This window comes from Mesoplodon bidens (assembly GCF_964165515.1).
Source record: "Mesoplodon bidens genome assembly, chromosome: 3".
NCBI classification, from domain to species: domain Eukaryota; kingdom Metazoa; phylum Chordata; class Mammalia; order Artiodactyla; family Ziphiidae; genus Mesoplodon; species Mesoplodon bidens.
The window spans coordinates 168,553,508-168,625,088 of record NC_138178.1 but is presented as its reverse complement, the minus strand read 5'-3'; the positions used below and the strand labels follow the sequence as shown (position 1 = coordinate 168,625,088).

Genomic DNA, 71,581 nt, shown 5'->3' with positions numbered 1-71,581 from the left:
CATGACTGTACAGAGTCAAGAATCTCAATGACCCTCAAATGGGGTGAGTAAGAATGAAAATTAAATAAATCATGCCTAGGCACAGAACAGTCCAACGGCTGAAGACCACAATTAGAGAGAGAACCTTGAAAGTGTCCAGAAACAAAATGATACATCATAACAATATGAAGTTTCACAGACATCTCATCAGAACCAGGGAGGCAAGAAGACAGTGGCAAGGATTTTAAGACAACCTTTAAAAGACAAGGATCGTTGACCCAGAACTGTAGATAGAGAGAAAAAAACATCCTTCAAGAATAAAGGCAAAATGATGAAATTTGCAGATAAAGAAAAACTAAAAGACTTCATTGCCACCAGAAACTACAGGAAATTCTTCAGGATGATACCCGAGGGAAACTATCTTCAGGAACAAATCTTCTAAACTGGTAAATAAATGGGTAACAAAAGAACTTATTTTTTCCTCTGAATTTCTTCAAAATAGCTATGCCTATTTAAAGCTAAAATTCAAACATTTTCTTGTGGGGATTAGTGTAGGTAGAATATAATGGATGACATATAATGACTATATTACAATGACTATAACAGCGTGATGTGGGTGAGGATGAGGTGGAATGGATTTATTCAAGGGCAAAGTTTCTGCATTTTTCCTTGAATTTGTACAATACTAACTCTGAGCCGAAAGTCTCAGCCACCCTGGCAACCCTTAATCCAAATTTCTGACAAGGCTGCTGATGCTGAGAATTTTGGACTTGATTCTTCTGACTAAATGAAATCATTGGAGATTTGAAGTGGTGGGGTGACAGTGGTAGTGGTAAATGAGCAGTACTCGTTTTTGAAAGATCTCTGACCACAGGGTGGGGGATGGATTGAACGGAAGGTTAAGTGGGAGGCAGGGAGACCACAACCACCATAGTTACCATGTGTTAAGTGTTGACAATTTGGGCTTCCCTGGTGGCGCAGTGGTTGGGAGTCCGCCTGCCGATGCAGCGGACACGGGTTCGTGCCCCGGTCTGGGAAGAACCCACATGCTGTGGAGTGGCTGGGCCCGTGAGCCATGGCCGCTGGGCCTGCGCGTCCGGAGCCTGTGCTCCGCAACGGGAGAGGCCACAACAGTGAGAGGCCCGCGTACCGCAAAAAAAAAAAAAAAAAAAAAAAAAAGAGTTGACAATTTGCGCCTCGCTAGGTGTTTTACCTGCGTGATCTCCTGGTTAATCCTCACAGAACCCTAAGAGGTAAGTATTATTGTCATCTTATTTTCCCACGGAGAAAAATGAGGTCCAGGGAGGTTTCAAAACTCAACAAGATCTCCGAGTCTGTTAGTGTTTGGAGTTGAGACTTGAACTCAATTCTGCCTCAGAAGAGTTCCTGCATTGATCTCTATTGGAAAGCTTTTTTCACCATCCAAATGAAACAGGTGACCAAGGGTAGGTGCAGGCTGTGTCTCAGGCCCTTTCCTTGTCTTATCCAGATAACCTTGGCCCCTGCCCAGCCAAATTCCTGCAATATTTCCTTTCTGTTTCCCTCATCCCTCCAGCAGGGGATGCTCTTCCATGTAGGCAAAGTGGGAGTAACCACTAAAGACTCACCCAATTCTACACTGAAGTCCAGTCTGGGGAAGCACCCTGCTAAGGTTACCCATGGAACTAGTGTCAGAGCTCAACTGGGATGCTTGTTTTCTGACTCCAGACCCAGTTCCTCCCCCGTTTGGCCTGTGCAGAAGTCAAATGGATGTCGGAGCATGACTCTGGAGTATTGTAAACATAATCACCCTGATTTATAACATTGATGACACCATGCTGACTGCATCCAATGAGCGGGAAATAGCAAGTATTTTAGCTGCCTTAGTAATACATATGCATACTACAGGCAGTCAGAGACCTGCCACCACATAGGAGCCTCTGGGCACTCAGTGGTCTGGCCTATGTCAAGATACCCTCTCCAAGGCAAAAGACAAGTTGCTGCACCCTGAACCGCCTACCATGAAAAAGAAGGCCCAGAGCTTGTTAGGCTTTTTTTGGTGAGTTTAAAGAAATCCATATTGGAGTATGGGGTTCACAATGTGTACTGCTATTCTCTGCTTTTCGTCTCTCCAACAAGGATCTCCCACCATATTGCCACTTGCAATTATGTTCCAGCCACACGAGGTTTCCTGTAAATCCTGGAGTAACCTCTGTCCTGCCTCAGGGCCTTTACATTTGCTACTCTGTCCTTTGCTTATTTCACCTTCAGTCTTTATCCCATAGGCATGAACACCTGACCGAAAGTGGATTCCCATACACACCCTTCCTGTCCATTTTAGTCCCTTGTTAGTTTCCTTCATGACATAACATTTATCTTATCTGTTTATCTTTCTTGCGGATTTTTTAGCTACCGGTTCATTGTCACTCCAACACTCCTCCTTTTTAAATGCTTGACAATTTCAATATCTGCATAATCTGAACTTTCCAGTCCCTGGACCTTTTCCTCTCCTACAGTGATGTTTCCCTCCCTTCTGTCTAAGACACACACTCCCATGGCCACGCCCTTCATCTCATATTTACCAATGACTGTGTGATCTTCATTATAATCACTCAACTAACATGCTCCTTTCTCTCTTTGTCATACTAGCAAAATCAAACCCTGATAAAATCCTGCCCTTCATCTACTCCTTGTGTGCAGCTGTACAACTGAAGGAGATGGAAAACAGCACACATGGCCGTAGTGACGGGCCGTTCCTCCACTTTACACTCTATAAACACAAGGGACCCTTAACACCACTCAGAAGTTACACTATGTGTCTCTAATCCATTCTTCCCCATTTCCTGTGACTAGTTCATACTTTTACCTCTCTCCTAAGACTTCTAAAACAGTCTCCCCATTGTGGCTCTAGGCTGATGACTTTATGTCTTGCTGCATTGAGAAAATTGAAACAATCAAGAGAGAACTTCTACAAGATTCCAGCTCAACGTTCTTCTACTTTCTTACAGATATGTCCTTAAACTCTTCCTTCCCCATAGGATAACTATGGATGAAGCATCCATGCTCCCAGCCAAGGCCAACACCTCTACTTGTGTACCAGACCCACCTCCTTCATCACCCCAAGGACCACGCTCCAGCAATTCTCTCCTCTCACCCCTGCACCATCAATGTTTCCCTCTCCACTTGATCATGCCCCTCGGCTAACAAACATGACATCTTCCTGCCAAACTCTGCGGCAGGTACCCTGGGATGCACAAAGGTGAATAAGTAGGTTCCTGAAGTCATCCTTTCCCTTATGTAATGATAATGTGGTTTGTGATATGAGACAAAGGGAATCTCTGTTCTCTCCGTGTGGTGATGGGTGGTGGAGTTGGGAGCTCAATGTGTGGAACACAACACCGGAACACACAAGACATACTGGAAAAGTTTCGAGTAATTTCACTCTGGTCTCTCCTGGCCATCATTCCCTCAGGAAATGGAGGCCCCTTGTAGGGAGAGTGAGCCTGCTCGGCTAAATAGGGAAACCGTCTCATCCCATGGGGAAGGGGTTGGCATCCAGGGACCCAGGGTGCAAACACACAGAACAGAGACCTGAGGTCCCTGGAAGATGTGGGGCTAATGTTGGTAATCTGCTAAGGGACTGGTACCTCATCTAGTCCCTGAACTCAGGTTACTCCTAAAACAACTCAGAATGAAACTACTAAGATTTCAGAGACTGGTGTGATCTCTTCTAGATGAGGAAACATGAAAGGGGTAGCATTAAACCGGGGCATGAGAGCATGCCAAAGAGGCATCACCATAACTTAAAGAAGAGAGGCATTCATTCTCACTAGGGGATTCATAGCTTCCAGGAACAGCGTGCCAATCCCCTAGCTCACTGCCAAGGGAAAGATAGAAGGTCAGCCACTGAGTAGGGATCTTTGGAATTCCAGCCATTCCTCAGGGCAGGACTTGGAGTCAAACACTGTTTGCAGTTACTTCATGACAGTTGTTACTCAGAGTTATTGAGTAAGGTCCCTGGCTGCTGGGATCTAAGCACTGCAGTGCTCTTCAAGCCTCACTTGTGTTTGAGACACAGATTTTGCTGGTCGACCTTGAGAAGTTTGTCTTGGTTATTTATCAACCAGTGCAGCTCAGTTCCAGCCATGATGTATTTTCTGTGCACATCTATGAACTGAGTTACTTAAACCGCCACAGCTCAGACTGCAACTGGGAGGCTAATACCTTCAGGTAGATTCAGTCAAGGGTCATCACTGCTAGAAAGCAGATGTCCAGATGTGGATGTCGGTTTGCAAGGCTCTGACTTGGTACTTGTAAAGTAGTTGAGTAAACTGATGGAGAAATAGCAGCTATGTCACTTAGAGTGTTTCTCAAGAGTCAACTTGGGCCAATGATTAACATACTCTGACGTACCCATAAGAACTGTGTAGGGGTGAGCTGATGAATGTCAGTGGCCTTGTTCACAGAAATAGGGAAGGCAGAAAGGAAGAAGAGTTGTCACAGAGGGAGATGGAAGGTCGACAGATTGGAGCATAAATCAGGAATCAATCATTTGACATTTGAGCCAGACCTCACTTCGCTTTTCCAGACATATCACCTACATTAGCAGTTCCCAAATATTTGTTCATGGTCCAGACACTTTGCAACCAGCCTCACTTGGGGAGTTGTTAAAATAGATCCTATACAACTTTTATAGAGGCCATCTAACCCCAAGGGTGATGTGCCTGAGATTCTATAGAAAAAGAATTAATTACCTAAGAAGACATCACACAGGAAAATAGAACCATCTCACCTGCAGGTACAATAATTTTGAGAGGTTTTATCTTAAAATGTAAAAGTTGAAATCATACGTCCGTGAATGGATTAATAAGGCTTACGGTCTAGGCTTATATCAAACATAAGGAATCATTATTCCTATTTTTGGTTTGCTGAAAGCCAAAGTAATAACCCTGACCACTTCCAGGTAAATAAGACGTTTATTATTTTAATTAAAATGACACTTTTAATAGCAGGAATTCTATAGTGACAAGAAGAACCAAGCTGTGGGCTTCCCTGGTGGCGCAGTGGATGAGAGTCTGCCTGCCGATGCAGGGGACACAGGTTCGTGCCCCAGTCTGGGAAGATCCCACATGCCGCGGAGCAGCTGGGCCCGTGAGCCATGGCCACTGAGCCTGCGCATCTGGAGCCTGTGCTCTGCAGCGAGAGAGGCCACAGCAGTGAGAGGCCCACGTACCGCAAAAAAAAAAAAAAAGAAGAACCAAGCTGTAGCATGAGGTGGCTTCAGAAAATTATCAATGTTATACTGTATTAGTCAGAACAGATTAGATTATGCTTCAGCAGCAAACAACCTCCACAACTGCAGTGACTTAATGACAAAATTTCTCTCTCATGTAATTTGGTTACAGGTTTATCTATACTTTCACATATATTCCATTTTCTTTATCATTTACCTGTCAACACTCACTTAGGCTGTTTCCATATCTTGGCTATTGTGCATACTGCATGGGAGCACAGATATCTTTTTGAGATATTCATTTCCTTGGAAATGCACTCAACAGTGGAATTGCTGTATTATACGGTAGCTCTATTTTTAGTTTTTGGAGGAACCTCCATACTCTTTTCCATAGCGGCCACACCAATTTACATTTCTACCAACAGTGCATGAGCGTTCCCCTTTTCTCCACACCATCACAAACATTTATGTCTTATCTTTTTTTTTTTTTTTTTTTTTTTTTGCGGTACGTGGGCCTCTCACTGTTGTGGCCTCTCCCGCTGCAGAGCACAGGCTCCGGACGCGCAGGCTCAGCAGCCATGGCTCACGGGCCCAGCTGCTCCGCGGCATGTGGGATCCTCCTGGACCGGGGCACGAACCCGCGTCCCCTGCATCGGCAGGCGGACTCTTAACCACTGCGCCACCAGGAAGCCCTGTCTTATCTTTTTGACAATAGCCATTTAACAAGTGTGAAGTGATATCTCATTGTGGTGTTGATTTGCGTTCCGTGATGATTAGTGATGTTGAGCATCTTTTGATGCACCTGTTGGCCATCAGTATGTCTTCCTTGGAAAAATGTCTCTTCGGGTCCTTTGCCCATAAAATGGCCCAGCCTTATAAATGCTGCTCAGTTCAGTTCTGTGGTGCATGTGTTCCTCCAGCTGCCAGCACGAAAGGATGTAAAGTCGGCCATTGGCTGGACCTAGGAAGCAGGGGAATTCTGGAATTGGCTCTTGCCACTTGCTAAACTTCTTGACATCAAGACCAGACATAGTGCATCTAGGAGGACAACATGTTGCGGCTCCTTTTCTTCCATTACACACTTCCTTGCTGCCCATATTGAGCAGCCAGCCTTCTACCCTAGTTACAAATGCAGAGTAGACGTAATTTCCAAGGTGCTTAGAATGTCAGGCACTAAACTCCTGTGCATGTGTGTGTGTGTGAATGTGTGTACCCACACACCAAGTATATTAAACTTACCGTAATGACTCACAGCCCATCACAGGATGGGACTAACCCAAAAAGCTAAAGGGACATGGAGATTTCAAATGATCATGTGTGCACAATTAATATGCTAAAGCCCGTCAGTACACTTTAAAAGGGTGAAATAATAATGATTTCAAATAAATCATAAGATCAGGGTGGTGCTCCTAGCATCCATGGGAAAATTCATCTGGAAAGATACACTGAGATTTGCTGCTCAGACTGATTGCAGCGTGGTAGACAAAATCAAGATAGTCAGCTGGTTTCTGGCTAGGGCCTTTACTAAAACCAAATTTAAGCAGCAAAGGAAAGAAGTTGGAGCAAAACAGAAAATTACAGGCTGTGGAATAAAGGTGTTTACTCAGCGACTTCCTCAGATTAAAGGCTTTATAGTTCCAGGGCTCTGAGAGATCCAACCCGTTAGAATCCTAATGACTCCCAGACGCATAGTTCTGTCTTGATGTGACGGATTAATACACTGAACTTAAAGTTGGGGGGAAAATACCAAGAGCACTTTTTGTTGATTCGTTGATGAGTTCAGGCAGCAGGAACTCACACTAAATCTGCAGTCATGACTTAGAAAATCACAACTGGAGACCTATTTCAGAACTGCCCTGAGCTCAGGAGAATGGCAAATCCTCAAGAATTAGCAAAGTGTTGGGTAGAAAACAAGTCACAGTTTCAGAAGAGTTTATGCATGAAGGTTAAAGCTTATAAATATATTCATCAATTACTTCTCCAATGGCTATGATAGATGTGCCAGGCACTGGACTAGAGGCTGGATGTGGCCAAGATGTTAAGAGTCACAAGTATCTACAGGCTCCTCTTCACTTCCCAGCTTCCCTTGCAGTAAGGTGAGGGTCATGTGGCCAATGGGCAGTGAGCAGAGTGAAGTGTGTGGCTTCCAGACCAAGGGAGTTAGGAGCTAGTGGGCCTGCTCTCTCTCTCCCTGCCCCTTGGAGGCCATGTTTCCAGAAGGTGTAACTATGATATGGAGAAGGGTCCCTAACATTCCTGTGCTAAGACCCTGGGATTTGGAAGTTAGTGCAACAGCTAGTGTTACTGATCTTGGCTGGGGACTAAGGAGAGAACAATCCAGACCTGGTCTTTGCCTTTATGGACGCTACACTCTAGTGGGAATGGTGCTCTAAGTTTTTGCCACTGCCTTTAGAATTCAGACCTCAGATTGTGTCAAAATTATTAAACTGAGTTTTAAGTGCAGGGTTTGGTACTGAAAACAAACTATGCCTGATTACATTGGCATTTAAGAGTTTAATTCCACTAGTACAATCATGCAATAGATATTTTTTGAACTCTTACACTGTACTAGTTATTTTTCTAGGGGATACAGCAATGGGCAAACCAATGTGTCATGTTTATAAAAGACTTATAGCCCAGTGAGAGAGACAGACATAAACAAATTAGCAAATATATATATTACAAAATAACAAATAAAATACATAATGTAAACATAGATATACAGTATAATGTCAGGTAGTGATAAGTGTCGTGAAGACAAACAAAGCAGGTCAAGGACATTGTGTCATAATTAGGAGGGCTGATATTTCAGATGGGGTAGCCAAGGAAAGCATTCTCTGTGAAGGCCCATTTGAGACATGACTTCAATACAATGTAGGGCCATCCATGAGGACACCAGGGGAGAATATTCTAGGGAAAGGGGCCACAAAGGGCAAGTACCAAAGCCATTCTGGCAGCTCAGGCTCTGTGCCCAAACTCTGGGAAATGGCAGATCCACCAAGTGCAAGGAAAACTTGTGGTCAGGCTTAAGTGGGCCAACTCACCTTTCTGGAAAATAAATTAGGCTCCCAAAATCTATATTCCCAATGATTTGACTGACCTTATACTTTGGATTTAAACTGTGCCCATGAATTTTTGAGCAAATAGAACTTATTAAAGTCACATTTTGCACTGTTCGTGTTAATATCCTTGTGGATTTCCAGTGATGTCACCTACTTTTTGAGGCCCCAGTTCTAGATTTCTGCAGCCTTACATTGCTTTCCCTGCCTAATCCCTGGATACCCAAATAGATCCAATGGATCTGGTAAAGCACAGAAAAAATATTGTAAAATTGTATTCATATTTTTATCTTCTCCTTAAAATGTCTATTTTTATTTGTTTAATTAAGGCAAATAATGCATCAGGGCAGTCACACATGTATATAATTTATAAATAAATGAAGAAACATATTTTGGAGGTACTACTTTTTCATTTTACTAATAGAGATGCATCAGCCCATTAGGCTTATTCAAGCCTTTGTCACATATGTTGTTGTGAGTCATGGCTGCCCACAGTTTGGGAGAACAGCTCCAACCTGCCTAGTTGACCAGATGACCAATACAATTAGATATTATGACAAAAAATCTGAACAAGGATCTTGATGGGTGCTGATTTTGCATTTTGAAGATGTTCTTTACATGCAAAAATGTTGGATTTCCCAGAGTCGTTCCTTATTAATGAGGTTATAACAATAATCCGAAGGAGGTCTCCAATCTCTGATTAGAAGGAACATATGTGGTGCAGACCGCAAGAGGACAAGTGAACGACAAACACAGACCTTACAACCTCTCGAGGCACCAGGGTCAAAGCCAAAATATGACATGGCTATCGTGTGCATAATATATACATTGTAACATACAAACAGAGAAGGAGGAACGCTGCTGGTGTTCCAGGGCGGAACTGGGCAAGTCGCTTAAATTATCTGAGTTTCGGTTGCTCATCTGCAGAGCGAGATGATAACGGGCAGTGACTATTCCACAGGGCTGTTGTGAGGCTGCCAGAGGCAATATCCACGAAGACTGTGATCTACACATTGTACGGGAGGAAAATTGCCACTGCATTCATTAAGGAGCCTCTATACACTTGGGCTGTACACTGGCATCTCATTCAGAGTTCCCCCCAAAAATCTAAAGGAGGCACAATTGCTATTTCATTGCTGGACTCACAGAGATTAAGTAATTTTCATAAGGTCCCACAGTTAGTAAACAGTTGACTAGAATTGAGCCCTGTACCATCTGACTCCACATGGAAGCCTTTCCGCTCCGTCAGGCAGACGTCCAAGAGGTAGGGCATTTGGAAGAAAGCCATAGTGGTAAAAGAGATGTCCTGAGGCAATCTCGTTTTTCAAAGACGTTGCAAGAAACTGTCACCTATGTGAATACAGCCTCCTTCTTTTGGTTGTTAAGTTATAAAGAACCAAATATGCATTTTTTTTCATAGAAGCCACCCATTCTTGTTGTGAAAACATCAACACACAGGAATACACAGAAAGAGGAAGTAAAAGTCACCCCAGCTGGTAAGTGTGCATCATTCCAGGATGATAAGCCGGAGTTTGTCTCCTTCCAGAGCCCTCTATGCATATTCTTTGGTTGCTACATATATAGGTTCTTACCCTCTACAGTGTATTGTGAATGACATTATTCTTTTATTTCCTCATGTTCAAACCAAACCAAAAGACCAAGAGGGAAGAGAAGGGGAATCAATATTTACTGAGTGTCCATGACATACCAGCCCTTTACATATATTCACTGATTTTTACCCTAACAGTCACCCTACGACCTTGGAACCAAAATCTCCATTTACGGATAAGGACAGTGAAGCCATGAGGGGTTAAGTAACTTGTCCACAGGGAACTGAAGCTAATTCTGACTGTCCCCGAATCCCACCTTCTTGCCAAAGTCCACACTGACCCAAGCAGTGTCAGGACTACCATTTTTTCAGAGCTCTGCGTACAAGAAAGGGGAGCCCCAAGTCCCACGTGGGGATGGGGAAAACATGTCTGCATGTGTGTGCGCACGTGTGTGCGCATGTGCGCGTGCATGTGTGTGTATGCGCGCATACGCAAAGTGTTTGCCTTCCACCCCTTGAGCGGTGCCAGCCTCCCTGATGAGCCTGAAGCTCCAGCCCACGGGAGGAGGCCACGCTGCGCTGAGTCCCTTCCCCTCAATATCCAGCGCCTGAAGCCGAGTCACTTACACAGCCTCCCCCACCTGCTTCCCTTTTACCCCCTGGAGGCCAGAGGTGGAGGACAAGGGCCAAGGAAGGCCCGGAAAACACACGTCCTCACTGTTTGCTCTGTGCAGTCCCTCTTCCCAGGAGGCAGTGTTGACCTAGCTGTGTTTACCTTCCTTGCCCAACACTCTGTAAGGTGGATGGTTGAATACGAGGCCCCAAAGCCTGTGTAAGTAGAATGGAAATCATTGACTTTGCCTACATGCTGGGGGCAATTGTGTTTTTGTTCCCAGTCATTTCACTGAATTATTTCATTTCTAGTTGCCTGCTGTTAAAATCACCACAGCACAGCTCCAAGGATGGAAAAAAAAAAGGGAAATCATATTTATTGAACCAGACTTTTCATGATTGGTATCTCAGGTAATCAATCCTCCCTGGAACCCCGTGGTGGGGAGATTATCATCCCCATTCCACGGAGTAGATGAAACCAGTAAGTGGATCCAGGTTCTCAGCTCCTAAAGGCAAGTCTGGGATTTGAACTGCTTCTCTGCTCCAAACCTGGAAGCCTTTTGGACATCAGGAAGGGGAAGTGGAGGGGAGAGAGGGCAGTTCCTTATAAAGTTCCACGTAGAAGATCCTATCACTAGCCATTCCACCCGAGAGAAATGAAAACATGTTCACACAAAGACGTGCATGTGGATGCACACAGGCGCCTGATTCCTAATAGGCAACATCAGAAACATCCCAGATGCCTCTCAACAGATACACTGATTGTGGTCCATCCCTACGATGGAATTGTACTCAGCAAGAAACATGAGCGGGCTTCCCTGGTGGCGCAGTGGTTCAGAGTCTGCCTGCCGATGCAGGGGACATGGGTTCGTGCCCCGGTCCAGAAAGATCCCACTTGCCGCAGAGCGGCTGGGCCCATGAGCCATGGCCGCTGAGACTGCACGTCTGGAGCCTGTGCTCCGCAACGGGAGAGGCCACAACAGTGAGAGGCCCACGTACCGCAAAAAAAAAAAAAAAAAGAAAGAAAGAAACACGGGCAAATTGCTGATAGAAGCAACGACTTGGATGAATTTCAAAAACATGCCACTGAACAAAAGGCACAAAAAATGTACAGAATGTATTCTTCCATTTACATGCCCTTCTAGAAGAGGCTAGACAAATCTATGGAGACCAACACCCAAACAGAAGTTACCTTCAGGGGGAGATTGGGAGGTAAATGGAAAGGAACTTCCTGGATTGAGGGATTTGTTCTTTAATGTTGATCCGAGGGGTGGTTACACAGAAGTACACAGTTGTAAACACGTATTGAGCTGTACATTCAGGATTTATGGTTTTACTGCATGTAAGTAACACCTTGGTGAAAATAAATACATAAAAAGTAAGGGAAGCGAGCGCGGCACGTATCAAGGTGGTAGCAATTGAGAAGAGGGTTCAAGAAAGAGGTTTTATCAACTCTGTCTATTTATTCTCTCCAAGCCTCACCTGCAGAGTGCATATAACAAGATCTTTATTGCAGAGCTGATGGGAAGATAAGAGTCTGCGTACACAGTGTGCGGTACCCAGTAGCCAAGCAGAGAATGGGGACCTTTTGCTGGGATTATGCTGTGAGCAGCTGGGGCAGGGAATGGCAGGGTCAGCTCCTGGGCAGGTGGGCCAAGAAGAGAGGCCCCCGCACATGCCAGGCTGAGCCTCAGGGAAAACAGAAGGGGGGGACAGCGGGCGTGACACAATCCCCTTCCCTGGGTGGCATTTCACCATTACAGCTCAGCCTCCGCCCTGCTGACCTCCCATGAACTATTCCCCTTTTCTCGTGGGGCAGAGGAGGAAGCAGATGGGGAAGCCGCTCTGGGTGATGGGGGAGGACAGGCATGGCAAGCAGGACAACCAGGCTCTACGTCCAGGCTGTAAGGGACAACCAGCCACCCCTCTCCCCTCTGCCTTCCCATGGCGGGGGCACATGGGAGGGTCCTCAGATGATGACTTCCGACTGGCCTCAAATAGACAAAACAACTGCTTGTTTTTTAATCTAAGAAGTTGCATGCCCCATGCAAATTTTTAGCATCCTGAAGGTTTTCACATTTTCACCCCAACAAGACACCTTAACCATCTGATGATAAAACAAAAACAAAAACAAAAACGCACCATTTCTATTCTCCTTCATTTATTTTAACTCTGTTCTTCAAGCACCCTGTGAGTACCCATTCTGTGCTCAGCCCAGAGTCAGCGAGATGGAAAGCCCAGGGCCTTGGCCTCAGTTAACCGCAGTCTGGTGGCAGAGCTGAGCCGCGGGGTCTGTGCCTTGCCCTGAAGTCACACAGCCTGGTTCGAATCTCCCCTGCCCCACTCCCCAGCTCTGTGATCTGGGGCTAGTTTATGGACGTCTGTGAGCCTCAGTTTCCTCATCTGTAAAATGGGGGTAACAAAAGTACCCACCTCATTAGGCATATTGTGAGGATAAGAAGAGTTCATCTCTCTGAAATGCTTAGGATGGTGTCTGGCACGCATGACCCGCCCAGTGAGTGTCAGCTATTATGATAAATGTTCTAAAGGAGGTGGATGAAGCACTGTGGAAGCAGCAAGAAGGGACACCAGGATATGAAGGTGGGGGATCAGGAAGGCTTATCGATGAGTCTGTCCTGGACCCGGATGCGGAGGGACACACAGTGTCAGCCATGCAAGGAGGCAGAGAAAGGTGCTTCCCTTGCGAGATGGAGAGCAGCCTGGCAAACGCTGGCAGCCTAGGAGGCAATGCCGGGCCAGTGACAATGTGACAGTGAGATGGAGGTGTGAGCGTGACTGGGGTCTCGGTCAGGGATCAGCAAGTTTGTTCTGGGAAAGTGGGACAGTAAATATTTTAGGCTTTGAAGGCCGTACAGTTTTTGTCACAACTACTCAACTCTGCCCCCGGAGCATGAAAGCAGCGCTGGAGAATGAACGAACAGGCGTGGCTATGTCCCAGTCAAACATAATATGTGGATGCTGAGAACTGAACGTCATATCATTTTGTGTGTGTGTTACAAAATATGATGCTTCTTTCGATTTTTTTTTTCTCAAGCATTGAAACACGTAGAAGCCATTCTTGGCTTGCTGGCCATACAAAAGGAAGCAGCAGGCCAGATGGGCCTGTGGGCCATCGTTTGTCGACCCCTATGGAGGGGAGGCTGGGCTGAGCCCAGGGAAATGAGATGGGCCTGGCGGTGGAAACAACAGCACTAAGAAGCCAGTGTCGGGGCTCAAGCTGTGGTCCGCAGTACCAGGGTAGGGGAGGGGGACAGAGGGGGACTAGATGGATGGGGAGTTAGGGCGCGCTGGGTGGGCACAAAGGAAACACAAAGGGAGCTGGAGGTTGTATGAGCGTCCTGCTGCTGCTGTAACAAACGACCGCAACTTACTTGCCTAAAACAACACAGATTTATTATCTTACCATCCTGGAGGTCAGAAATCTAAAATCAAGGGGGAAGGAGGGCTAAATTCCTGCTGGAGGCTCTGGAAGAAAATTCCTCCCCTTGCTTTCTCCAGCTTCTAGAGGCCACCTGCGTCTCTGGATCCGAGGCCCCTTCCTCATGTCACCCCGACCTGTCTTTCCATGGTCACGTCTGCTTCTCTGACTCCGACCCCTCTACCCCTCTTTTATAAGGACCCCTGTGATTATATTAGGCCCGCCTGGATAATCCAAGACAATTTCCCATCTCAGGTTCCTTAATCTTAGTCACATCTGCAACATCGCTTTTGCCATGTAAGGTGACACAGTCACAGGCCCTGGGAATCAGGACATGGGCATCTCTGGGGACACTATTCTATTGACGACAAAAGTATTGACAGAAATGGACCAAAGAGATGGACCGTGAGGTGTAAGCAGATGACGCCACACCATCTCCATGTGTCCACAATGGCAGTCCATTAGGGTCAGGGACGGAGGGAAAGGGGCAACCAAGAGGGGGCTATAGATGAAGAGTTGATAAAAGAGGCCTCCAAACTGACATCGAAGGTCCAGGTGGGTCATATGTGGGTGGAGAGGAGTGAAGGAGGTCGTGGGAGATGAGAAGGACAGGAAGGGAGGGGCCGGGGGCTCCGGGTGCCATCCGCAAGGATGGTGAGTGACGCAGAACAGACCAGGCTGGGCCCAGGTGCCCTTCTCCTGTGATGTAGGATGTGACCCATGGGCCTGTGGATGTCAGGGATAAGGCCGGGGGAAGGTGGGACTGTCCAGGGAGGTGGCTACATAATTGCTGGGGGAGGAAAGGTTTGGAGGCAGTGGTGGGGATCTTCTCATGGCAGGCGTGTTGGAGAATAAACAGCCCATACTGGAGAGGACTTTCGGGGAAGCAAGGTCTCTGGGGAAGCTGGGTCTCAGCTATCTGATTAGTACACGGGAGGAGGGGAGACTGTGGGGGCCTGAGCCCCAGAACTGAGATGGGGTAGAAAAGAGGAAAAAAAGAAAGATGCTGTGCAATCCCCCTGTTTTCCAGGGCCTGCCAGCTGGCTGCGAATCTGTCTTTGGAGTCTTTGCTCCTTCTTTTCATGGGAGTTGGGAGAGACTCTACCTGGGGGATGGGAGGGTTGGCGGAAAGAGAACTGAACAGAAAGTCTGGACATGTGGATTCCAGCAGGGCTTCCAGGGAACCCTGAGGTCCACCCGTGCATCCTGCCACCTACCCCCAATGTCAACCCTCATCTGTTGCTCCTGCCTCCTGTTTATCTCTCACACCCGTCCCCCCTCTCCACCTCTCCCTCACCGGGACATCTGAAAGGGCCTCTGTGGTTCCCAGGGGCTTGGGCCTCCACCAGGCTGTGAGTTTCTGAGCAATTGAGACCCCATCTTTTCACCTTCACAAACTCTGAGCCAATAGGTGATCAATACATAGTATTTAGTGAGTTGAATGAACAAATGAACAGAGACAGAGGAGGGAGCAAAGCTGAGGGGCTGCATTGTCAGCATCACGGTAACTGTGCCTCGGTTTCCTCATCTGTACTAAGGGAATATTAATGGTACCCACCACCCAGGATTAAAACAGAGCCTGGAAGGTAGTAAGTGCTCACAAAGGATCAGCTGTGATGTGATGCAGGTAGTGACAGGCCACACATTGGAGTTAGTTTGGGGGGTTGTATTGTAACATGAAAGCAGCAAGAGACTCAAGCAAACAGAAATGTTTAAAGTCAACAGGATAGAAGGTAAATCGAACCATTGCAACCCAAGGTCTATGTTGGGCAAGTTGGAAGAGCCCTATTGCTCTCTGTTATCTGAGACACCCACACAGCGTTTATACTTCTGCAAAACAAGTCCCAAAGTCCTTCAAGGTCTCCTGCACATCCGGCCCTCCCTGTGGTGCCCAGAAGGACCTTTGCCACCCCTGCTGTCTTCCTCTCCCAGAGACGGTCACTGACACCATGTCTTGGGGCAGAAGAAACAGAAGATGGGTCTGGGACACGGTGTCACTGCTAGAAAACAAGTGTGTGCTTTCTGAGATATCAGCAAGGGTTGCTGAAAAGAGAAAAGAGATAAATTAAAGGGACTCCTAGCGGCCAAAGCGTGACCGCTTGACCGTCCAAAAGGAAATACTAATTATCGTTAAACAGCATGGGTTGAGCCTCCTAAAAGCTGAAAGTCCATAAAGGCCATAATGGTCCATACATTCAAAAGGGTAAAGTTGAAATAAAGTGTAGAAAAAAATAGTGATAATAAAAACATTACTTTTATTAATTTTCACAAGTAGGGGTGGAGGTAATAGCTGGATGTTTTATTCCTTCTAGTAACCATATTGTCATTTACAGTGCATGGAGTTGCCTTCTTTTTCTCCAGGTAAGGATGAAGAGTGAAACAAGAAGCTATGAATAAGTCAAATAGTTCCAGAAAAAGCAAGAATTGAACCGTGCACAGGAAGCAGGCTTAGAGGTTGTGTACAGAAGGAAAGAGGGTCCACCAGGGTGTTGCAAGTTGGTAGACTTGCAAGATGCTAGGAGGAGACAAACTAATGATGCAAACTCAGTCGATTTCCTGGACTCAAAAACCTGGACCATGCAGCTAACCTTACTAATTTAACCAAGTTACGAGAAGACAAGCACAGTGCCAGTTATGCTAACAGAGCAGGCCTGATGGCAAACAACTCACCTAGCGTCCCTACATTTAAGCCTCACAACAACTATATGAAAAAAGAGACTCTTAGTGTGCCCATTTTACAGAGGAGAAAACTGAGGCTCAGAGAGCTGAAACGAGGTCTTCCCCTGAACCAAGTCCCCCCGTCCAGCTCCAACCACCCCTCACCCAACTCGGCCTGCTGCACGTCACAGGTGCTCAGAAAGACACTAACCACACCAGGCTCTGTGCCCTCAGGAAGCAAAATGAGCCCAGGCCCCAGGAGAGGGGACTGGTAGCCTTTGGGGATAAGCAGAAGCTTGAATCTGAAGAGGTGTCCCTGGACAAATATGTTGCTGTCCAAGTCTTTCTCCTGCTCAGCCCCTGGGACCCACTTGAAAGGTTTCCTAGGCTCAGGACATCGAAGATCAGAAGTAGCTGGCATTGACTTAGGGCCCATCTGTGCCTGAGGCCACCCTCAGTCTTATGCATTATCATCTCACTGGCTCTTCACAATCCTGGTAGAAGTGACCATTCTTATCGTCCATCTCACAGATGAGGAAACGGAGGCAGAGAGAGGTTAAATGGCTAAGATCTCCCAGAGAGAATGGTGGAGTGAAGGCTCGAACCCAGATGCTCAGCCCCTGAGCCCATGCCTGAACCACTGAGCCGCACTGCCTCCTGAAGGAGGGAGCTGGTGCCTGGAAGGGGGCTCCCATAGTGAGTATGGGGGGATCTGAGTGTGGGCGTACATGTGACATGTCAGTGTGTGTGCCTGGGGCAGTCAGTACAGGCTGGTTTCCGCACTTTCTGGGGAACTCTACCAACAGGTGTAACATCCTTGAAGTTCACCACCGCTCTCTGGACCAGTCAGGGCCTCTGGTCCTTGATCTGCTTTGCCCCGGGCCCCTCGCACACCCCTCCCTTTCATTCCCTTCTTGCTGCAGACCCCACACCTCAGCTCTTGTGCTTCTCTCCATCCCTCTCTCATCTCTCGGCAGGCCAACAGGGGGATAGGGTCTCCCCAGACACCCCTTATCACAGCCAGCCCACAGCATCTTCCTAGGATATATTCAGTCCCAGGGATCAGTCCAGATGTTACAATCGACAATTCCAGAAGTAACCAAGTGGCCAGGACTTCCTCCACTTTGGCTTGTGGTTCGGGCCCTGGAGAGTGGCCGCTGGGTGCCCCCCACCCCGGGCATGCTGTCCTTGCCCATTTTGCCAGATCATCTCACCCCTTCTCCCCAGGATGCCTGTCTAGAGGAGCTCTCCGCAGCATGAAATGCTGGGGGGAGGGGAGCGTGAGGATGGGAGACAAAGAAGGGCTGAGTGTGGAGCCCTTGACTCGGAAGGGATAGGTCCCAACCCCGAGCCCCACTTTCTCCCACTCTCCCCCGACCTGCTCTTTCTTCACTCCACCTCCAAGTGCCCAGTCCCCCCGGCATCCTGCACCTCTTCGTCCCACAGCCAGGGTCTGTGACGCACACCTCCCCCATACGCACGGTCCCATCTCAATCTCTGCGGGACTCTTCTTGTGCATTTCAGAGGTGGCTCAGGCCTCGTCCCTCTACAGGTGGCCCTGGAAACCTGCCAGGACCCTGATGCCAGGCTCTGGGCCAACGGATGACATCTGTCATCTCCGTTAATCTTTTCTGGCAGGTGCTACCAGCCTGCCTACAGAGGCTCAAAGAAACTGGGTGATCCTGGGCCACACAGCCAGACACAGCAGGGACAGCAGGTGACACACAGGACTTCCTGGGCCGGCTCCTGGCAGCTTTGTGCAAGGCAGCTTCCTGCTCCAGGTCCCCGCCCCTCCCAGGCCTGCTGCCTGAGCCACCCAGAGCTTCCTTCTTCCTATGCTGGCACAGCCCGGGTGCTGCACTCAGGGACACATAGCCTCCACGTTGCAGCCAGGAGCCCCAGGGGGAGGAGGAGTTCCTTCCGCTGCAGGAAGTGGAATTGAAGGTAGGGGGGTTGGAGAGGGGGCGACACCTTCCCACCAGCCCCAAGCCACCGGGCTGAAAGGGTTGTCGCACCTGGCGACAGCCTGGGTGCTTGCCTTCGCCCATTCAGTGTGAGAGCTGGGAGGGGCAGCCGGGTGTGGAAGGAGGCCATTGCACAGATGGGGAAACTGAGGCACAGAGAGGGGAAGAAATGCCCAGAAGGTATGGAGGGCAGGCCTCACCTCACCACACCCTAGGTCTCCAAGCTGTGGACAGATGTAGTGCCCTGGGGGAGATGGCCCTTCAGCCAGCTCAGGGGAGAGAGTCAGGGTTCTGAAGTCAGACTGTGGAACCGGGGAGTCGGGAGGTATGGGAGGGGGAGTCCACCCCTTCCTGAGCTCATTTCTGCTTCTATATGAGGGGTGGTACATACTCCCCTCACAGGGGGTACTGACAGTACTGAATGAGGGAGTCCTGGGGGGAAGCTCCTGGATTGCTCCCCCCCACCCGCCCACCCAGAATGACAGCCGTGAGACCCACTGCCATGGGGATGCCAACATCATAGGGGCTTCACCGTGCGCCCCCAGCACTGGGCCCTGAACTTACCTGAAACTGCTGCATTTAATCCTCGCAGCAGCCCAGCGAGGTAGGAACTGTCACCATCCCCATTCTACAGATGGGGAGACTGAGGTACGGGGAGGTTAAACAGCTTGCCTGAGATCACACAGCCAATGAATGGGGGCCCTGGGTTCCCTGGTCTGACCCTGTGAGCTAGAGGAGCCTACAGGCTATTCACCTGGCAGAGTCCCACAGCTGGGACCGGGGGAACGAGAGAAGGACAAAGACGTGCTTGTCCACTGACTCGACAAATATCCACTCAACTCAGAAATATCCACTGCGTGCCAAGGGGACATGGGACGGTGCACACAGTGTGATGCCAACTGCCTTGGGTTTTTAAATGGATCAGGGTCAAGTAGGGCCCCACTGGCCTCAACCCTGCACCAACACCCCCAAGCACCACCAGTGCCCTCAAAAGCCCGCAGTAGCTCCTGCACAGAGCAACAGTCCCAAGGAAAATTCAAACAGCCTGTGGATCGCATTAGTCTGCCGGGAGCTGCATCCAGTGGAAACAGACATGGGCCTGAGGCTGGCCAGGAACTGAGTCTCTTCCTGCCCGGAGAAGCCTGGAGAGAAGGTCTGAACAGAGGGCTGTGCAGACCGAAATCAAGAGCCTAATGTGTGCCCGGTGCTTTACATCAGTGATCTTGTGTATCACTGACAACCGTGCTAGGAAGTGGGACCTCCAAAGCCCTACGATGCAAACAAAAATACCTCGTGGTTCAGAGAGATGAAGCGGCTTGCCTGAGGCTGCACAGCTCTTCATAGATTTACTCTCTGACTCCCGGCCTCTGCCCACGGCCACCCATACAAGCCTTAAGCGGCTGTATCAACAGCGGTCAAGCCCCATTTTCTTTCCAGGGAAGTCGAGAGAGGTTTTGTATCCGGCTTGGTGACTTTGGGTGGATGAGCAGCCTTTCACCCTAGGCCTCAGTTTCCCCATCTGCCAATTGGACTCATAACCTACTTCACCCCCTGCATCTTCAGCAGTGGGCATTTCAAGGTGGCTCTATAAATGGTAGCTCTTGCTACCAGTGGGGCAGCCACTGAGAACTCCCCAGCGGGAGCACCGGCCAGCAGAGTCATGCCATTCTGAAGGGTGTGAGTCACATGCCACGCCAGCTTGGAGACAGAGGCTGTGGTTTATGAGCTGGGCACAAAGACTCCCTTTGGTATATGGAACAGAGGGCTGCATGCCGCCCAGGAGGAGCACATACGGGCAGCGTGGGCAGGAGGCTCAGTGTCCAGTCAGTGAACTTAGTCCCTGTTTACTTCTCTGATAACTGGGGTGACCTTGGTTAATATTCACCAGCAGCCTCCCACATCGCCCCTCTGGATCCACTGCTTAAATACAGGCAAGGACAGGGTTCTGTCTCCCCAGCCGTGGTCACCAGCCCCGACCTGGGACAGTGAATCGTAAGTATGCCTTCCACTGGCAAGAGCCTCCAGAGAGGCGTCCGGGTCCCTGCGCTACCCGGGGAAGGCCCTGGGGCTGCAGGGAGGTTGGAGAGGGCTGGGGCTTGGCCTCCTGTTGTCGTAGTAACAGCAGCACTGGGGGTCCTTTCCTGCTCCCCAAGCCGGTCCAGGGCCTCCCCAATACCTCCCGGTGATTAAACCGGCCCTCTGTGGGCAGAAGTGGAAATGGGGGGCTGGCTCTGGCATCCCGGGACCGAGGAAGGAGTACGTTTCTGCTGGCACAGCTTCTGTGTCTTTCCCGTAGGTTGTCTTCTGTAGGTCTCAGCACCTCCCCTACTGCTCGGGTGTGTATCTTTCTCCGCTTCTACAGATGAGAAACATAAGGCTCAGAGGGGGGCAGTGAGAAGCCCAGGCTCACACAGGGACCCGGTAGGGGGGCCAAGCCAGACCAGAAGCCCAGAGTTTCAGCTTCTCCTCAGACCTCCATCCTCTCCCAAAATGCCCAGAATAGGACCACACCAGGTCTCAGCCTGGAGGTTCCAAATTGGGCGCCCCCCCCCCCGCCGTGCACTGTGGGCCTCTGGGCGTCCTCGTACGCAGCAGAAGATGGGAAGCTGGGGACGGGCACCGTCATCGGGGGGCTTTGAGCTGTATTCCTGAGCCCTCGCTCTGGCCAGGCAGCTTCTATTGAAGCCTCATGGCCATCTTCTGAGGTGCTTACCATGGCACTCCCCTTTTACAGACGAGGACATCCGGGACGGGGAGGCTCATCACTTGTTCCCAATCACACACCATGTAAGCTCAAGCTCAGGCCGCCTCGCTCCAGAATCCCCGCTCCGGACCCCAGGTCCACTGCCAACATGGTTCCCTCTGGCCTCAGGCACCAGCTGGGGAAGGGGAAGCCTGGGCTGGCCTTGAGCCCCTCTCATGCTGGGTGACCCTAGAAAGTTGCTCAACCTCTCTGTCCTTTTGGTCAAAGGATAGATAACCTTTGCCCTCCTGACCCCACCCCACTCCCACTGGCCTTGATCTCTGGAGTTTAGGAAGGATATGATTTTTCCATCATTGGTTTTTGGAGATGGGGCCTACAGAGATGACAAGGCCAGGGAAATCAGACTCCCCGAGAGGGCTCTGAAAGATTCACTGTATCAGTAATGACTGATGCCTCCTGAGAGCTGACTGCATGCCGGGCATTTCTTGGCACTTTGCAGCTATTTCATTTGCATAATAGCTCCATGGGGTAAGTACACCCTTATCATCTCTGGGAAACTGAGGTTCAGAGAGGCTGAGTAACTTGTCCAAGGTCACACAGCTGATGGTGAATTGAACTTGGGCATTCTGGCCTCGTAGCCTTTGATCTTAGCCACAAAGTGGTGTTGCCCCTCTTCATTTAGCCAGGCCCCCGCTGAGTTTTCCGTTCCAAGGCCTCCGCCTTCAGCTTTATACACAGAGAAGGGTTAAATGCCAGACTCAGAAATCGAAATACCTAGGATTAAATTCAGTTCTGTAGGGACTTCCCTGGCGGTCCAGTGGTTAAGACTCCGTGATTCCACTGCAGGGGGCGCGGGTTTGATTCCTGGTCAGGGAACTAAGATCCCGCAGGCCGCACGGTGTGGCCAAAAAAAAAAAAAAGTCAGTTCTGTAAGCAACCAGCTCTGTGATTTTCAGTAATTTACGTAACTTCTGTAGTCCTCAATTTCTCCATCTATAAAATGAAGAAATAAAATGAAGAAAGAATAAGAAACACTTGCTGTTTACTCAGTGTGGTGATGAGGAGGATGCTGATGATAAATACCATTTGCTTGGAATGAGGCTTGGCAGCTCATAGGCATTAAATAAAGACTTGGAGAATTGAATTGAACACACTCCAAACTCCGTGGCCATTCTTTGCTCATCAGCATCCCCCTCTCTGGTCCTGGGTAGTGTGGCAACCGGCCAGGAAGAAAACTGCCAATTCTCAAGCCTGAATCCTACTTGTGCGCAGGTACGGGGAGGCCTTCCACACCTGCTCAGTGCCCGCCCACCCACCACCTTGTTCGGTCCTCACGTCTGCCCTTCAAGAGATTCTTTTCTCTACTTTACAGGAAGCCGAGGCTCAGAGAAGTGAAGTCACTTGCCCAAGGCCATTTGCCCGTAAGTGGCGGGGCTGGGTCACACCTGGGCTTATTTAGTGCCAGGTGTCAGCAGGTTGTGACCTTAGGCCACAGTCGCTTCCCTGGACCCCACTAGGTTGCTCTTGGTCACTCATTTTATGTCCTGGGGGAAATGGCATGAGATTAGGCAAAGGGACGGGTCACTTTACTCTCCCTGACCTGCCCCTGACTCCAGAAGTGTCACTGTGACATCTTCATTCTATTGGTTTAAAGTTTGGTCCCTACACCTCTGGGCACGTCACCATTTACTTTCTCATCTCCATTTGGTTCCCGCACTAGCATTTGGGGGGTGTGGGGTGCTGCTTTTGATAGAAGGGTGAGGAGAGAGAAGTCTTAGGCCCCCGAAGTTGTAAGGAACAGACTGAGAGGCAAAATGAAGCCAACAGGGGCTCAAGGTTAACGGCAGAGTCCTCAGGACCTAACTCTGACATTTACAGGGTCTGAGACCTGACGACATACTGTCCTATCTGTAGTTCGAGTGGTGGGAAAACCAAGGCTTGCTCAAGCCAGCTTTTTCCCTGACTCACTGTGTGGCCTTAGCAAGGCCCTTACCCTTTCCTGGTCTCAAGCCGTTTACTGTGAAAGAAGGAAGCCAGAGTAGGTGATGTAACCCCCTGGCAGATGGACTGGGTGGGAGCCAGGGATGCGCTCACCCCAGCTTCAACTCCACACCAGCCTTGTTACCTTCTTAAGGCCAGCAACCCTCTCAGCGGGAGGGCACCACATCCCATCCCCCATGGGAAGTCTCAGTCCATGTTGTTCCACCAAAGCCAGATACCCCTCTAATTAAAAATCCAGCATTGGTACACAGGGACCTCATTTAGATCCCCGCTGCCTTGATTGATACAGCTGGTGAGAATGAGGCCCCAGGATAAGAAGATGCTTGCCCAAGGCCAAGTGGACAGAAGTGGCCCTGTCAGGACTAGAAGCCATGGCCTCTGGCCTTGAGACCACTCAGCATAGTTAGTGTCCCCACCCTGCAGAAGCCCAAATCCCTCAGGATCTCTGCGCCCTGCAAAGATGGGGAGTTTCCATAAACCATGAAGGACCACAGCAAAATCCAGTGGAGGAGTAGAGAGAAAGCCAAGGGCAATGGAAATATACAGAACTAATCTTAGCACGATCATAAGCTCTAAAACCACTGGCTAGCTTAAGAAAAATATAAACAAGTATTACATAATGCGTGGTCTGCTCTGTTTGGATAAGTTAGAGGTGTGAAGGCCGGAAGGAAAGGTGGTGGAAAGCAGCCAGTTTTGTGCTTCATCCTGTTGTTTCATTGGAAGGAAACTTTTAAAAGTCCAAGGGGTAGATGAAACCCAGCATTCCTTATTTCCAACTTTTTCCCCTCGGGTTCTCATATGCCAAGTTCAAGGGCTCCTTTGTCTTTGTATTTTATTAAAATGATGGTTTTAGTTATATGACTGATAGCTAGCAGCAGACGCACCCTTCTCCTCTGCTTGGACCTCAGTTTCTCCATGTGGGAAGAGAGCAGGTTGTACTTAGGAGGTCTCAGCCTAGTGGCCCAAGGCTGGGATCTATATGGAGTAGACGGAGTTCCGTGGGGGCAGAAGTGGCTGTGTTGCTGCGGGTGACAGGGACTTTGACTATCACTAGGTAGAGCCTGACCTTGCTGGGTCAGCCACAAGCTTTGTCATTCCCTATTGTCTCCCCCCACCCATGGAACTCATCTCCCTCCCTGCCATCCTCGGAAGCCTTCTCGTTTGCACCCCTACCAGCCTCCCCTCAATGTAATCTCTCTCCAATGCCTTCAGTGTAAGGCTCGGTGTCTAGACTTATTTCACTAAGTTCTCCCAACCATCTTACTTTCTACATGTGACAAAAAGAGGGCCAGAGAGACTAAATGACTTGGCCAAAGTCACACAGCTGGTAGTGACAGAGACCCGGATTAGAACCCAGGTCTTTCTGAACAGAAAAGTGATGCTTTTTCAAATCTTACCCACCCCACCTCACCCCTGCCCCAACAAACAAACCCCACTTGACTGGAGGAACCAGACCTCTAACACCCACATCCGCGCTGAGTGCAGAGCTGGGACACAGGTGGCGAGCGAGATGAGCAGCTAAGCTGACTGCAGCCCATTCCTTCGTCTGAGGCCATGGACTCCCTCTGAGGGCAGCCCTCTAGCTCAGGAAGATCTACTAGGGGCTGAGGTACACTGTGAGTGTTAAGGGGATGCGGCCTCCCATCTGGGTCCCTCACAGCCCTTCTGTGTTCTGACTGGGTGTCACTGGGCTAGATCCTTCCCACTCAGGGCAGCAGCCTCTCTGTCCGTTAAAAACCAGGGTTCAGTAGAACTCTTCCTAGGGCTGTTCCAGATCCAATCATCCCTGAGCCCGATCTGGCCCATGTCCTGGGCAATCATCTACTTCCTGTGCCTCAGTTTCCTCTTTTGCAAAGTAGGGGCTGTGGCACTTACACCTCGGGCTCATTGCAGATGTTAGTGGAACCATCGAGAGTGTGGACTCCAGACCCAGACTACCTGGGGGTGTGATTCTGGTCCTGCTACTTCACTGCTCTGGAACCTTGGACAAGCGACTTAACCTCTAGGAGCTTGGTCTCCTCACCTGTAAGGCCAGGATAGTCGCCTGACCTACCTCATAGGACAGTTACCAGAATGCAGTGAGATAAGACAGTAAAGTGCTTAGAATGGAGCTTGGTGTATGGTAATCGCCATGAAGTCTTTGCTGTTGTTCTGAGTCTTTCAGTGGTGCTGATGTAGGAAAGTGCTTGGCACATAGGTGCTCGATAAACAGTGGTTGCTTTGACATGGCGTCCATCGGTGACCGAGGGACTCATCGTGTGGCCTGACCCGGGTGTGGTACCCTTCTCTCTCTTGCAGGACAATGGCATCCTCCATCACGTGGGGCCTCCTCCTGCTGGCAGGCCTGTGCTGCCTGGTCCCTGTCTCCTTGGCTGAGGGTCTCCAGGGACACGCTGTCCAGGAGACAGAGGCATCCCAGCAGGATCATGAGCACCACCAGGAAGCAGCCTGCCACAAGATCGCCCCCAACCTGGTCGACTTCGCCTTCACTGTGTACCGCCGAGTGGCCCATGAGTCCAATGCCACCAACATCTTCTTCTCCCCAGTGAGCATCGCTACAGCCTTTGCGATGCTCTCCCTGGGGACCAAGTGTGACACTCACACCGAGATCCTGGAGGGTCTAGGCTTCAACCTCACTGCAAGAACAGAGGCTGAGATCCATGAAGGTTTCCAGCATCTTCTCCACACCCTCAACCAGCCAGACAACCAGCTGCAGCTGACCACTGGCAACGGCCTTTTCATCAACGAGAGCGTGAAGCTAGTGAGTAAGTTTCTGGAGGATGTCAAGAACCTGTACCACTCCGAAGCCTTCTCCATCAACTTCAGGGATACTGAAGCGGCCAAGAAAAAGATCAACGATTATGTAGAGAAGGGAAGCCAAGGAAAAATTGTGGATTTGGTAGATGATCTTGACCAAGACACAGTTTTTGCTCTGGTGAATTACATATTCTTTAAAGGTAAGCCTGCACAACCAGCCTGAAACAGAAACACCCCCAAAATATTCTCAAACACTCAGTTCTTAACTTTCCTGGCAGTGCAGAATGGGATACAGCCATGCATGTCTGCACGTGTTATTTAATTTTCCACACATGACCACTAAAACTTTCCCTGATCAAATAGGGTTAGGGAACTATGGATTAAACAGTCAAAGTATCATCGTCTCTGCAGGACTTTTCAGAACCTTAAATGTCCTAATGTGCATTGTAAATCCCTACCTGGGAGGGGTGTGTGATATGCAATGTCTCCCAAAATAGAGAGCCAGAAAAACAAATTTTGGCAGAGCGTACAAAGGAAATAGGATTTCCTGGAACACGCTTTTGACAACTCGAGTGTAGAAGAACCAGTGACACCTTTGGAGTCAGAAAGACCAAGATTCAAATCCTTCCTCTACCACTGAATAGCCTCTACAAAATTGAAATTTTGGATACTACTCCAGTCTTGCATTATCCTCCCAGAATACCTTTTCTGTAGACTGATTGCTCATTTTAGCCCCATTTTATAGATGGTGAAGCTGAGGCCCAGAGAGACGTATCTCACCAGGGGGCTCAGGGCTCCTTTATTATACCACCGTTATTAAACCTTCTCCCACCCCTGGCTGATGTCCGCTGTCCCTTCTCTCCAGGAAAATGGGAGAAGCCCTTTGAGGTGGAGCACACCACAGAGAGGGACTTCCACGTGGATGAGGAGACCACCGTGAAGGTGCCCATGATGAACCGCCGGGGCATGTTTGACCTCCACTACTGCGACAAGCTCACCAGCTGGGTGCTGCTGATGGACTACGTGGGTAACGCCACCGCCATCTTCATCCTGCCCGACCAGGGGAAACTGCAGCATCTGGAGGACCAGCTCACCAAGGAGCTTCTCACCAAGATCCTGGAAAAGAGACACGCAAGGTGACTTCCCAAACCAGAGGCCAATTCAGGAGCTGCCACAATAGGTCCAGCCTGAAGGTGGGGGGTAGACCCACGTCCCATGGCCATGACCACTGTGCATGACCTTGTGCCTCCAGCAGAGGCCAGCATCCGTGCAGGTAGTATCAGCCGGGCTCCATGGGAGGGACGGTACCCAGGGGTGAGGAGGGAAAGTCCTGTCCCTGAGGACTTCCTCCCCAGCCTGGACAGTGTCCCTACCCAGTGGCCGGTGCCCCGTGCAGGGAGAGCAACGCAAACCCATGTTGTGGGCAAACCCAGAAGGAAGAGGTGGGCTTCCTGGCAAAGGTGGCAGTTGAGTGTGGACTTTCAGGACAGAAAGTCCACGGCAAAACGGGGAAAACCTCAGAGAGGCCTGAAAAGCAAAGGCCCAGAGCGGGAAACTCCAGGACACGTTTGACACTGGTTCTGGATCCTCTGTCACTAGATGAGTGTGGTTGGTCCCCGTCATGCACCCCAAATTAGTGCATGCCTCTGTATTTGTAAATATGCCCATGCCCGGATGAGCTGTTTCCTCATGTACGATATAAAACAAAAATACAGAGAAGTACTCATCATTCACTGAACAGATGTCACTCAGGACCCGCCAGCACGCCCCACGGTCCAGAGGAGTCCCAGTCTGAGGGGTGACCAAACCCTGCAGGGAAGCAGTGTGCACAGTCCTTCCAGAGACACCCTGGATCCTCCAGGAGGCCTTATCAGAGGAGGTGGCATTTGAGAGGCTTTGCAGGACAAGAGGATCCCCGTGATTCTAACATTCTCTGACCCCACGTGTAGAGGAACTAAAAGTAGAATAGATCAAGGCTGACCTCACATCCTTGCATGGGCAGGGGGACAGGGCGCCAAGTGGGAGGAACAACCAGAAAAGGAAACACTTTCAACTCTGTGAAACTTTTTTATTTTCTATCCGTCGTGACAGTTCTGCCAATTTACACTTGCCCAAACTGTCCATTTCTGGCACCTACGATCTGAAAACTCTCCTGGGTAAACTGGGCATCACCAAGGTCTTCAGCAACGGGGCTGACCTCTCAGGGATCACTGAGGAAGTGCCTCTGAAGCTGTCCAAGGTGAGTGTGCCCTTGACCTCTGTAGGCCGCAATGTGCACGGGGGCTGCAGCTCGAGGGTGAGGCTGAGGAAGGGACACAGGGACACAGGCACACCTGCAGACTGAGGTCCCTGAGGAATGCCATCGCTCCACCAAGACTGCAGTGTGGCCGGATGGTGGGGGGGAACAGGCGGCCTCACGTGCTTGGTGCATTTTATTTAAGGACCTCCTCTGAGGCTGTGTCACTCAACCTCTGTCTCATCCTTGGCCGGGGACTTCTCTTCTTTGGGTCCCGATAAACCCCTATTTACAGAGAGAGGCTTAGGCTCAGGGATTGCAGAGGACCTTTGGCCCTGCGCCTGTGACACCAGGAGCTACTGGTGAATCACTGAGTCTGAGTTACAGAGTGATTTCGACCAAAGATGCCATTTACGCGGGAGAATTACAGGTGCCCAGAGAAACAACTGCAGTTCAGTGACTGACTGTGAGCTGAGTGCCTGGGTGGGGATGAGGCGTGTGAAGGTCCCCATCGAAGCCCTGGTCCCCAGGGAGTTTAGAATCGGGTCTACAAACAAGTGCGGAGCCAAGGAGACAAAGTACAAGAAAATCCACCTCCCGAGATGGTGGGTTCCTTCCCAGGGCTGTTGAGGAGGCTGGTCAGGAAGAGGTGAGGGTCCCCTCATGGGTCAGACACAAGCGTTGAGAGCCATGCCTTGTGCGTCTCCTGCAGGGAGGGGAGGACAGGGATGGGGAAGGACAGGCCAGGCAATGAGAGGCCAGAGCGGGCCCCTCCCTGGGCAAGGCTCTCCTCGCGCCTTGCTCCCAGGCCTGGCTGGGGGCCGGCAGCCTGTCTCCATTCAGATGGGACCTCTGTGCTCTCCCCTTTGCAGGCGCTGCACAAGGCTGTGCTGACCATCGATGAGAAAGGAACAGAAGCTGCGGGGTCCACGGCTCTGGAAGCCATCCCCATGTCAATCCCCCCGGAAGTCGAGTACAACAGACCCTTCGTCTTCATCATCTACGAAAAAACCACCAAGGCTCCCCTCTTCGTGGGAAAGGTGGTGAATCCTACCCAAAAATAACTGCCTCTCTGGGTTCAGCTGTCCCCTCCAGGCCAGGTCCCCTTCCTCCATGGCATTAAAGAATGACTGACCCGGCCCAAGCTTGTGTGTGGCGTGTAAATCCCTCATCCTCTTGCGTCTGAGTCTCTCTTTACGTCCCCAGGATGTGTGTGAAATCCAGGCCATAGCGATCTTTCAAGTGTCCACTGCGTTAGGGTTTACTAGCATTTGCACCATCCAGCCCTGTGCTAGGCCAGGGTGAAATGTAGGCTAAAACCCACAGCTTACTGCTCCTTCCCCAGTCACTGTGGAAAACCTCCAGGCTTTCCAGTCTCCTCTGGGACCCCCAGGAGGAAATCGCATGGGCTCAGAATCCAGCCCGTGGTCCCCACCTCCACCCAGTGTCCACCAGGTCCTCTGCTCAGCGCCCCACCCCACGCTGGTACTCATTGCGACCCCCGATGAGAGCCCCTCACCCTGCAGGGCTGCCACTGCTCCCAGAGCCCTCAGCTCACACGGGGACACTGGGCCGCCGCGTCACCAGCAGCAGGAGGAGACCAGGTCCTCTTCTTGTCCCACACTGTCACCTGAGCCAGGCTTGAGCCCTGACTGCTCACAGGTCTTTCCTGCAAAAGGCTCTGGCTGATTTTTCCAGGGACCCTTTCCCATGGGGCTGGACTGGGAACACATACTTCTGTCTTTGTCGTGTCATCTCTGCTCCAAGACCCTCAGACGTACCACTCCTAGAAGCAGGTCTCATCTCCCCAGTGAAGCGAAGTTCTTGGTCTGTATCTCGGACTCACCCAGGATATCAGGCCCCCAAGACCACTTACGCTATGCCCTCTTGTCTTCCCTAATCACACAGCCAAGGTGCCCCAGAGGGCTCTGGAAAGTCCCGACAGTGATTCCTTGGCCGTAGGGAGAGAGAGTGGAGCAGACCCCCCATGCCCCAGCTGCCCTCCCTTAGCCAAGCTGTGTCAGGGGCCACATTTCCACGTGCCTTGTTCCTACCCCAGGGCCCTCCCTGTGGTCTTTGGAGGAAAACCACAGCTCCCTGGGCCACAGTCAGAGGCTGTCCCGGCAACAGACTTTTTCACTAAGGGCCACGTGACTCCTTCTGGCCCTCCAAGCCTCTGCTGGAGGGCTGCTACAGTCAGGAGGCCTGGCTGGAGCCCAGCCTGAAGGAGCCAGCTCCCTGAACTCTCGCGGAAATACGCTTGTCCCGTGGAAGGACGGCCCTGTCCTACACAAATCCAGTAATCACCCTCTAGCCTCTCACTGGGATGAATGTATACTGAAAGAACAGGCTTGAGTCATGTCAGATTTACACCGTTCAAGTAAAAATGGCCACATCTGTGCAATTTCACATAACATAATGGGTACAATTGGACTGTTTCCCAAATAAGTCTCTATCCTCTTGAGTTTTCTCTGCCTAGAGACTTCCAACTTCTACAAATTCCATTAATGATACAAACATCTTCCAGCACTTAGAATGATGCCAGACCTGAGGGTCTGAAGACCTGGATCAAGTTCAGAATCTGCCACTTCCCAGCTGTGTGACTTTAGTGAAGTTGCCAAACCTCTCTGGTCCTCATCACGGTTACAAAACCTATGTTGGGTTGCTGTGAGGTTCACATCAGAGTGTTAAAACAGATTTTAAAGGACAGCAGAGGAGGGCAGTGGTGTCAGGGACGATGTTTGCTGCCTTTATGAGCTCCTCCTCTAAGCCGGGCTCCCTGGGAGGGGCCGTTCAAGCATTTTCTCACTGAATCCTCATGGCTGCACTGTGATATTGGGAGTGGAGCTGCTCTGCCCTTATATGCAGCACGTTCTACAGATGAAGAAACTGAGGCTCAGAGGGGCTCACTGTCTTGTTCAAGGTCATGGTAAGTGGCAGAGCTGGCCTCCAAGGCTCTCCTTGTTCCCCCAGACCTCACCACATCACACCAGATGGGCCACGTGGCACTTAGGCAGAGATAAATCCCCCCTCGAAGTGTGAGGAGTGCTGGATGCCTCTGCAAGAAAAACAGTCCCCGGATCTTCTGGAGCTCTTCCCACCTGAGTTTAAAGAGCTCACAGCCTTGAGCAAGCAACACAGCATACTCCGCAACACTGGCTTCTGGGGAAGTAAAGGGTCAGATGCAAAGGCCACTGGGAATTCCTGAGAGTCCAGGGAATTCACCTAAGATACCATCATTTCACATCAAAGAATGGCCTGTCATTACATTAGTCTGGACTCGGGCTGGCAAAGCCCCAATTCAAACTTAAAGCCCCAGAGGGGATTTCATTGGTTCATATGGGAACCAACAGGGTCCATTCAATGGGGTGGGAGGGGCAAAGCATCAGGGCAACCTTGTCATAAGGAGCACAAGAGTGTGCCACAAACCAGGCAGGACAGCCATAAACCTCATCTTTACCTGTTCTTTAGAGTTTCAAAATGTATTCACTGCCTAGTCTGACCCTCAAAATCGGTCCTTGAAGGACCCAGCTGGGAATCGTTATCCCCAAGGTACAGATGGGGAGATGGCAGGTTGGGAGACCTGCCCAGCACAGTCCTGGAAGGCAGGTCCCTCACACTTCAGCCCGGGCTGCCCTAATGCCATATATTCCCCAATCCATCTCAGACCTTAGGAAGAATGCCAACCTCCCGGTCCACATGGGGTCCACCTCTCTGCCCTAGCACCAGCTGAAGCACAGCTGCTAGGGGTTCTGGGCTGGTCCAGGTCAGTTTGCCCCTCCAGGCAGGGACCCAGCTCTGCTCTGAGACAGATGAGAGGGAAACACACAAGCAGGCTCCAGGCTCGGACAGGGACAACGTGGAAGGGACATTTACACCCCCCATCAGTCTGCAGGAAAAAGACATACCAATTCGATTTTAAGCATAAATCAATGAACCTTTGTGGTTATGTGCAAGCTCTGCCTTGACTGGTGGGGTCATCTGAGACTCATTCATAAAATGAAGACAAAGGTCAGGGATGCTTCTGGCATTTCACACATGCACACTAATTCAGAAATGGGAGATACTGATTACATGTTGATTTTCATCCCAGGAGCTCACTTGATCCTCTCCACAGGCCCGTGGGGTGGGCATTAGTTCAACAAGGAAAAGAAAACCTTTACTGGGTGTCTGCAATATCCCAGGGATGGGGAGGAGACCCACCCTCAAAAAACACCTGTCTATGGCTGTGGATAATGGGGAATGAATGAGGCTGTGATATCATGATCAATAAGAAGAAATATATATATATATATACGCTCTTCATCCCAGTGCTGGCATAGAGATCCTAAAACCCCTGGATTTTCCTAAGTGATGAGCACCAGAAAGGTGGGTTTTGTTATGTTAGTGAGGTGATTTTGGAAAGCCCCTAGGTCCCCTAAGGATGGGGGTTGGTTGCCATGGGAAACCAACCTCTAACCTCCAGGAGGGGAAGAGGGATTGGAGATTGAGTTCAATCACCAATGGTCAGGGAATTAATCAATCAATCATGCCTATGTAATAAAGCCTCCAAAAAAGCCAAAAAAGGATGGGGTTCAGAGAGCCTCCGGCTTGGTGAACACTGGGGAGAGAGATGAGCTTGGAGGGGACATGGAAGCTCCACTCAGTGTCCCCATACCTTGCCCTATGCATGTCTTCCATCTGGCTGTTCCTGAGTTAATCTTTTTTAATCAACCGGTAACCTAGTAAACAGAAGGTTTCTCTGCGCTCTGTGAGCAGTTCCAGCAAATCAGTTGAACCTAAGGAAGGAGATCATGGGCACCTCCAATCTATAGCCTGTGGGTCAGAAGCACAGGTGACATCCTGGACTTGAGATTGGTGTCTGAAGACGGGGTGGGGCAGTCTTGCAGGACTGAGCCCTTAACCTGTGGTAGCTGATGCTGGCCCCAGGTACATAGTGTCAGAATTGAATTGTAGGACAACCAGCTGGGGTTGGAGAATTGCTTGGTGTGGAGAAAACCCCACACACGCTGGAACTGGGTGCAGAATCATTAGAGGCCTGGCTGCGTGGTGACTGTGCACCTTCAGATCCCTTCCAGAGTTGTTAGGAATGATCCACAAACATCCACAAACAACGTGGACAGCTTGAGAGCTCCTTTAGAGGCTGGGGACTTTCTGCTGCCGTCCTTTGTTGGGTATTCATACTCAGTGCAGCAGGCAGAGCACGCGGCCTCCCTCACGGCCAGGCCCTGCCAGGACAGCTTCTGAATGACGTCTGAGCCTAGTGTGGGAGAACAAATGGAGTGCCCCTGGGTGGAGAAGTCAGAGAAAGGTACTCTCACCAAGATGGTTCCCTCCCCAGCGAGGACACAGCCAGAAGCCCAGGGTGGTATGAGACTCACTCTGGCATAACATGAGAGATATTAAGAGACAGCGCCTGTGTGTCTTTGGGAGAGTTCCTCAACCTCTCTGTGCCTCGGTTTCCTCATATGTAAAAAGTGAAAAAGAGCATCTACTTTGCAGCGTTTCCATCTGGACTCTATGAAATGGCTCATTTCTATCAATATAAGGGCTCTTGTTTTGGGCCTGGGCAGCCCAGAAGTTGTCCGTGGGCTGGGTGTCAGGCCATGGGGAGACCTGGCCTCAGTCTCACAATTCTGGGTGGTGTGAGCTGTCTAACTCAAGCGCAGGTTTCTGGAAGCCCACTGTCCCACAGAAATAAGCCCCATGTTCCAAGATCAGCTTTATCAGAAACAAAGGTGCTATATGTCCCCATAGGCCTTATTTTTGTCCTTTCACTCAACTGGTTTGGCACCTTGGCAGGAAAGATGAGGCTGTTCAATTAAGCTTGAACGATGCCAAGAGCAGGCACTCTGATGGTTGCAGTAGTCTTGTGACTGGTGCTGTTGGTGTCCTGTTTGCTGTAGCAAAGGTTACATAAGGAACGAGCAAAGGAACCAGAGTCGGAAGAACTGAAGCAGGAACTTGGAGCCTCCTGCAGCCTGGTCCCTGTTTTTCCGTGATGGGCAGAGCCCCTGCGTACATCCCATAGGAGACACATAGAGTGAATGAGATATCACCTTGGCCATGTTAAGCCCTTGAGGTTCTGAGCTTGTTTGTTACTGCAGAGTAACCCAGCCCATCCTAACTAATACAACTAGAATTCGAGAAATTGCACTCAAAGAAGTCTTCACCTAAGAAGCAAGCCTGAAGTGATGACTAAGACTGAAAAGGAAGGCTGAGGAGCAACCCTCAGGAGGGAACCACATTAGAAGTTGCCAGAAAGGGGTGCTAAGTAAATGCCAGGGAAAGACAGCCCAGGTGCGGTGGTGAGCACATGCCAGGAAATTTGGGGGATGTGGGACTGAGTCATGTAAGACAGGGTACCAGCAGGTCAGTCCCACAGTGGCGGGCCTGACCCAGGTGGAGCTGTCAGGTAATTACCAGGACGTTTGCTCTCAGAAGGCAAAGCTGCCTTTCCAAGGTCAGGTGCTTCCTTGTTATCAGGTATCACTTTGTTTATCTAAGAGCAACGTGAACATCATATAATGAGAAATCAGAGCCATCAGAATTTTTTTAATGTCACGGTATGACTTTCACAAAGAGCACAGTGAACAGAGCAAGTTAGAAATACATATTAAGTTTTTAAAAAATGATTTTTTTCTTTAGTCCTCAGATGTCAATAGCCTTGAAATATGGTCTGAGTATTATCAATATTATCGTTGCAATTTTCTTTAGTTCTGAGGCGACTTTCAGCAATGTTAGGACGAGAGTGCTAACGGCAGTATAAACAAAGTAGAGAGAATCCAGGAATCCCAAATCAGCCTTCGAATGAACGTGAAACCCTGAGCAGGCCATTTGATCTCTGTGTGCCTCAGTTTCCATTCCTGCAAAATGGGGATAACGAGACTAACTCACTCGTTTCCTTCTTTGGCTGATTGTGCAAGGTGTCTTTTTTTAGTGCTGGTTCTTACCAAATATTAAACATTAATCAAGACTGCAGATTCCAAAAGTAATATTTTGGGTACTAGCTTCCCCTCTCCCTTGATTTTGTCTCTCAGCTCTACCACTCACGTGCCTCAGGAGCTAGAGAGATCACCTCCCCTCTGCGAGCCAGCAAAAATGTGAGCATTAAGGTCGCTTGAGGTCCTGATATTCTTCAGTATTCTAACTCCATCAGGATGGTCCCATGTCATTCTCTCATGTGATTCCTCTGAGCCTTGGCACCTGTTATCTTGGCCTGTTATCTCCCTTCTGTGCCTGGAAAAATGGGCTTTGGAGCCCAAAGAACACAGATTCCAGCTCCCAGTGTGAGGTTTCCTAGGGCTGGGACCTTGGCAGTGACAAACCCGGTGACTTCAGGCAGCTGACATTTACTGAAGTTTAACTATGGGGTACTTCCCTGGTGGTCCAGTGGTTAGGACTCTGTGCTTCTGCTGCAGGAGGCACAGGTTTGATCCCTGGTCAGGGAACTAAGGTGCCACATGGCATGGCCAAAAATAAATAAATAAATAAATAAATAAGAATTTCTTTAAAAAAAAAGAAGGTCAACCATTCATCAGGCACAGTTCTAGGCTCTGGACAGATTTTAATCACTCTTCTCAACAGCTCTGGGAGACAAGTCTCAAGGAGAGATGAATCCTTGGGTTGCATGGTCACAAGGCTCCCATCACCCCGTCCTCCCAGGTGGCCTTGTACCTGCTGGTTCCGCTGGACTAGACCACTTCAGGGAAGAGCAGCAAGGCCCTCAGATGATATCAGCCACACGCTGGCTGAGCTCTGGAGGCTCCCCAGGCTTATTTCCTTCAGGGTGTGGGGAGTAGGGCCCCGTAGGACTGAGCATCCCAACGCCCTAAGACTGCCCTATAAGTAGGTGAAGGCATGTGCCAGTGTGGTACAGCCTGTGGGGTGAGTCCAGCCCAGTGAGCCTCCCGGAGGAAGAAGAGATTTCCATGCACTGAGTGAGTAGCTCTCCATCAGCCCTGTCCTGAGCTGACACGGGTGCGTGAGGCCGGGCCACCTTGACAGAGGAGCAAACTGAGGCACAGGCAGGTTTGGCTCCGATTTGCAGGGTGAGGATTTGAAGGCGGGCAGTCGAACCTTTGCTGTTCTGCCCAGCACAGTCGGTGGGGAGGATGGAATGACATCATTCAAATCCCCCCATTCTTTTTCAGATTCTTTTCCCATGTATGTTATTACAGAATACTGAGTAGAGGTCCCTTTGCTATACTGTAGGTCTTGGTTGATTATCTATTTTCTATATAGTCATGTGTATATGTTAATCCTAAAGATCATTGTACACCTTAACCTTGCATAATGATATAAATCAATTAAATCTCAATAAAGTTGGGGGGGGAAGGAAGTAAATGTTATAAAATAGTTAAAGGCGAAAAATGTAGCCACTAACAACCTGAAGAAAATATAGCTGAATATTTAACTGAAAAAAAAAAAAAAGGTCCCAGCACAGCCCCTATAATAATACAGGCTGGTGGGCGGGGCTGCTTCGGGATTACCTTTCTTCTTCTCCAACCCTCCCCAGGCTTGGACATAACCCCATGGCCTTGGTGGTCTTCACCTGTGTGTCTCCCCCCCTGTAGAAGGCAGGGACAAGGCCCCCTGGAGGGACCGCACCCTGTGCCCCATTCTCTAAAATGCTTCTCTGCCTCAGGATCCTTCCCTTTTTTAAATTTTTTTTCCTCTTGTTTGTTTTTGTTTTTGTTTTGAGGTAGATACTATTATTTCCTTTTTCTTTATTGTTTATTTCTTTATTTTTTTTTTTATTAAGAAGATTCTCCTTTCTTGCCTTGTTCTTTTCACTTCCAGCCAGAGCCACAGTCTTTGGCCTGGCCTGGTAGTTTCCATGCCCCAGCACTTAACTATCTTGCTGGAGAAAGCTGATCCCCCGTGGTGGCCTGTCCCCCAGATTTTCAGAGGCCAGCCCAAGTTCTCCCTCTCTGCTCCCCAGTGGACCCCTGGCCTTGACCTCATTGTTGGAACTGCCCCTTTGAAAGGTTGAGGTGTATTCATTAACTCCTCAGATAACCCTGCTAGCGTTTCTGTCACCTCCTCCCCTTTCTTATCTGGGTTCACGGCCCTGTCTTCTATCCTCTGGCCCCTCACTGATCCTAAAAGCTTTAGTTGGCAAAACCCACCGTCCCCCTCCCCCAGAGAGCTCAAGAAAGGCTTTTCGGGGCTGTGGCTGCATGTGAGTGTCTAGCTGGAACAGCCCTGATACTCAGGGGCTGTTGTCATTAAGCCTCTTAAAGGTGCTGGTCATCAAGCTCCTGGTAGCCAAAGGACCACAGAGGCATCTGAGCTCCCAAGCTGACAGCCAAAGAGATTTTTCTGTGGTCTCCCGAAGGCCTCGCACAACTTACCACAGCAGAATCCTGGGGTCCCTTGACAAGGTCCCCACCCAAGAAGAATGAACACCCCAAACTGACTGAGTCCATTAAACTCTTTGGCCCCAGTGAGCAAACTCAAATGGGAATCACTTGGCCCAAACCCATTCCAAGATGAGAAAAGTCTGGTCAAGCAGGAAGAAGGAGGCCTCCCAAGTGGGTCTCGTGCTCTGAGCCCTTCCTCCTTCAACATGGGAGCTCCACAGGGGTGCTTTGGCTCTGGGGGACCCTGGGCAATGCCTGGACAATTTTTTATTGTCACACCTGGGGGTGGGGAGGGGCTACTGGGATTTAGTTTTATCCAGGATGCTGCTAAACACCCAACAATGCACAGGACAGCCTCCCCACAGCATAGAATGTTCCAGCCCAGAAATAGTACTGAGCTTGAGACCCCTGACTCCCTCTGTGCCCAGCCCTTAGAAGCAGCCAAGCTTCCACTTCAGGAGGTAGTTATCAGATGAACAGCCCCCTGAACACAGAACACCGGGCCAGAAGCAGAGAGACCTGTCTGTCTTGGCTCTGCTTGGCCAGCTATGTGGCCTTGAGCAAGTTAATGACCCTCTCCGAGCTTCACGTTTCACATCCTGTAAAATGAAGATAACAAAACGCTCCACAAGACAAATGTCTGTGAGGGCCGCGAGGTTGAGGGTTCTCATGTGCTCTAATTTAACAGCCTTCTCCAGGCCTAGAACATTATAGAATCAGATGATAATCAACTCCAGGCTCAAGTGGCCTATAAAGTGAGAGCTGTAGCAGTTTCAAGAAAAAGGAGATGGAGGAAGTGTGTGGAGTTAGGGAGAATCCGGGCCTGAATCAGGCAAGCCCTTCTGTGTTCTGACTGGGTGTCACTGGGCTAGATCCTTCCCACTCAGGGTAGCAGCCTCTCTGTCCATTAAAAACCAGGGTTCAGTAGAACTCTTCCTAGGGCTGTTCCAGATCCAATCATCCCTGAGCCTGATCTGGCCCACTTCCTGGGCAATCATCTACTTCCTGTGCCTCAGTTTCCTCTTTTGCAAAGTAGGGGCTGTGGCACTTACACCTCGGGCTCATTGCAGATGTTAGTGGAACCATCGAGAGTGTGGACTCCAGACCCAGACTACCTGGGGGTGTGATTCTGGTCCTGCTACTTTACTACTCTGGAACCTTGGACAAGTGTGACTTAACCTCTAGGAGCTTGGTCTCCTCATCTGTAAGGCCAGGATAGTCGCCTGACCTACCTCATAGGACAGTTACCAGAATGCAGTGAGATAAGACAGTAAAGTGCTTAGAATGGAGCTTGGTGTATGGTAATCGCCATAAAGTCTTTGCTGTTGTTCTGAGTCTTTCAATGGTGCTGATGTAGGAAAGTGCTTGGCACATAGACGCTCGATAAACAGTGGTTGCTTTGACATGGCGTCCATCGGTGATCGAGGGACTCATTGTGTGGCCTGACCCAGGTGTGGTGGCCTGACCCGGGTGTGGTACCCTTCTCTCCCTTGCAGGACAATGACATCCTCCATCACGTGGGACCTCCTCCTGCTGGCAGGCCTGTGCAGTCAAGTCCCTGGCGCCACGCATCAGTCCAGCCCTGATATTTAGCAATACGATCTCCCACACTTCTCCAGCTTCGCCTTCAGCCTGTACCATGAACTGGCCCGTCAGTCCAACGACAAAATCATCTTCTTCCCAGTGAGCATCGCTATAGCCTTTGCGATGCTCTCCCTGGGAACCAAAGATGATACTTACATCCAGATCCTGAAGGGCATAGGCTTCAAGTTAAAGAAGGCGCCTAAGGCTGATATCCACAAAGGCTTAGGGAGTCTCCTTGAAACCCTTAAGCAGCCAAACAATCAGTTCCAGCTGACCACCTATGACTATGCTAATCATTGATTAGAATCTGAAGCAAAAGCCTGAGTTTTTGTACAATGTCAAGAAGCTATACCACTCAAAAGCCCTCTCCATCAACTTCAGGAACATCAAAGAGGCCAAGAAAGAGATCAACCATCAAATAAAGATAAGAACTCAGGGAATAATTGTGGATTTGGTCAAAGAGCTTGACGAAGACATGGCTCTTGCTCTGGTGAACTACATAATTTTTGAAGGTTAAGGTTGTACAACTAGCCTGAACTGGTTCTTTAGATTTTCCTTGGCAGTGGATGGAATGTAGCTATGGATCTCAGTTATTCAATTTTCTACACACAACCACTAAAAGACTCTGCATGAGGAATTCCCTGATGGTCCAGTGGTTAGGACTCTGCACTTCCACTGCAGGTGGCATGGGTTCTATCCCTGGTCAGGGAACTAAGATCTTGCATGCCATGCAGCACGGCCAAAAAAAAAAAAGACTTTGCATGATCAAATAAGGTTAGAAAATAGTGGGTTAAATAGTCAAATCATCATCTTCTCTGCAAGACTTTTCAGAGCCTTAAATATCCTAATGTGCATTGTAAATCCCTACCAGGGAGAGAGGCAAACTATGCAGTATCCCAAAATAGAGAGTCATAAAAACAAAGGGAATGTGAAGGGAATAGGATTTCACAGAAGACACTTCTGACAGCTCTCGTGTAGTGGAAATAGTGACAGCTTTGCAGACTGAAAGACCAGAGCTCACATCTTGTCTCTATGACCTATTAGCTGTTGTTTGACTATGGGCAAGTCATTTTACCTCTTTGAGGTTCTAGTTTCCTACCTGTAATATGGACATAATAATGCCCTTCTTGTAAGCATTTTAGAAGGAAAAAATAAGTTACAAAGAACATGGGACTATACGCTCACAGAGTAGGTGCTCAACTAAACTTGAATCCCAACCTCCCTTCCTCCCTCTGAGTGAAGAGAATGTCAGGACCTGTGGGTCCCAGAGGGCATTCTAAGGCAGTTTAAACAGTCCATGGAGATAGCCTAGGGTAGGGGAGGTGAGAGTCAAGGCCAGGGGTTGCCTCCTTCACACCATTGGCCCCTTGCTCTAGAGAGAGAAAAGTGTGATGGAGAGCGCAGAGGCTGGAGTGAACACATCCCAGGTCCCAGCTCTGCCATGGGATTTCATGTGGGTCTTGTCCCCTCCCCAGCCTCACTCTCCTCCTCCCAACAAATGGGAAAATTGGGCCCTGGGGTCCCCGAGGCAACCTGTCTTAGCAGGATGGTGACATTCTCTTGGTAGAGCAGAGGGGGCACTTCCCAGGCATCTGCATTTCACATGTTGGTCCAGGGAAAGGCCATTAGAGTAGGAACAAGAGTGATTTCCCTGAATAATAAGAAGCACCAATTACCAAGGGGCAGGGAGACTCAGATGGGAGGTGCCCAGTATGACCTGGGAGCTTCCAACCACTCCCAATACTTTTCAGCCTCAGACCAGGCATTAACTAAACATCAAATCCAAGTAAAAATGTTTGTTCTGCCCACCCAGGTTGATGCCATTTAGCCTCTGCAATAGAGAAACTCTAGATCCTCCTCTAGCCTCAAATTATCTTCACAAAGCCCTTCAGGAGCCTGACGATTTCATTTTTGCCCCATTTTACAGAGGGCAAAGCTGAGGCTCAGAGACCAGCATCTCACCAGGGGGCTTCAGGGCTCCTTTTTCTAGCACACTTTTCTAAACCTTCTCCTACCCCTAGCTGCTGTGCACCTTCATCTTCTACAGGCAAATGGAAGGATAAACTCGAGGCTCACCGCTTCCTAAAAGGAGACTTCCATGTGAACGAGAAGATCACAGTCAAGGTGCCCGTGATCAATAGCCTGGCCATGTTCCACCTGTACCGAGACAATGAGTTCTCCTGCTGGGTGTTGGTGCAGCACTACCAGGGCAGAATGGCCGCCTTCCTGCTTCTGCCCAACTTGGGGAAGATGCAGCTGCTGGAGGATGGGCTCTCTGAGAAGCACCTTGCCAAAATCCTCAAATACCCTTAGATACGGTGATTCCCAGGCCAGGGCTGACCCAAGAGCAGCCCCACTGGGCCTGGCCCAAGGCGGGGAGGGTGCATCATCTTAGGCTCCCAGACAGAGCACCCTTTCGGGAAGCACTGACAGGGCTTTGATAGATGGCCAGGGGTGAGGAGGGAAAGTCCTGTCCCTGAGGACTTCCTCCCCAGCCTGGACAGTGTCCCTTCCCAGTGGCCAGTGCCCCGTGCAGGGAGAGCAATGCCAACCCATGTTGTGGGCAAACCCAGAAGGAAGAGGTGGGCTTCCTGGCAGAGGTGGCAGTTGAGTGTGTAGTTTCAGGACAGAAAGTCCACGGCAAGACAGGGGGGAAACCTGCTAGGAGAGGCCTGAAAAGCAAAGGTCCAGAGCGGAAAACTCCAGGACACATTTGACGCTGGTTCTGGATCCTCTGTCACTAGATGAGTGTGGTTGGTCCCCGTCATGCACCCCAAATTAGTGCATGTCTCTGTATTTGTAAATATGCCCATGCCCGGATGAGCTGTTTTATTGCATACAATATAAAACAAAAATGAAAATACAGAGAAGTATTAGGTTAAAAAGTGAATAGAAGTGTTAATACCTCTTCCCCGCTCCACCCACGCCCAGGTTCCCTGCACCAGAGGCTGAGAGCAGAGAACAGGAGGACCTGGTCTAGAACAGGGCAAACAGAGCCCGAGGGCCAGTCAGACCCTCTCGGGGCCACACCTTGTCCCCACTGAAAACTAGAGCTGAGCTCCAGTCCTGTGCAGTCACTCATTCATGGAACAGATGTCACTCAGGACCCGCCACCACGCCCCATGGTCCTCTGGGATCCTGGCCCCGGAGGAGTCTCAGTCTCGGGGGTGACCAAACCCTGCAGGGAAGCAGTGTGCACAGTCCTTCCAGAGACACCCTGGATCCTCCAGGAGGCCTTATCAGAGGAGGTGGCATTTGAGAGGCTTTGCAGGACAAGAGGATCCCCGTGATTCTAACATTCTCTGACCCCACGTGTAGAGGAACTAAAAGTAGAATAGATCAAGGCTGACCTCACATCCTTGCATGGGCAGGGGGACAGGGCGCCAAGTGGGAGGAACAACCAGAAAAGGAAACACTTTCAACTCTGTGAAACTTTTTTATTTTCTATCCGTCGTGACAGTTCTGCCAATTTACACTTGCCCAAACTGTCCATTTCTGGCACCTACGATCTGAAAACTCTCCTGGGTAAACTGGGCATCACCAAGGTCTTCAGCAACGGGGCTGACCTCTCAGGGATCACTGAGGAAGTGCCTCTGAAGCTGTCCAAGGTGAGTGTGCCCTTGACCTCTGTAGGCCGCAATGTGCACGGGGGCTGCAGCTCGAGGGTGAGGCTGAGGAAGGGACACAGGGACACAGGCACACCTGCAGACTGAGGTCCCTGAGGAATGCCATCGCTCCACCAAGACTGCAGTGTGGCCGGATGGTGGGGGGGAACAGGCGGCCTCACGTGCTTGGTGCATTTTATTTAAGGACCTCCTCTGAGGCTGTGTCACTCAACCTCTGTCTCATCCTTGGCCGGGGACTTCTCTTCTTTGGGTCCCGATAAACCCCTATTTACAGAGAGAGGCTTAGGCTCAGGGATTGCAGAGGACCTTTGGCCCTGCGCCTGTGACACCAGGAGCTACTGGTGAATCACTGAGTCTGAGTTACAGAGTGATTTCGACCAAAGATGCCATTTACGCGGGAGAATTACAGGTGCCCAGAGAAACAACTGCAGTTCAGTGACTGACTGTGAGCTGAGTGCCTGGGTGGGGATGAGGCGTGTGAAGGTCCCCATCGAAGCCCTGGTCCCCAGGGAGTTTAGAATCGGGTCTACAAACAAGTGCGGAGCCAAGGAGACAAAGTACAAGAAAATCCACCTCCCGAGATGGTGGGTTCCTTCCCAGGGCTGTTGAGGAGGCTGGTCAGGAAGAGGTGAGGGTCCCCTCGTGGGTCAGACAAAAGCCTTGAGAGCCATGCCTTGTGCGTCTCCTGCAGGGAGAGGAGGACAGGGATGGGGAAGGCCAGGCCAGGCGATGAGAGAGACATGAGTATGGTGCTGAAGCACAGAGAGGGGACCAGTTCCCCAGAGAGGGAAGGGTTAAGAATAAGAGTGTGGGATGGGGTTGGGTAGGTAGGTGTGACCAGTTGATGGAGGCTTACAATTACCAGATAAAGATCTTGATTCTTGTTGTCCTTATTCAAACACTCACACACAAATGCGCACCTGTCACACATGCACACACTTGTGCACACACACACATTTATTGAGCACCTACACTGAGTGAAGTTCCTCACATGCAACACCATAGTGGCCCCGGGTCATCCTATCCCACAGGTCTGAGTTTCCTATTTAGGAAACTGAGGTTTCAAGAAGAATAGTTTTGGAGGAGATATGGGGATATATGTTTATGTAGAGCTGATTCACTTTGTTATAGAGCAGAAACTAACACACCATTGTAAAGCAATTATACTCCAGGGCTTCCCTGGTGGCGCAGTGGTTGAGAGTCCGCCTGCCGATGCAGGGGACACGGGTTCGTGCCCCCATCTGGGAAGATTCCACAAGCCGCGGAGCGGCTGGGACCATGAGCCATGGCTGCTGGCCTTGTGCGTCCGGAGTCTGTGCTCCGCAACAGGAGAGGCCACAACAGTGAGAGGCCCGGGTACCACAAAAAAAAAACAAAAAAAATTGTACTTCAATAATGATGTTAAAAAAAAGAAAGGGAGAATAGTTTTCTCCTTAGTGACACAGTGAGTTAGTGGGGAAAATTGGATTTGGACCCAGATCCTTGTGATGGAAAGTCATGTTCATTCCACTACACCATGTTGATTCAGTTGTCAATCTTGTGGTTCTTTATTTAAAATCCTCTGGAGAGAGCTCTTCCTTGAGCCCCAGGACAGCTCTCACCACATTGGGCCTTACCTCCAGGCCTGGGTTGGGAAAGGGTGCAGCCTGTCTCTGACTCAAACAGATCTCTGTCCTCTCTCCCCTCCGGGCCATTCATGAGGCTGTGATGAGCATCAGTGAGAATGGGACAGAACATGCTGGGGCCACCCTCTCAGAAGAGAGTGCCTGGTCTGAGCATCTGACCATCAACTTCAACATGCCCTACTTAATCATCATCAAGGATGAAAACACCAACAATCCCCTCTTCATGGGAAAGGTGGTGAATCCCATGCAAAAATAACTTCCTCTCTGGGTTCAGCCCTCCATTCCCACGCCAAGTCCCCTCCTTAGATGACATTAAAGAATGACTGACCTGGCCCTAGCTTGTGTGTGACATGTAAATCTCTCACCTTCTTGTCTCTGAGTCTCTCTTTACATCCACAGGATATGCGTGGAATCCAGGTCACAGAAATCTTTCATGTATCCACTTAATATTTATCAGGTATTTACACTGTCCAGGCACTGCGCCAGGCAAGGATGAAATGTTGGCTGAAGCCCATAATTTATTTTACAGATATGGAAAGTTAACAATGAGAGAGACGGACCATTCTGGAGGCAGCTGGAAAAACTTAATTAATTAATTAGATTTGGGTAGGAGAGTGGTAGGCAGAAGGAAAGAGTAAGGCAAGGCTAAGCCAGGCAGACCACAAAACAGGGAGAGAGCTAAGGGGTCTGCACTTATGTGAGGGATCATAGTCAATTCAGAGTGTTAAAGGCTCAAGTCCACATTAAATAAGAGTATTTGGACCTCTGGGCAGATCAAACACTAAAACACACGCACAAAAACATAAATGTTCTAGGAGAAAGTATTGGTTAATTCATTTATGGATATTGAAGTGGATAAGGCCTCTCTAAACATGACTGAAAACTAAGAAGTCGTAAATATAAGGACTTATATATTTGACTTTATAAAATCAAGCTGTACGGCAAAAAAAAAAAAAGAATAATTCAATTCACCAAGATGACATAACAATTATAGATGTATGTGTACCAAACATCAGAACTCCTAAATATATGAAGCAAACATTGACAGAATTAAAGGGAGAAATAGACAACAACACAATAATAGTAGGAGAATCAATATCCCACTTTCAATAATTGATAGAGAAACCAGACAGAAGATCAATAAGGAAACAGAAGATTTGAACAACACTATAGACCACTTGGACTAACAGACATATACAGAACACTCCACCCAACAACAGCAGAACACACAATTTTCTCAAGTGCACATGAAACATTCTCCAGGGTAGACCTATGTTAGGCCACAAAATAAGTTTTAATGAAGTTTAAAAGACTGGAGCCATACTAAGTCTCTTTTCTAATCACAGTGGAATGAAACTAGAAATCAGCAGAAAGAAAACTGGAAAATCCAGAAATGTATGGAAATTAAACAGCTCAAACAACCAATAGGTCAAAAAAGGTATCACAAGAGAAATTAGACTATATCTTGAGACAAGTGAAAATAAAAATACAACATACCAAAACTTATGAGATGTAGTAAAAATAGTACTAAGAGGGAAATTTGTAGCTATTAGCATTTACATTACAAAGAAGAAAGATCTCAAATCAACAACCTAACTTTACACCTTAATAAACTAGAAAAAAGAACAAACTAAACTCAAAGCTAGCAGAAGGAAGCAAATAATAAATATTAGAGCAGAGTTCAACAAAACGTTTTAAAAATGGGGAAAATCAATAAAACCAAGCATTGGTTCTTTGAAAAGATCAATAAAATTGACAAACCTTTAGCTAGATTGACAGAAACTAAGGGAGAACACTCAAATAAATAAAATCAGAAATTAAAGAGGGGACATTATGAGTGACTTTACGAAAGAGGATTATAAGAGAACACAACGAAAAAATTGTAAACCAACAAATTGGATAACCAAGATAAAATAAAGAAATTCCTAGAAACACACAACCAAGCAAGAATAAATCATGAAGAAATAGAAAATGTATACATGATACTAGTTATACATGAACAGACATATAACTAATAAGGTGATTGAATCAATAATCAAAAACCTCCCAACAAAGAAAAGCCCAGGACTGCATTCATTCACTGTTGAAATTCTATCAAACATTTAGAAAGAATTCACACAAATCCTTCTCAAATTCTTCCAAAAAATTGAAAAGAAGGGAATATTTCCTAACTCATTTCACACGGTCAACATTACTTAGATACCAAAGCCAGACAAAGACACTATAAGAAAAGAAAACTACAGACCAACATCGCTGATGAATATTGATGCAAATACCCTCAATGGAATACTAGTAAATACAATTCGACAGCACATTACAAGGATTATACACCATGACTAAGTGGGACTTAATTCTGGAATGTAAGGATGGTTTAACATATGAAAAATCAATCAAAACACCACATTAACAGAATGAAGGGGAAAACACATGATTATATCAGTTGATGCAGAAAAATATTTGACAAAATTCAACACCCTTTCATGATAAAAAAAAAAAACACTCAAAAAACTAGGAATAGAAGGAAACTACCTCAACATAACAAAGCCCATATAAGAAAAGCCCACAGCTAGCATCATACTCAATGGTGAAAGAATGAGAGTTTTCTTCTAAGGTCAGGAACATGACAAAAATGCCAGCTTTCCATCTTCTATTTAACATAGTATTGAAAGTTCCAACCAGAGCAACTAGGCAAGAAAAAGAAATAAAAGGCGTCTAAATTGGAAAAGAAGTAAAACTACCTCTGTTCAAAGACAATGCAATTTTATACGTAGAAAGTTCTAAAGATTACATACATGCTCACACACACAAACTGTTAGAACTAATAAATGTATTCATTTATTAGTTGTAGGATTCAAAATCAACAGACAAAAGCCAGTTGTATTTCATACATTAAATTTCCAAAGGAAATTTCAAGAACAATTCCATTTACAATAGCATCAGAAAGAATAAAATACCTAGGAATAAACTTTCATCAAGGAGGTAAAAGACTTGTACACTGAAAACTACAAAGCATTGCTGAAAAAAATTAAAGAAGATGCAAATAAATTGAAAGACATTTCATGTTCATGAATTGGAAAACAATATTTTTACAATGTCAGTACTACCCAAACCAATCTAAAGACTTAATGCAATCCCTAACAAAATCTCGCTGGCATCTTTTGTAGAAATAGAAAAGTCCATCCTAAAATTCACATGGAACCTCAGGGGACCCAAACATCCAAAACAATCTTGAAAGAGAAGAACAAAGTTGGAGGTTTCACATTTCCTAATCTCATAGCAACAGTAATCAAAAGAGTGTGATGCTGGCTTAAAAACAGTCATACAGACCAATGAAATAGAATAGAGAGGCCAGAAATAAACTCTCACATATATGGCCAAATGATATTAGACAAACATCCTAAGACTATTCAATGGAGGAAAGACAGTCTTTTCAACAAATGGTACTGGGAAAATCAGATATCCACATGTAAAACAATGAAGTTGGACTCTTACATTATACCATATACAAAAAAATTAACTCTTAATGGATCAAAAACCTAAACGAAAGAGCTAAACTATAAAACTCTTAGAAGAAAGCATAGGGGAAAACTTCAAACATTGATTTAGCAGTGATTTCTTGGATATGACACCAAAAGCACAGGTAACAAAAGTTAAAATAGATTAATTGTACTATATCAAAATTAAAAACATCTATTCATCGAAAGACACAATCAACAAAATGAAAAGGCAACCTATGGAATGGGGGAAAATGTTTGCAATTCATGTATCTGACAAGGGGTTAATATCCAGAAATATAAAGAACTCTTACAACTCAATAACAATAAAAAACATACAACCCAATTAAAAATGGGCCAAGAACTTGAACAGACATTTTTCCAGGAATATATAAACGGCCAGCAATCACATGAAAAGACACTCAACATCATTAATCATTAGGGGATTGCCAATCAAAACTACAGTGAGATACCACCTCATACCATTAGGATGACTATTTTTTAAAAAAGAAGAAGAAAGGAAAAGAAAAAGTGTTGGTCAGGATGTGGAGAAATTGGAACCTATGTGCATCGTTGGTAAGTATGTAAAATGATGCAGCCACTAAGGAAACAGTATGGCAGTTCCTCAAAAAACTAAAACTTGAATGACCATATGATCCAAGAATTCCACTTCTGGATATATATCCAAAAGAATTGAAAGCAGGGTCTCAAGGAAATATTTGTGTATTAGTGTCCACAGCAGCATTATTCACAACAGACAAAAGATGGAAGCAATCCAAATGTCCATCAACAGCTGAATAAATAAACAAAATGTGGTCTATGCATACAATGGAGTATTATCCAGCCTTTAAAAGGAGGGAGATCCATGCTACAACATGGATGAACTTTGAAGACATTACGCTAAATGAAATAAGCCAGTGACTAAAGAGAAAATATGATTCCACTTATATGAGGTATCCAGAGTAGTCAAATTCATAGAGAGGGAAAGCAGAACGGTGGGTGCCAGGGGCTGTGGGCGAAGGAATGGGAGTTGATGTTTAATGAGTATGGAGTTGCAGTTTTGTAAGATGAAAAGAGTTCTGGAGATTGGTTGCACAATAATGTGAATGTTCTTAATTCTATTAAACTGAACACTTAAAAAGTTGGGATTAACATATACACACTACTATATAGAAAATAGATAATCAACAAGGAACTACTGTATAGCACAGGGAACTCTACTCAATACTTTGTAATAACCTATATGGGAAATAGAACCTCCAAAAAGTATAGGTATATGTGTATGTATAATTAAATCACTTTGCTGTACACCTGAAACTAACACAACATTGTAAATCAACTATACTCCAATATAAAATAAAATTTTTCTGAATTTTTTTCATGGCAAAATAAAATAAATGTTATTCTATAGTAAGTGGGCATAAATAGCACTAATAAAAAGTAATACATTTTCTTTTGAATTGCATAAAAAAACTGGTAAGACAGTAAATTTTGCTTTATGTATTTTGTCACAATTAAAAACAAAATAATACAAATTATCTTTAAATGTAATAATAATAATAATTGTATAACCAATATTTTCTAAAGAAGCCAGTGAAATTTCCAACACTTTGAGTTATAACTCACAATCCTACGGCTTTAATGGTAATTTCACATTAATTGGTTTAAAAATATAGATTCAACGCCATATCAAAAAAATGCCATAAACAAAGCCAAAGAACAAACTGAGAAACTGTATACCAGCTATGACAAAGAGAATCATTTTAATTTTAAAGAACTCTTTTAAATCTATAAGGAGACAGTAAGTAATCCAGTAGAATAATGGGCAAAGGATTTAAGCAGACAGACTACAAAAAAATAAATATAAAGAGCCAACGGAGGGATTCCTTGGTGGCGCAGTGGTTAAGAATCCTCCTGCCAATGCAGGGGACACGGGTTCGAGCCCTGGTCCGGGAAGATCCCACATGCCACGGAGCAACTAAGCCCGTGCACCACAGCTACTGAGCCTGTGCTCCAGAGCCCGCGAGCCACAACTACTGAGCCCGGGAGCCACAACTGCTGAGCCCACGTGCCTAGAGCCCATGCTTTGCAACAAGAGGAACCACCGCAGTGAGAAGCCTGCGCACCGCAATGAAGAGCAGCCCCTGCTCACTGCAACTAGAGAAAGCCCACGCACAGCAAGGAAGACCCAATGCAGCCAAAAATAAATAAATAAAATAAATAAATTTATTTTTTAAATGGCCAATGGAAATATGAAAGAATTCTCAACCCACTCATTATTTTAAAAACACAAGTCAGAGCGCCACTTTTCACCTCTGATTGGCATAAACACACGAGGTTGACAATTCTCATTGCTGATTTACACGTGAGGAAACAGGCATTCATACAATAGACTGGGGGAGTGTAAGTTTGTGCAAGATCTTTGGAAGATAATTTGGTAACATCTATTAAAGTTTAAAGAAAAACAAACTAATTTTGACTCAGGAAGTCCACTACTGGGAATATATCCCATGGAAATATTTACAAACAGCAAATGTTAAAAAAAAGTCTTCTTTTTAACTTCAGCATTGTTTGAAGAGCAAAAAGTCTTAAATGTCCATAATAATAGGAAAATAATTATATAAAATTTGATAGAGTGTCATGCAACCTTTTTAAAGTATTGAATATAAGGCCAGTTCTGCATAGATTGATAGGGGAAAGCCTCTAAAAGCAAAAAATACAGAAGAGTATACATAGTACGATCTCTTCTGTAAACACATACATTCATTTAGCTCCCAATTATTTACTGAGCACCTACTATGTTCCAAGCATGGCTGTGCAGCTATGAACAAAACAGACAAAATCCCTGTCCACAGGAACTCAGTGGGGGATGCAGGGATGATCTGGGTAAATCAATACCATGTATAGAATAGGAGAAGGTGATGAGTCCAGCAGCAAAACAATAATGCAGGGACAGGGCATGGGGAGTGCTAGGGTGTGAGACACACTTGGACAGAGTGGTCAGGGAAGGCCTCACTGAGAAGATGGCATCTGAAACCCAAGGCAGGTGCGAGAGTAAGCCATGCAGACATCTAATAGAAGAGCAGCCAGGCAGAGGGACTAGGAGGTGCAAAGGCCCTGGGGCAGGAATGTGTCTGGCATGTTCAAGGGAAGCAAGGAGAAAGCAGTGTGCTAAGCAGCAGAAGAGGGCAGAGAGGTGACTACAGCACCTGGTTTGGGGAGGGGGCGGGGTACGGGTTTGTACATCATACACGTGCATGGACTGGCTTTCGTTCTGAGTGACCTGGAGCCCAAAAAGGGTATCCCGCCGAGGCTCGAAGTGATTTATATTTTGACAGAATCACCTAAAGATTCAGGAGGCAGATCACCCACCATTTTGTTTGCTTCTTTATAGTTTTCTATGTATCTAAAAAGTATTGAATATTAATTTAAGAATCAAATGGAAGGGGGTGGTGGCAAGTGGACGGTCAGAGAGGCACTTCTGTCCTAGACAGAGAAGCAGGGCACGGGGCCTGAAGAAGGATGTTACCCTTAAGGCATTTCCTCGGGGTCTTAATTTCTATTACCTGGGAGCGGGGAAGGTTCCTTGGTGAAATGGGTTTGGAAAACTCTGGGTAAGTCTTTACTGAGGGACTTCTCAGCTCCTTTCAAATATTACCATCCAAGTGAGAGAGAGAGTATGCAGTGTTTCCCAAAATTATTTGACCATGGAACCCATTTTTTTTTTTTTACAAGTCATCTGTAGGTTTCCACGGAATCCACTTTGTAAAGTGCTGCTGTGGGTGAGAAGGCTGTTGAGGGTGGGTAGTGGCCAAGGCATGTTTACCTTTACACAGCTCACCCAGGCAGTGACAGGGGAATTGGTTGGCAGGGCAGGATGAGGTATAAGGAGGTCTGAGAGCTTACACTCTCGTCACACATATCTGTTGCCCCTTCTGGGCAAAAATGTCCTTGTGCCCAGAGACAGTGATTCAAATACCAGATACCCCTGCACTCTGAGACGCTGGCATTCACTGATGCAGCGGAGTGGCATTTGACATTCTTGGTTCAGAGGGACAGTACCACATGCTGCTGCCCAGAGACCCAGTACACCAGCCTCCTCCCTGGGCTTTAACTGGAGGGCAGCTGAGGTGCAATGAACAGAGAGGACAAACAGGATCGTTGGCTGGGGAGGAGGTGGTCAGGCCCTGATTACACAAGCTCACATCACCTTGGGCCTGTTAATATTAACTCCATCTCCAGCCTCGGGGAGCATCAGAAATCCCCAGAGTCACTGCCCTGGTAAACGTTGTTTTGTTCAAGTTGTTGGCTAGATCTTCAATGATACTCACTTGGCCTTAGATTGTAATCTTTTTTTTATTTTTTGTGGTACGCGGGCCTCTCACTGTTGTGGCCTCTCCCACTGCAGAGCACAGGCTCCGGACGCACAGGCTCAGCAGCCATGGCTCACGGGCCCAGCCGGTCCGCGGCATGTGGGATCCTCCCGGACCGGGGCACGAACCCGTGTCCCCTGCATCAGCAGGCAGACTCTCAATCACTGTGCCACCAGGGAAGCCCTAGATTGTAATCTTGCTGAGTCCCCCACAAATATGCAGCTTTCATCCCCTGTGGCTACAGGTTGGGGACCATGCTCCCATGGGGCAGGGCAGTACCAGGTGGAGGACCGAATGTGAGCAGAAACCCAGCAGAAGAAACATGAACAGCCAACCACCGGCCTTCAGGACAATTGTCACCTGGAGCCATTTCAATAATCAAGCCATCAGAGCTGCTTCCAAGAAGAATGTATTTCTTCCTGGTGGGCATTCCCTGTCACTGGAGTCTGGATCCATTTTCGATTCCTGTCATTGCTCAATAAGCTAAGCTTATGAAGAAGTAGATTCAGTCAACCAATCAGTCTTTCATTCAACCATCTTGTACTAAGTGCCAACCACATGCCAGTCCTGGGCTATACATTGTGCTAGGTGTGAGTTCCATGTAAGTTCAGTGAATAATTTCAAATTACAAACTTATTTGTAAAAAGAAGCAAGGGCTTTGTAGATACTCTATTGCCCTGCTGCTTCTTTCAGCGGATTGTCTTCGGGGTCAATCAGGACAATGGTACAGGCTGTGCACTGCACACGGGTGCTGGCAGAGAGAGCATGGGGCCTGAAATCCATCCCAGCTACACTCACCAACTGGTACACCCTGGCATGTGGTGACATCCATCTGGTTAAAAGATGTTCTTTTTAATTTGCACAAAGATGCTGTTGCTCCAGATAGCATGTGATAAAATGAGCATATTAAAATGTTAATGGAAGAATCTAGATGGTAGATTTAAAGTGTCCACTGTAAAAATCTTTCCCCTTTGCTCTATGTCTTAAAACTGTCATAATAAAATGGTGGAAGGGGTTAGAATACCATTCCTCATGAGTTATGTATGAGCCAAAGAGATGCTGTTATGGGGTGAATTGTGTCCCTCCAAGATTTATACATTGAAGTTCTAACCCTCAGTATCTCATTTGGAGATAGGGTCTTTACAGAGGTAATCAACTTAAAATGAGGTCATTAGCCTGGGCTTTAAACCAACATGACTGGTGTCCTTATAAGAAGGGGAAATGTGGACACAGAGACACGAGCTGAGAGGGAAGATGATATGAAGATATAGCAAGAACACCAGGTGAAACTGAAGATGGTTAATCTACACACCAAAGAGAAAGGCCTGGAACAGACCCTCCCCTCACAGCCCTCAGAAAGAACCAATCTTGCCAACCAGCTTGATTTCAGAGTCCTAGCCTCCAGAACTGTGAGACGATAAATTTCAGTTTTTTAAGGCACCCAGTTTGTGGTACTTAGTTATGGCAGCCCTAACGCAGATGCTTTTTCCTAGTCTGCACAGAGGGAGGCACCCTGAAGGCTGGCAGTATCCTGATCGCCTCCTTGAACTCCCAGAGTGGACGCAAACGTAAGGAGGACTTTGGGCAGTGTTTTAGTAGATAGACTTCCTACTGAAAGTTTTGAGGAGCTGGGAACTGACCACAGGCTAATGCTTACCTTAGGAAGAAATGAGTGACAATGAAGAGAAATCACTGCCCATTGGGATTTAAAGGCCAGCTCATGTCCAATAATGGAACTAAAAGCAAAGAGCTTTTGCCACTGTTGACTTTTGACACAATAACATTTCACAAATAAAGACATAAGACAACGTTGTTTAAAAACCCACAGGAGGGCCTCCCTGGTGGCGCAGTGGTTGAGAGTCCGCCTGCTGATGCAGGGGATACGGGTTCGTGCCCCGATCTGGGAGGATCCCATATGCCGCGGAGCGGCTGGGCCCGTGAGCCATGGCCGCTGGGCCTGCGCATCCGGAGCCTGTGCTCCGCAACGGGAGAGGCCACAACAGTGAGAGGCCCGCATACCGCAAAAAGAAAAAAAAAAAAAAAAAACCCACAGGAGCCCAAGTAACCAGGTATGGTGAAACAGTGGTTGGAGTCTGGGCTCTTTTCCTGGCACTGACCGCTCACAAGCTACATCGTCTTGGCTGAGCCACCTGAACTCTACTTTCTCGTTCACAAAGACACCAGTTGTTGGGAGGATTAAGTATGACATGTAAAGCTCTAAGCACATAGTATGTGCTTAAGAAATGGGAGAAAAAATCCAGAGCCAGGAGGAGATAAGTCTCATGAGGACTAATAAACAGGCTCAAAGGCTTGTTTGCTCAATAAACAAATGGCTGCAGGTGAAGGTCAGCAGGACTGTGATGTCAAAATCACTACTCGGCTAACATCAGGTGTTCATTCCCATTAGACGCTGTGAAAGTTGGCTATGATTTCTTGTTAATTCTGAGAAAATGTACAGTGAAGTAGAAAGAATACATGCTCATGGGGCAAGAGAGGGGATTCTAATTCTCACTTTTTCTCAGGATGTGTAACCCTTGGTAAGTCCCTGTTATCTCTCCCAACCTCTACTTCCTCATCTATAAAATGAGAATGTTGGACTAGACTAAAAATGGCAAACATGTGGCCACATGCAGCTGCTTCCAATCTCACATCCACAGCAGATATCACCAATCAACCATGGCCTGACTTTCATCTTCATGCAGGCACAGCCTCAGAATCCACTAGGATGGATCCAAGATGGCAGCTCAGATGGAAACCATTTACTGTCCTATCCTAGATGATCTCTAAAATGCCTTACAGTTCTGATGTTTTCTGGGCCTGATTCCTCTCTTGGCTAGGTATGACTTCACTCTGCATCCTCCAAAACTTTCATGGGGAAATTATTAGGGATATTTCACGTTTGGGGTCTTATATCATAAGTTGTCCTATTGCTCCACATCTCCTTCTCCCAGACTGGATGCCCAACATCTTCACCAGCGTCCTAGGTTCTGGTAACTCCATTATTTTAATAACCTGGTTTCCTCTGCTCATGCCTGCGACAGGCATGGTTAATGGGTTAAGGCACTCTCACACAGAAAGATGGAGTCTCAAATGCCTTTTTTTTTTTTTTTTTTTTTTGGCCACACCATGCGTGGCTTGTGGGATCTTAATTCCCTGACCAGGGTCTACAGCAGTGAAAGCAACTAGTCCTAACCACTGGATAGCCAGGGAAGTCTCTCAATTGCCTCTTCAACTCAGTCTCCCAGGCAGCCCTTACCAATTACTTGAAATTGATGTATAGATGAAAAACGTTGGCCATTTCGTCCCAAGAAAGTATGTCCAAAGAAACTCGAGAACAAATTATTAAACCAAGAAGAAACTAGCTCTATGTGTGTTTGCTAGCTCTATGTGCGCTTGTATGTGTATTTATAGAGATCAGGTTCAAACCAGTGCCAGATGAATAGCTTTCTTTCAACACTCAAGACTGAGCCTCCAAACTACTCTTCCACTTCTCCTCTTACCTCTACAGCAACCTCAGAATGTGCCCATTCCCAAGAAGTCACCTATCATAGTAGAATACAGGTCTGGGTGTCACATAGCTTTGTGTGCCAAGCCTGCCTCAATCTCTACAAACTGTTTGCTTTTGAACAAGTTACTCAATCTTTCCTGGGCTCATCTGCAAAATAGGACTAATGCCTTCTCATAGGGTCATTTTAGCAGATAGCACATATCCTACCACCTAGAAGACAGTCAACAAATAAATAAGATTAGCTGCTACCCTTGCATGTATCACTATCATGATGAATACTACTTCTATATTGATCTGTTTGTCCTTGAGCTTTGGCACAGAGAAATATGTCTGAAGAAGTGCCAAACGGGATTAAAGATGGATAACAAACTGGAGGAGTACTGGATGACCACAGTGGACTCTGACTCTGCTTGAGGCACTGCTCAGAGGTTGCTTAGCCCAGATCCTGCCCATCCTTCAGAACTCAGCTCAAGTCCACGTCCTTACAGGAGCCTCCACTGAATATGGAGCCTCTACTCTGCCTGGTGGAGGAAGCTTAATCTTATTAACTCTAGTTGAGTTCTGTTCATTCAACATAAACTCTGTCGACTCAGGATTCTTTCAGTCAAGTCAGGGTTTCCCCAGTCCAGAGTTTTATACACTCCACTCCCCATCCCTGAGGTGTTTAAGTGTGGGGACAGTAAGCATCCATGGCCTCATATGAGATATGCTTCATGAAGGCAGTAATACAATTACTCTACATCTCCCTTCAATGCCCATCCAGGGTTAAGCATATAGCAAGTGCTTCAGCAGTGGGTGAATGAATGGGAGGATGGATGGATGGATGGATGGATGGATGGATGGATGGATGGAATGGATGGATGGATGGATGGATGGATGGAATGGATGGATGGATGGATGGATGGTTGGATGGATGGATGGATGGATGGATGGATGGAATGGATGAGAGATGGAAGGATGGATGGGAGGATGGGAAAATACTTTCCCCACAGACATCTGTCCTTTCTCCTCAGCTTCTCTGACAGTGTAGTGAGGCCAACCTCCTTGGTCAGGTCAGGTCAGCAGTTCCCCTTCCTCTAGTTCCTCGTGCACCAGTAAGCACTGCACACTATGCACCCAAATGATGTAGGTACAGTGGGCTGAGAACTGGAACATTTGCCTGGGGAGGGTACAACCTGACCTTCCCATGTGTTTCTGCAACCCTGACCAGAATCATCTTTTGATGTTGGCTACCTACTCTGATCCTCATGACAGTTTTCCATGAGGGCCAGCCTCGAGGGTGCTGTGGATGCATCCGATTCCTTGTACCTGACCTGTAAGTAAAAATTACCTTCCCCTAACCTCATATCTGGTCCCCACAGCTCCCAGTTACTACCTGAGGAGATAGTTCTCTTTGTAAGCTGTGGGCTGGGGGGTTGCCATTAGGGGGAGGGGCCAGAGCAGCAGCACGGGACTTGCAGGGCTCACATGCAGGTGGGTCTTATTGTAGGGAGTCACCTTATTCTGAAATAGAGAGATGTGAAGGATAAAATCAAGCCTTTGGAGGCAACAGGCCTAGACTCGAATCCTGGCTCGGTCACTGGCTCTCTGTGGACCTTGAATAAGCCACTTCACCTCCCAGGAGCTCAAATATTTGCAGGAATTTGGTTGTGAGGATTAAATGGAGTCTTACTCAGAGTCCCCACAATGGTTCAAAGGATGAGACTTTTGCAAAAAAACTATGTAGAAAGATGTGGAAAACGTTAAGGGAAAAACAGGAGGGTGTCTGATGAGACACCCAGAGGTTGGCAAAACTAGGAAGCTCTTACCTGCCCAGAGCTGAAGGGGCAAAGGAAAGAAACAGTGAGAGCAGGAGCCACGGAAGGAGTGGCTGCCTGGAAGGGTCTGGGGTGGTGGAGTGATGCAGCCCCTCCAGAGGCACGGAGCTGAAGCAGGGAGGAATGGGAAGAAAGAGAGCTAGCAATACAGGACATACGAGTCAGCCTCTCAGAGCACAGAGCATGGCAGAAGAGGGCAGATGATGGATCTGGGCAGGGGGCTGGCAAAGAATAGCCTGCAGAAAAGATATGACTCATAGTAAAGGCAAGAGGCGCCCTTGCTGAGCACTAAACGCTATTTCATTTCATTTCGACTCAGAGAGTTTAGCCCCGAGGGCATAATCGCAACACTACTTGTGTTGTTACTTTAATGGACTATCTCATTGATCCAGAAGATGAATTCGGATTCTGAACATGTTTAAGAAATGGGGGATCAATGACTCCCATTCCCACCCCTACCCCCAAGTTTTCTGTTGTGATTTGTTTAGAATAAAGGTGTGTATTTCACCAAATCTTAAAGCGCTGTGAGCAGTAGCTCCAGAGATAGAGAGACCAGTGACCAGAGGAGAGTGGAGGGATGGCCCGGTGCCCACCGTGCCTGGCACAGGACCCGGAGTGCTGTGGGAAACCCAGGAGTCCTCTCTCTCCATCTCCCGTGGACCCTACCCAACCCATCTCCACCCCTCTCCCTCTGGACCAGCTGCCAGCTTCTCCCATCCAAATGATGACAGACACCCCCATTCCCCCTGCTCATAGGACAAAGGAGGCAGCCACGAGACAGGGGCAGTCTCTCTCAGTCCCAGGACAAATTCTGAAGGAAGAGTCTGTTTGTCCTGGATCAGCTGCCTGCTCCAGACCATCAGAGTGACTGGAGGTGGGGAACGCATCTATAAAAACTAATTTACAATTGCAACCAAAAAGTAGGTGCAAATATACTATACAGTATGGAATGTTAGTGTAACAGGAAAAGCAAGAACTGTATGAAAAAAGTCACTTTTAAAAGGCTTAAATTATTAGAGATCTATACCACATCCCTGGCTTAAAAGATTCACATTTAGAAAGAGAGACGTTTGCCTTCAAATTAATAGTTCTTATTGAAATCCCATCTAGATTTTTTGAATTGAGTACATCGATTCTAAAATTCACCCGATGGAAAAAATCCACAAAAAAAAAGCGGATGATTTTTGAAAGAGAAAAACAAGTGACTTGCCTTGCAAAATATACATTTATACACCATATAAGATGTCTAGAAGAATCTGTGATAAATGGAATTTTATGTAAGACCATGATGGCTTTTCAAATCCATGGGGAAATTTTAGTTTAATCCATACATGCTATCAATGCAATCCATTGTCTATTCTATTTGGGGAATGGAATACTTGTATTCTTACTTCACACCAAATGCAAACTAAATTCAAAATAGATTAAAGAGTTAAACATAAAATTATGAAATTAAAAATACCAGAAGAAGAAATGGTGCATGTGGTTTTTTATAATCTTGGGATGGGGAAGGATTTCATCAGCGTGACAACACCGGCAGATCAGAGTAGATAAAATGTTAAAACTTCTTTATGATGAAAGACAAGATGACCAAAGTTAAAAGACAGATGACAGAGTGAGAAGAAAAAATATTTGCAATATTTATGACAAAGGTTTAATATCCCTTATGCATATAAGAATTTCTTACAACCCAATCAAGAGAAAAAAAGACAACAGAACTACAAAAATAAAGGACAGTGAAAGGCTATTTCCATCAGTTAGACAGTCAAAAATAAAACGATGCCAATATTCAACATCAGAAAGAGCATGGAGGAAGACACACCTCTACCCTGTGTTTGTAGGAGCATAACTGATACAGATTTTTTGAATGGCAAATTAATAGCATCTAGAAAAATTCAAAATATGCATACCAATTTCATAAATGAACTCTAGAGAATCCCTCATTTTTGATATATGTACAAAGATGTTCATGGCAGCATTCTTGATTCAATGATTTATAGTAAGTAAATCCTTACTACCCAATATACATAACCATCAATATAATGAAGTAATTTGTACCTACTGACAAATTAGCGAAATATATCTGCCTTACATTGTTAAATTAAAAAGTTTGGAACAATATGTAGAATATAATTCCACTTCATTTTGAAGTATGTATGTAAAATTACCCATGCATATAAGTATGTTCTCTGTGTAGATAGTACATATTCAATTCACATATAGATCCAAATTTTAAAAATTCTAAACCAACCTTTGACAAATTCTTAAAACTGATAACCTCTGGGGAACAGGAGTGGAGTGAGCAGGTAAGGAGCTGAATTTTTACTTTATATTGTAAACATTATATTTTAAATAAAATTTACTATTATTATAATGAAAACCTAAGGACACCTGCGGGGTATAGTTAGGACTTTTTTTCTACACCTATAGGTCTATTGAATACCTATTGCATTTTGCCCACCATGTTCTCCCACCAAGCCTCACACAGGTCCAGAGTCAGGATTCAAACCCGAGTCTGCCTGACTCCAAAGCCGGAGCCTTACCCAGGCACCCACTCTTCCCTTTGAATTTCCCATTAAAGCTGCCCCAGAGCAGTCGATGGAGGGGGAGGAGAAGAGCAGTGGAAAGCGTTCTGGCGCCTTGCTGGGCTGCATGAGGGCGCTCCGTGTCTCTGTTGTTCCAGGATGGCGCACCCCACTCTCTTCTTTTGTATGCTGGTAGCCAGGCTGGGTCCTCGCGCCTGTGACCAAGGGGCTCCTGACCAGGAAAATCGTCCAACCCCAGGGACCCTGTTGGCCTCCTCAACTTCCCTGAACAATCCCCACTTAGCCTTCAGCCTATACAGGCAGATGGTGGCCACAACCCTGGGCAGGAACATCATCTTCTCCCCGCTGAGCATCTCCATCCCCTCAGCCTGCTGCTCTCCAGGCCAGGCCCGCAGCGTGCACCCAGGGCCTGGAGGGACTGGGGTTCAGCCTGTCCCGAGTCCCAGACAAAGGGCTCCATGGGCACTACGGTCAGTTCCTCCGTGCCCTCCTGCCTCCCCCTGGGGCATGCCAGCCAGACATGGCAGCATGCTATCTGGGGACCAGAAGCAGTACCTGTACAGAAGTTTGTTGACGATGCCCAGAATCTGTACCACGCAGAGGTCTTCCTCATCCCCTTCGGGAATGACCGGGTAGCCAGGGGGCAGATGGATCCTTTCACTTCAAGACTGGGAAGCTGGCCCTGGAGTTATCCCAGACACGGTCTTGATTCTGACCAGTTATATTTTCTGTAAAGGTAAGTAATCCTCTAAGGATTATGTAGACCCCTTTGCAATTTATTACAAAGTTAACCCAGCTTTTCTCCAAGATGGCTTTCCTCTCTCCCTCCTGCCTCACCAAGACTTCATCTGTGGATTAACTCCTCTCTCTCCCATACATCCAACCTCTCTTCTAGAACCTTCACCTGAACTTTCCAACTCCAGTTCCCTCTCCAGCTACAGCCCCAGCTCTCTCCTTCTCATCACAACCAAACTTTTAGGAAGTAGTGCCTGCCACAGACCTGCTACATGATTTGTGGGTCTCAGTGCAAATGAGTGTGTGGCGCCCTTGTTCAAAAATCACATTTCAGTGTGGTGACAGCAGGGTATTTAAACCACATTCCGGCCCTCGTGACCTCCCAGGTGGCACCTCCTCGAAGCCAATCCTGCCCACACGAGCTGTCCCAATTTGCCACTCATTCCACCAAACGTAAGCCTTGCTTCTGGGCCCATCACCCGAGTTGTTTTATCAAGCTACCTCCCACCCATCCCCCCAAAAGGAGCTCCTTGTTGAGCAGGGGAACCTCGTCCTTCTGTGTCCACCTAGCTTTGTGACATTTACCTGTTTTGTTAGCCTCCCCCTCCTCGACACCCTCCTCTCGTGGGCTCAGCGTGGCTTTCCTGATTCTCCTACCTCACCTCCCTAGCACACGCAGAGCCCGTTAAGCATCAGCATTCCACAGAGTGCCTGCTCAGCCATCCGTCTTCTTTTCTTATTCTTCACTCTCCCTTGGGTGAGCAGTGGGAAGCCCTCCATTGGCCTCCAACCCTCCTATACACTGAAGACTCCCACCTCCCTATGCCCAGTCCCCAGCTCCCATGAGCTCCAGACCCATATCCTCCCCAGCTATCTGGTCACCTCCATCCAAATGTCCAAGAAGTGCCTCACATTCAGCATGTTCCAAAAAAAGAAGCATTTCTTCCCACTCTCTCCTCCACCCCCCAAAGAAAATCCCCTCTCCCTGCTCCTTTCCTCTAAGTCTCAATAAATTGTCCTGATTCCATGCACCTGCCCAAACCAGAAACCTTGAGGTCGTCTTGGTCCCATGCAGGCAGTGCACAGAGCATGGCTGACCGTGGATGACAAGGCAGCAGAAGAGGAGGATACCACGAGCCTGGGGTCCCTTCCCAGGTCCCATCTCCACACGTTTCATTTCGACAGGACTTTCCTGCTATTAATTTTTTTGAGGAAGGCAGCCACGGCCTTCTCTTCATGGGGAAAATGATGGATCCTGTAGCAAAGTCACAGTCGGGTGAAAAGAGGGTGTGCCTCCCTCTACCCCCACCAGCCTACCCATACTGTCAGGTGCTCTGGGCTCTTGAAGAAGAAGGAAAATTATGACTGAAGGTATGGGCAAAAGTAGAGTGTCTTCGCACCAAATCCCTCTGAGTTGTTATCCCCATTTCACAGATTAGCAAACTAAGATCCAGAACAGTTGCACGATTATAAGCCAAACTCATTGCCCCAGGGCCAACCTTCCTGGGAAGACCTACAGACTCGACTCACTCCCATGACCTTCCACCAGCTCCATATTCTCTGCTGGTTTCTGGACGTTTCCCTCTCCTTCCAGTTTCCTTGCCACCTGAATTATAGCAGAGCTGTGTTCCGCTCAATAAACCTTGTGTGAGGGTGTCTGGGTGCCACTGCACAGGCAGTCCCCCTGGCAGGATTTGGGAAAGCCATTGAATGTGGCCTCGGAGCCTGTTTGTGTGACATAAAAGAGGGTAGGACCATCCTGTCATCACTACCTGCTGGCATCCAGTAGGCCCAGAAGTTTACAAGGTGCCAGCCGGGTCTCGGGTCCCGCTCCACAAGTGGCTGAGAAGGAAAGCAGGGATTTCTCAGGGTCCTTTTGATAAGAAAGGCTACGCAATATTATTTTGTGTTTGGAAGCATTTGCATGCCTCAGTCATGCTCCTACAAAGGATTATCTGGCACAAACATTCCTTAAATCCTGTCCATGAAACTCCCCCATGATGGAATCCTCCTATGAAATAGACTTGCAGAGTAGGGACTGAGCTCTTCACAAGTCTCCATCCAACATTCAATCCTGTGTATTATCTGAGAAAGCGTCCACTGAGTACCAGATGTGTGCACAGCATGGTCCCAAGGAGGGAAGGATGCAGAGATAGAGGAGACGGTCCCATCCTCAAAGAGCTATTGGTGGAGGCAGGCACAGCACCTGCCATACTGCAATCACTCCTGGTGTAGGGGTAAATTTCACTGCAAACAAGATACATGTTCTTACTGGGAGGGTATCAGATGGAATTTTAAGCTGAATGGGCGAGGAGCCCAGTACTGACAGAGTCTGAATCACTGTGTAGCCTAACATCAAACTGTGCCAGAGAATAGCTAGCTGCAAGTTGATAAGAATCCATGGGGGGCTTCCCTGGTGGCGCAGTGGTTGAGAGTCCGCCTGTCGATGCAGGGGACACGGGTTCATGCCCCGGTCCGGGAGGATCCCACATGCCATGGAGCGGCTGGGCCTGTGAGCCATGGCCGTTGAGCCTACGCGTCCGGGGCCTGTGCTCTGCAACGGGAGAGGCCACAACGGTGAGAGGCCCGTGTACCGCAAAAAAAAAAAGAAAAAGAAAAAAGAATCCATGGGGACTTTGTTCTCACAGTCATCCTATAGGTACCATTATCAGAGTCACCTCTCCACAATCTCAAGTATTCCACCCCCTGACTGCCGCTTCTTTTCCTTCCAGCTCATTCCTCTTGGCACCCAACTCTAACAGTCCTTCAATCCTCAGGGATGCACCATCCATTGATCCTACTAGTTTTCACCTCCTTTTCCCTCAGGTCCTTGCTCCCTCGTTGTCCAGCTTAAGTTCCATGATCAATCACACCCTCAGCTCCTTTGCCCTTTTCTGCTTTTACCATAGCTTCATGGCAAAACCCTCCAAATCTCCCCCTATGCCATGTCTGCACTCAAACTTCTGGATGTAGCTAGAGAAAAGCACCAAAGCACTGACTGGTCTCATTTTAAATTCATGATCACTGAACCTCAAGAGAGCCTTTGATCCTGGGCAACAATCACTCTCTATTCCAGCCCTTTCATGTTTCCTATCTTAAGTAAATACTTCCTACCTTCACCTTTCAGCAAACCTCTGACACCTCCTGCCCCAAATCACCCTGGGCTGGGGACCTTACTTCCTTTCACTGGCAAAATATAGGCAATCATCTTCCCACCCACTTGCAGCTCTGCTCATGTGTCTGCCTTCCTTTCTGTTACAATGGAGCACCTGGCCTAGCTGAGGTCATCCCTCTACCTACACCACTGGTTGTATTTGTATTTTATCTCAGGTGCTCAAGGACATCACACCAGCAACCCTGCCCTTTGTCATCTCCTCAATCACAAATCTTCCCTATCTACTAGACTTTTTCTACCAGGATACAATTTCTTCCATCTTAAGATAGATGGATGGATGGGTGGATGGATGATAGGTAGATAGATAGACAGATAGATAGATAGATAGATGAAAGAGATAGAGATAAAGATAGATCATTTCCTCCTCTACCTTACACACCATTGCTTAAAAACTTATTTATTCTCCTGTCTCCAAATTAGGGTGACCAGCCATCCAGTTTGCCTGGGGATGAAAAATAAATTGGACTTCACTAAAGTAAAATGTTTACACTTCAAAAGATATTGTTAAAAAATGAAAAGATAAGCTGTAAGTTCCTCACAACGCTAAACACGGTCTTATCATATGATCCAGCAATCATGCTCCTACATATTTCCCCAGCTAATATGAAAATTTTGTCCACACAAAAACCTGTACCAAAATGTTTATAGCAGCTTTATTCATAGTTGCCAAAAACGGGAAGCAACCAAGATGTCCTTCAATAGGTGAATGGATAAACAAACTGTGGTACATTCATACAATGAAATACTATTCACTCACTAATAAAAAGGTGAAGTGATAAAAATAAATGAGCTGTGAAATCATAAGAGACATGGAGAAACCTTAAGTGCATAGTTATAAGTGATAGAACCCAGTCTTAAAAGACTACATACTAGTATGTTCCCAATTACATGGCACTCTGGAAAAGGCAAAACTACAGCAGCAGTAATGAGATCAGTGGTTGTCCAGAGTTCAGGGAGAGGAGGAAAGGATGAATAGGTGAAACAAGGTATTTTTTTAGGGCAAGAAAGCAGTGTGTATCATATTGTAATTGTGGATACATAACACTATGCATTTGTCAAAACTTGAAGAAATTTACGGCACAGAATATTAAACCCAAAATATACAAATTAAAAGAAAAATTCATTTAGGAAATTGGAGAATCCCAGAATGGAAAGTAGAAGTGACTAAACAATCTCAATGGGTTACAAATGCATGAAATAACTTCACTGCAGGGAGCAGGGGTGAGTGAGTAGGGGCAGGGGGAAAGCTGACCTAAGTAACTTTAGAAGTGAGTGGCGTATGTAAGACTAAAGGCAAAAGGAATTGTACATAAGCTCTGTATTATAGTTAGTACAGTTGTTTTCCAGAAGAGTACAGGTTAACAGTTCTGACACTGTCCTACATGTATGCAGGAACTCAACAATTCACTACATGAAGTCAATGGATGGTGGATATTGGGAGCCGGGTTGGAGTAGGAGGTTATAGATAAGCAGGAGGGAACTAAAATGATCTATGCACTGGAGTTGGAGACATCAGTCGGACTCATGTTTAGCTTAATATAGACACAGATGGTTACCTATAGAACTGTTTATAGATATGTATATATACAGAGGTTAATGCACATATGAATATTCCCTTGCTCTGTCAGCTGAGAGGCTCTAGAAGGAATGAACCCCAGCAGCAACAAGCATGCATAGTGCCCCAATCTTGGTTTCTAATACCATTCTCCAATGAAAGGAACGAGGTCTCCTTGAAGAAATGGCTGATTCTAAGACTAGAGCAGGATATATACCAGATGAGCCCAGAGCATCCTGTGTTGCCAGAAAGTGAGCAAGTGCTTTAAAAAAAATCCACAGTGATGGGTGGGGGGTATGTCAAAGCAACACAGGAGCCAACGGAAGACGCTCCCAATGGCCAACGTTGGACTAATTTGAACAAAAAGAAAGTATCATCGTAGATTTTAATAGTATAGGTATATATGGTAGATTATAACCCAAAGTATAAAATAAATATCCATAAATCCATACTGATATAAATAAACGATTATATAAATAAATAGGGAGAAGAGACAAATCTTCCGTGCAGAAGAATTCCGAATTATTTATGTAGCTACTCTGCCCTCAAGGAGGTGGAGCATATCTCTCCACTCTTCAAATGTGGATTGTGCAGTGACTTCCTTCCAAAGAGGACAGTCTGGAAAGGCAGGGGAAGAGTAACTTTACAGTGGAGAAATCTGACAAGCGTTAGTTCAGCCAGGTGATCAAGGTCAATATCAACAGTGATAAATGATAAAACATGGTGACAGTACACACCCTTGATATGATGTAATGAAAATCATAACTCTTTGGTCTTCCTCTCAAAAACCTACAACCCCAGTATAATCATGAGAAAAACATCAGACAAATTCCATAAGAGGGGTATCCTATAAATTGCTTGGCCATTATACTTCCAAAAGGCAAGGTCATGAAAAACAAAGAAAGTGTGAGAAACTGTGACAGCCAAGAGCAGCCTAAGGAGACATGATGACCAAATGTAATGTGGTATCCTGGATGGGATCCTGGAACATAAAAAGGGTAAAAGTAGAAAAGACTCATATTGAAATCTGAGAAAAGTATGGACTTTAGTTAAAAATAATGTATCCAATTGTTTTATTAATTGTAACAAATGTATTACACTAATAAAAGCTGTTAATAGCATAGGAAACTGGATGTAGGGTTTATGGGACTTCTCTGTAATATCTTTGCAATTTTTCTGTCAATCTCAAACAGTTCTAAAATTTAAAATGTATTGGAAAAAAGGCAAGTTATGGATAGGAAAAAAATAATTGCAAATCATATATCTGGCAAAGGGTTTGTATCCAGAATATAAAGAACACTTATAACAACTTAACTCTTAAAACAAGTTACCCCAATTTAGAAATGACAGAAGACTTTAATAGACATTCACCTAGAAGACATATGGATGGTTAATAAGCATATGAAAATGTGCCCTTTTTAGTCATTAGCAAAATGCAAATTAAAGCCACAATGAGATATAACTATAGCTCACTAATATAGAAAAGATGCCTATAATCAAAAAAGCAGACAATACCAAGTGTTGGCAAAGATTTGGAGAACCTGGAATTCTCACACAATGTTGATGGGTTTGTAGAACACTTTGGCACTTTCTTAGAAAGTCAAATATAAACTTACCATATGCCCCACCAATTATACTCCTAGGAATCTACCAAAGAGAAATGAAAACATGTGTCTTACAAAAACAGGCTTGTACATGAATGCTTCTATAACTAATAGCCCCAAACTGGAAATAATCCAAATGTCCATCAACTGGTGAGTGGATAAACAAAATGTGGCTTATCCATACAGTAGAATACTATCCGAAAAAAAAAAAAAAAAAAGGAATGATTTGTTGATACATAGTATGACATGGATAAACCTCAAAAATAATATGTTGGGGCTTCCCTGGTGGCCCAGTGGCTGGGAGTCCGCCTGCCAATGCAGGGGACACGGGTTCATGCCCCGGTCCAGGAAGATCCCACATGCCATGGAGCGGCTGGGCCCGTGAGCCATGGCCGCTGAGCCTGTGCATCCGGAGCCTGTGCTCCACAACGGGAGAGGCCACAACAGTGAGAGGCCCGCGTACCAAAAAAAAAAAAAAGAAAGAAAGAAAAAAACTGCTTGAAGAAATAGAAAATCTGAATAGCTCTCTATGAGAGAAATTAAATCCATAAATAAAAAATTTCTCCCAAAGATAACTCCAGGCCCAAATGATTTCTCTGGCACATACTGATGAACATTTAAGGAAAAAAAGAATGTCAGGCTTATGCACTTTTCCATATTTTAGAATAACAGACTATACTCCTCAACTTGTTAAATGAGGCCAGCATGACACTGACACGCAAACCTGGCAAGAGCAGTAGTAAAAAGGTGATGAAATAAAATCATGTTAAGGCAGGACAAGAAAACTTTTAAACATAAAATTTTCTCTCTGCCCATTTGAGCCACTACCCCCCTTCCCTTTAGTGTGCATTGTGCATCTGCATTACACATTAACTGGATTCCCTTAGAAGACACAGGATTGCCTACTCCCAAAAACAAAACAAAAAGCAGTTTCCTCCAGGCACCAGCAAGGTCACTCCTTAGGAGATAACATTCCTTTCTCGATCCTGTAAGGAGTCATGATGACGCATTACTTGCCTTGGACTATGTAAGCTGCCAGTATGTTACTTTGATGTGTAACCTGCTGTAGAGCGCAGGGAGCTCAGCTGGTGCTCTGTGGTGACCTAGAGCGGTGGGGGGCTGTGAGGGAGGCTCAAGATGGAGGGGATGTATGTATACGTATAGCTGATTCACCTTGTTCTACAGCAGAAACTTACACACCATTGTAAAGCAATTATGCTCCAATTTAAAAAAAACTTATAGAACTGTGCCTTGACCTCTGAGGTGGAACAGTCCTCAGAGATTTCTGATAGACTGTCTCCCGACTTAAAATCCTCAGGTTGGCTCACATAAAATTTTCAATTTCTTTCTTGGATTGACTATTAATTACTTTTTCGTTGACAAAAGAAACTCCGACTACTGACCACCACTCATCCCCACAATAATGTTCGTAGGTGTGCACGACCCTTTCACCTCACTTAATGAACCAGAAAACTGAGGTTTGCAGAGAGTAGGGGATTTGCCTAAATCACACAGTCAGCCATCAGCTGGAGAGGTACTGGAGACAGGTCTGACAGACGCAAAGCCTGTGACAGTTTCTCTCGCAGTGTTTTATTTCTAATCTCCTGCCTCCTCTGCCCTCAGGGAAGGCAGGAAGTTAGGAAGCTGAGCCTCAGAGGAGTCCAGCGACTTGTCCAAGGTCACAGGACAAGTTGCTGACAGAGCAAGAGGCAGAACTGGGACTCAGCCCCGGCCCCTGCAAGCTTCTCCTGAGGGTACCTTCACAACATGCCCGTCCTACCCCATGTTTCTCACACTTTTTCAGGCTACCACCCACTTGTGAATCCGTAGGCCACACCTGGACCAACAGGGCCATCCGTATCACCATCACCCTCACTGGCCCCCTGGGACCCAGAAGTGCCCTGTGGAATTGCTTAGTGTTAAGACAAGAGGGCCCAGAACTTCTGCTTTGATGTGGGATGACGCAGGGAAGGAATGAGGGAAGACGGAGGCAGTGGAACTCTGATAAGGGCTTTAGCTAAGGTACGTGGGTTGCCATTCTGATTCCTCTCCTTAGTAGTGTAACTTTAGGTAAGTCTTCTTGCAACAGAGAACAAACCTGACTCCATACTGGATCTATTCCTTTAGCTCTAAACTTTGTGCTCTGTTGCCTGTGCTTAGTCATGCTGGCTTTGCACCTTTTGTAAAAGAATGTTGCTTATAGCCTGAAATGTACATGACAGCCCATGCTCAAGGCTCTGCTTGACCTTTAAAGGAGTAACACTTTAACAGAAAATAACATTTGTCTTGTTGGAGGTTTGCAGGAACATGATGACTAGACCTACATGGACAGCTGCAAAAACAAAGGATTATCACATTCCCTCAGGGAGTCCAACCAGGACCAAGAAGTTTGCAGTAACAAGCCACACCCTCCCCTTTTAGTAAGAAAGAAGCCTTTATTGACTCTAGGAAGCTGGTTCTCTGGGACCATCTTCTCAGTCAGCTGGCTTTCCAGATAAAGTCTCTGTTCCTTGCCCCAGCATCTTGTCTGTCCATTCAATGGCCTGTGGTATGGCAAGCAGTATGAGCTTGGACTCAGTAACATTCTAACCTCTCTCTGCCACAGTTTCCCAGTCTGCCAAATGAGAATAGCAATACAGGCATACATCGGAGATATTGCCGGTTCAGTTCCAGACCACTTCAATAAGGCAAATATTGCAATAATGCCAGTCACACAAGTTTTTCTGGTTTTCCAGGGCATATAAAATCTATGTTTGCACTATACTGTAGTCTATTAAGTGTGCAATAGCATTACATCTAAAAGAACAATGTACATACCTTAATTTTAAAAATATTTTATTGCTAAAAAATACTAACCATCATCTGAGCCTTCAGCAAATCAATGTCTTTTTGCAATAATGATATCAAAGATCACTGATCACAAATCACCATAACAAATATAATAATAATGAAAAATTTGAAATATTGCAAGAATTACCAAAATGTGACACAGAGACATGAAGTGAGCAAATGCTGTTGGGAAAATGGCGCTGATAAGACTTCCAGTACGCCCAAAACTTCAATTTGTAAAAAACACAATACCTGCGAAGTGCAATAAAGCGAAGTGCAATAAAACGAGGTATGCATGTAATCATTAGCATTCATATAGCGCTTAGAATAGAGCAGGCCCTGTTCTATGCTCTTTCGCTGTATGCAATCTTCACAACAACCTAGAGAGATTCTAGATAACTAGAATCTCCATTTCTCAGCTGAGGCATGGTGAGCTTCGTAATTTGCCTGGTATCACACTCCTAAGGTCTAGAATCAAACGCAGAGTCCATGCTCTTGACTGCTATACTATCCGAGATGCTAATAATACCTGCCTGGTAGGGTTCCTGTGAGAATCAAGTTGGTAAATATCCATGAAACACCGGAGTTGGTACCCAGCGACGGCGCAATAAATACCAGCTACTACCCTCACCAGGAGCCAGACCCCATGCCCAGTGCTTTACATAGGGCTGTGATACCAGAGCAGGGCAGGAAGTGGCAGGGAAGTGAGAAGGGAGATAAAAGGGGTGAGCCAGCCAATGCAGAAACTTACCAGCAAAGTAATGGTGCCTCTGGGCTGTGTTCCTGCCTGTCCAGGAGGAGGACTGCCCAGTGGGGGTTAGAGTCCTGCTTGGTCCAGGAATTGTCTGAAGGCTAAGCCTATGGGTGGGACAGGTGGTCCCAGTGATGAGGGCCTGCAGGGCTGCAGGAGAGGGAGCCACGCAGTTCCCTTGATCTACAACGGAGACAGGCCCTAGGCCCAGCGAGGATCCCCTCAAGTCCGGCCTCTGAACCCCAAGATTTAACCCAACCTACCCACGCCACCTCCATGCTGGCCACAAGTACAGGTCGGCGTCCTTTTTTGCCAACACAATTCATGATCCCTCAGGTAAACACCCGGCCAAGGCTCAGCAAAGGCCATCCAAGGCTCCTCCCTGGCAAGTCCCATCACTGCAGGTCTCTGGCTTGATGTGACCTGTCCCACACCAGGCAGGGCCCTGTTTTCCTGGAGGCAGGATTCCAAAGAGCACTTATCCACACCGCTGGAAAAGTTAGGAGGCCCTGAGCAAGCCTCCCAGTCACCACTTCTGTGGTTGGCAGAACTGGGAAAGAGGAACCAACAGCAACACGTCTGTAATGGGGGTAATTTCAGAGGAGGAGATGCTCGTTCAAAGAGGGCTTCAGCCAGAAGCTTCTCCCTGGATTTGGGGTGAACCCTGAAAGATACATCTTTCCCAAATGAGACCCAGATGCAGCAGTGACTAACCCAGAGGGAACAACTGAAGTGGGCCTCCTGGTAAGCAGGGAGCAGGTCCCACTCACCTGGAGGCCACTAGCTAGGGCCTGGTGGGCACAGACCAGCAGGGAACTGGGAAC

The 71,581-nt window shown here is 47.2% G+C and overlaps 2 protein-coding genes across 4 annotated transcripts; both read left to right on the top strand.

Moving 5' to 3' along the window:
* The first annotated feature begins 18,362 nt into the window (after window positions 1-18,362).
* Window positions 18,363-29,314, top strand: LOC308614718 (alpha-1-antitrypsin-like). Of its 3 annotated transcripts, XM_081229321.1 has the most exons (6): window positions 20,406-20,464; window positions 22,549-22,597; window positions 25,476-26,134; window positions 26,800-27,070; window positions 28,026-28,173; window positions 29,043-29,314. In XM_081229321.1, exons 3-6 carry the CDS (start codon window positions 25,480-25,482, stop codon window positions 29,232-29,234), a joined length of 1,266 nt encoding a protein of 421 aa, XP_081085447.1. In that variant the 5' UTR covers window positions 20,406-20,464; window positions 22,549-22,597; window positions 25,476-25,479; the 3' UTR covers window positions 29,235-29,314. The 3 variants fall into 3 exon arrangements, with proteins under 3 accessions (XP_081085448.1, XP_081085449.1, XP_081085447.1); XM_081229322.1 differs by lacking the exons at window positions 20,406-20,464; window positions 22,549-22,597 and adding an exon at window positions 18,363-18,452; XM_081229323.1 differs by lacking the exon at window positions 22,549-22,597 and having other exon boundaries at window positions 20,365-20,464.
* A 9,473-nt stretch (window positions 29,315-38,787) lies between these two features.
* Window positions 38,788-44,626, top strand: LOC308614114 (alpha-1-antitrypsin-like; the record flags this gene model as incomplete). Its single annotated transcript, XM_081228307.1, has 6 exons — window positions 38,788-38,792; window positions 39,155-39,314; window positions 39,424-39,631; window positions 41,167-41,312; window positions 42,458-42,815; window positions 44,502-44,626. 6 exons carry the CDS (start codon window positions 38,788-38,790, stop codon window positions 44,624-44,626), a joined length of 1,002 nt encoding a protein of 333 aa, XP_081084433.1.
* Between the last annotated feature and the right edge of the window lie 26,955 nt (window positions 44,627-71,581).

What these genes read in the sequence shown, in the direction of transcription:
- LOC308614718 (XM_081229322.1), top strand. Translation starts at nt 25,480, where the DNA reads ATGGCATCCTCCATCACGTGGGGCCTCCTCCTGCTGGCAGGCCTGTGC. An exon ending in GAATTACATATTCTTTAAAG is followed by an intron (nt 26,135 to 26,799) that starts GTAAGCCTGCAC and finishes CCTTCTCTCCAG; the next exon opens with GAAAATGGGAGAAGCCCTTT. An exon ending in TGCCTCTGAAGCTGTCCAAG is followed by an intron (nt 28,174 to 29,042) that starts GTGAGTGTGCCC and finishes TCCCCTTTGCAG; the next exon opens with GCGCTGCACAAGGCTGTGCT.